This window comes from Lycium barbarum, chromosome 6 (assembly GCF_019175385.1).
Source record: "Lycium barbarum isolate Lr01 chromosome 6, ASM1917538v2, whole genome shotgun sequence".
Taxonomy (NCBI): domain Eukaryota; kingdom Viridiplantae; phylum Streptophyta; class Magnoliopsida; order Solanales; family Solanaceae; genus Lycium; species Lycium barbarum.
Window position 1 is genome coordinate 26,697,497 of NC_083342.1, and position 70,104 is coordinate 26,767,600.

At 35.5% G+C, this 70,104-nt stretch overlaps 2 protein-coding genes, 1 long non-coding RNA gene and 1 pseudogene across 9 annotated transcripts; 2 read left to right on the top strand and 2 right to left on the bottom strand.

Annotated features, from left to right (window-relative positions):
• Nucleotides 1–13,020: 13,020 nt before the first annotated feature.
• LOC132643662 (CBL-interacting serine/threonine-protein kinase 3-like) lies at nucleotides 13,021–20,997 on the top strand. Of its 6 annotated transcripts, none has more exons than XR_009583700.1 (16): nucleotides 13,021–13,178; nucleotides 14,430–14,663; nucleotides 14,877–14,939; nucleotides 15,997–16,068; nucleotides 16,278–16,385; nucleotides 16,500–16,580; nucleotides 17,190–17,243; nucleotides 17,372–17,497; nucleotides 17,584–17,673; nucleotides 17,752–17,874; nucleotides 17,980–18,090; nucleotides 19,240–19,353; nucleotides 19,441–19,497; nucleotides 19,615–19,689; nucleotides 19,763–19,866; nucleotides 19,944–20,194. XR_009583700.1 is itself a non-coding variant. In XM_060360154.1 (15 exons), the coding sequence occupies exons 2-15, from the start codon at nucleotides 14,493–14,495 to the stop codon at nucleotides 19,811–19,813; spliced, it is 1,296 nt and encodes a 431-aa protein (XP_060216137.1). In that variant the 5' UTR covers nucleotides 13,021–13,178; nucleotides 14,430–14,492; the 3' UTR covers nucleotides 19,814–20,194. The 6 variants fall into 6 exon arrangements, 4 of the variants coding, with proteins under 4 accessions (XP_060216137.1, XP_060216138.1, XP_060216136.1 ...); XR_009583701.1 differs by having other exon boundaries at nucleotides 19,773–19,866; XM_060360154.1 differs by having other exon boundaries at nucleotides 19,763–20,194.
• Nucleotides 20,998–29,300: 8,303 nt separating this feature from the next.
• On the bottom strand, nucleotides 29,301–60,688 carry LOC132599661 (uncharacterized). 2 transcript variants are annotated; one of them, XR_009566926.1, is made up of 3 exons: nucleotides 60,066–60,688; nucleotides 35,601–35,975; nucleotides 29,301–29,489 (listed from the first exon to the last, which is right to left on the bottom strand). It is a non-coding gene; the product is annotated as an uncharacterized LOC132599661 (long non-coding RNA). The 2 variants fall into 2 exon arrangements; XR_009566925.1 differs by lacking the exons at nucleotides 35,601–35,975; nucleotides 60,066–60,688 and adding an exon at nucleotides 35,347–35,549.
• On the top strand, nucleotides 29,661–34,209 carry LOC132599706 (potassium transporter 5-like; annotated as a pseudogene).
• Nucleotides 36,435–38,096, bottom strand: LOC132599659 (uncharacterized). The gene is made up of 2 exons (XM_060312951.1): nucleotides 37,526–38,096; nucleotides 36,435–36,623 (listed from the first exon to the last, which is right to left on the bottom strand). Exons 1-2 carry the CDS (start codon nucleotides 37,735–37,737, stop codon nucleotides 36,443–36,445), a joined length of 393 nt encoding a protein of 130 aa, XP_060168934.1. The 5' UTR covers nucleotides 37,738–38,096; the 3' UTR covers nucleotides 36,435–36,442.
• Nucleotides 60,689–70,104: the final 9,416 nt, after the last annotated feature.

Genomic DNA, 70,104 nt, shown 5'->3' on the forward strand with positions numbered 1-70,104 from the left:
AATTGTAACAAAGAAATTAAAATAAGGGAGGTAAGCATAATATCATAAAACACAAGTTCAGTGTTGTGAAGTCAAATATGAAGGGAGGTCTATGAAATTATCTCAACTTTACGTCGTGAACCTAAAGTGCACAATAAATCGACCCTTATAAACATATATAACTTTTCTTTCATTTGCACTTTTATTGTGTTTAGCGTGCAAGTTGTTATATTATATCGATAACACTTCAAATCTGTGAAGATAGGTGGGACTAACAAGATGGAGGTATAAAATGAATTTATATTTTATTATCATACATAAAAATTCTAAATCCACGTTTTCCATGGCTATGTCGTATCAAGGATTTTCCTATTCAGTGTTTCTTAGATTCATCAACGCATTTAACTTTAATCCATTAAAAGAAGAAATGTGATCTATCGAACAGTTGAATCAATAAAAGGAACTGAATCGATAAAAGGAACAATTGTACCAGGCAACCTATAAATGAAAAAAAAACACTTTACATAAACATGCCAATTGCCAAGGGTGAAAATGATATTCCCTTCTAACTTTGCAAGTTTGCATAATAAAAAATTGAAGTGTAATATTCCCTTCTAACTTTACAGAAAAAATAAAAATTATAAGTGTACTTTTACATATTTAAACTATCGACATTAATTCTTTTCATCATATTTCTACTTACGATTACTGTTTATTATTTCTGATGCCTTTTCATCTCTTTTTGAACCGGGGGTCTATCGAAAACAGTCTTTCTACCCATCAAAAGGTAGAGATAAGGTATGCGTACACTCTACCCTCCCTAGAGCCCACCAGGTGGGATAATACTGGGTATGTTGTTGTTGGAGTTAATTCCTTAAAAGGTCACGCATGTTTTGATAATTGTCTCTTAGTATCACTTTTGTTTCTTTTAGGACTAGAATATCACTAAAGTTTCACTATTTTCCTCAAAAAATACTAACACCACAAAACCCCCATTCTCTCCTAGTTGGTATGCTATGTCACATTAAAATTCTTTTTTTAATAATAAATTTATTTAACTCAGGGCTGTCTCAATAAGATTGGGGGTCTAAAGCCAAACTTTAGAGAGAGGCCCTAATTATGTTTTTTTTTTAAAGAAAGATCGTCATATATATTTTGATTTAAAGTCTACTTTTCTAGTTTTTTTTTATATGCGAAGTCATTAATTACTGTTTTGTAATTGTAAATAACAATGCAAAGTTGGTAACAATTTTTCCAAATCAATTTATTTGGAAAAAAACTGACAATATAGCTAATCAATCACGCGACTAAAAATTTCTTCTCCTTTTTTCTTTTATAAATATAGTACACTCTTCTGTTTCAATTTATGTGACACAAGTTGAATTTCAAGAGTCCAACTTCTTTATTTTTATCGTGAATTCAGACATACAATCTTTAAGTTTTTTTGGAAACAATTTACATAACTACATAAAAGTATCATAAGTCACAATAATTTTTTAAACAAATTAGCATAAAACTTAATAAAAAATGGGGACCCAAAGCCATTGCCTTAGGGGAAAAGGACATATCTGGTCGGTCGGCCATAAATAATCCCACCCTTAGCCCAATTTTTTCCAAACCCAAAATGTAGCAATTAAACTAATCCCATTCATTAGCCAAAACTTAAATAAGACAATTTTCAAATAAAAATCCAAACACAAAAATGTTTGAGGCGATTTGTATATATCATATGTGTCATTTGTGTATAAAATATGTATCAGTATCTATTTGTAATGTATAAAAACTGTATAAAATATGAATCACTAAGGTATGTATCATTTTTATATATAATATGTATCATTTGTGTATATAATGTGTATCAGCACAGTGCAACTGTCCTGCAAATAATAGAAAATTGTATCATTTTTGTATAGAAAGTGTATATATAATTTCAGCATGTGTATATAAACTGTATCAGTCTTGTATAAAAAGTATACCATACGTATAAAAACTGTATTATAGAAACTGTATCATTGTGGTATATAATATGTATCACTATTGTATATGTTAAAAATAAATATCATATCATTATTGTATAATATGTGTATAATAAATGTATAATTAACGTATAATTTATGTATAATAAATGTATGATTAATTCCAATATATGTATATAAAATGTATAATTCTTGTATATAAAGTTTATATATAATTCCAACATATGTATATATGCTGTAGCAGCCCTTTAGTGGCAACGTTTTTGTGGCGACTTAGTCTTTTTTTTTTAAGCACCTGGGTTGTTGGGCCGGCCAGCCTTGACATTATTTTGGGCTGATCGGCCATTTTTTGGCATTAATTTGGGCTGAACGGACACCTAGTGGGATTAAGCCCAAACAGTGATTAAATGTGAGATTAGTTTGGCTGAGTGAACACACAGTGTCCTTTTCCCTTGCCTTAGTGGCTTTGGCCTTGGACCGGCCCTGATTTAACCAATCAAACTCATTTAACCCAACTCAACCCAAACCCATTTAACCAACCCAACCCATATCCCACAGCTTGAATACTCTCAACCAGCAGAAGCAAACCTTGAAATGCTGCTTATTATATTGGACATTATTATTTTTTCTCAACCAGAGCGACAGTAATTAAAATTATTAATGTCACAGATTGTTGTATCCAGCTTTGTTTAGTGTTCAATTTATACGAAGGAATATTAATATCTTCGTTCGTGATAAGCATGGTGAAATATTAGAAAACATTTGGTTTCCATATTCTGGGAATTGCTTAGGAATTATATTGTCCTTACTCTGTCCCAAAAGGAATATATTATGCCTACACGAAAAGTGATGCTTGTAACTGTCAGAAACTTTAGTAAATTGAGGAGGGAGAACAAGTTATATTTCTTGATTGGAAACATTAAAGAAAATTTGATTTGCATAGTATAAGTTAACTATTACAGCCTGCTGCCCATACTTTTCGATTTGTGCAGGTAGTATAGGTTGAATTGCTTTTGCATGTCCAAGGCAAAAGTAATGGTTGTTTAGTTTTTTAATTGACATATAAATGCTTGCTATGTATATATTGATTGGAAAACTTCATTAGGATTTAGGAGGGACATGGGTTGGGTTGGTTAAATGGGTTTAGATTGGCTTGAGTTAAATGAGTTCGATGATTTAAATAAATCTATTATTAAAAAAATAGAATATTAGTATGACATGACATGCTAACTAGGAGGAAATGAGAGTTTTGTGGTTTTAGTATTTTTTGAGAAAAATAGTGATATTTGAGTGATATTCTAATCTTAAAATAAACAAAATTAATATTAAGAGGCAATTATCAAAACATGAGAGTCAGACAATTATCAAAACTCGTTGTTGTTGTATCTTTCAACTTGCGGTCATTGTCCAATGATTACATAGAAGGAACGTCTCTTCTGATCTTTAGATTATCAAACCCCACTATAAGCAAATTCTATGTATCATAATAATAGGAAATCTACTAGGATATACATGAGCAAAAGGAAATTAAATGTCTATGTACTGTATAGTCTAAAGTTGGAGAGAATTTGTCTTTTCCATAATATTGTAGGAGAATGTGTTTTCACCCTTATGTCAATGTTGAACTTTCTCAACCTAAAGTTGAATAGGAAGAAAGAAACATAAACAAGAAGAGAGTTAACTCAGAACATGCATTTCATGGAAAACAATAAAGATTTCCCTCATGTTACATATTTAAACATAGATTTAAAGTTTTAGTTTTACATGAGCATTAGTAGTAGTTCATACGTACGTTACGTTCTCGGCATTGTGGACTACATTGATCACTCATGAGGCTATATTTTAATGCCTCTCTTAATTAATATTGTTAATTTATTTGTTCCTCCACTAATGGCCCTTCTTGTTATTGTTCCGGTTCCAAAAAAAAATATATGTATTTCACACAATTGATACTAGTTGTGTCTGACTTCTTTTTATTTCATAAAAAAAATTGATTCAAATATTATATTTTTGAGTTCACAAATTTTGAATTCACTTTTTTATGAGCTAACAAGTAACAAAAAATCTCACACAACTAGTGTCAGTTGTATGAGTTACATGATACAAAATTCATAATACGTAATTGAGCGATCCTTGTAGGTTGGTATATAGAAGGAAAGCCATACTTAGGAAGGTGTCCTAGGCAAAGGGAGGAAAGTAGAGGTTGGTAGGAGATTTTCTCTCTACATCTCTCTCTCTAAAAGTTGTAATAAAAATACAAGGAAAGACTTATCAAATAAAGCACAGGAGTAAAAGAAAACGATAAGGAATGCAAACAGAAGATAGGTACAAGAACACAGTACGTACATGATAAGGACAAGGGAGGATAAAGTGCAGTTGACTCCCTGATACTCTCCATCCATCTTTTGATCTAAAGACACTCCTAACTTATTTTTTTGGTTCAAGAATACTCCTCAAACTAACATCCTATATAAAACTACCTAATAACTATTTGCAATTTAAAAAAGCCATGTGGCTTAAAAAGCTATGTGACAAATCACAATAAGCCACATGGTTTTTTTAATTAAATTTCAAATAGCCGTTAGGTTTAGGATGTTAATTTGAGGGGTATTTTTGAGCCAAAAAATTATTTTCTGGATATTTTTAAATCAAAAGGTGAATGAAGTATATTTATGATTCATTAATTTCTCATACATTATATTAAAGGGTATTTTAGCCTTTTCCCCAAGATCTTTTCTGTGTTCAACAAATGAATTGGAATTTCCTCTTCATGCATTTGCCTAGTTTCTACCCATTGTCCCATATGACATCGTGGACCCACCCACCTCATGTAACACATGGACTACATTCTCCTTTCCAAGATCAGTATTGTAATTTTTTTTTTTTAAAATTTTTTGGCCTACCAATGTCATAGTCCATAAATAAATTGTTAATTACGATTAGATTTGATAACTAAAACATAATTCTAATAATCATACTTATATGAGTGCGACATCATGCCACGAGTATACTGAAACATATTTCTTTGCACTTAGTTTTTACGTCAAATTTTAAATAATTGAATTTAAGAAGTAATAGTAATAAGTTACAGTAAAAAAAATATAATATTAAATACGATTGAATGATTAATATTTAGATAAATCACTCATGTTTACATTTATTGATTTCGTATAAATAACGTGAATGATAAAAAATTTCCAAAGGATAGATTAATATTGGTCAATAAGTTTGTTTGATCTTTAACAAGGTTTTGAACCAAAAGAAAATGTTAGCGCAGTTTAGTATTTTTTTTTTTCCTTCAAATAATCATGATTGAAAGAGAAATCAATTAAAGGTTAATGTCCACTTGCTGAAACTAACAAGCTAACGTGTGATATTGGCCAATCATTTGAGATTGAGACGACATGCCGCAAGATTGAGATGATTTTTCATTTCCTTTCTTTTGTCAATTAAAGGGTCTAAAATCCATTTTCCCCTCCATATTTTATAAAATGAAACAACCCCCACTTTAACCAATTGACATTCTCTTTTTATCCCAATTGCATAGCTGTTTATCTTTCTAAAATAGATAAATATAAATAATTTTATCTACCAAATTTACATTTAAAAGTTAGTTATATAATGAAAAGATATAACTATAAGTAAAAGCTTCTGAAAAAAAAAACTATAAGTAAAAGATGCTTTTCAAATAAGCTATTTAAAATTATTTTAAATCTATATTCATATATTCCAAAAAGGTTAAATTATGAAAGGACATAACTATAGGTAGTAGGTTAGCATTGTCCTCACTTTTTAATTCATCAAAATTGTCACACCCCAAACCTAGGGAGACGAGACCGGTACCTGGTGCCTTACTTAACCGAGAGCCAACATATGTTACATACATTACCAACACAAACAGAATCAACGTAGGCCAACGAGGCCATTGTTAATACCCTGAGGGCGAGATAGATAAACATGATATATGAATCTAAGAGAGATACGACACATCGATAGATAGACAACCCAAAAGATATATAAACACGGGCCGACGAGGTCACCATATGTGTCATGTGATCAACAACAAGGCCGACAAGGCCACAACAACAACTAACACAAGAGATACATCTACAAGCCTCTAAGAGTGCAACATCTGACATACAGTCGGGATAGAGCCCCGATCTACCCATATAATATATATATATAACCATAGCGACTCGACTCGGCTAACTCCACGAATAAGTGGAGCTCACCGATCAACTGCTGGACTCTGGGGTCCGCCTACCGTGGATGACTGTCAACCTGAACCTGCAGCATGAAATACAACACCCCCAGCAAAAGAGACGTCAGTACGAAAGAATATGCTCAGTATGTAAGACAACTGAATAATATATAAATGAGACATCAATGTAAGAAAGGGTAAGAGACAACCTGGAAATCCAAATGCCACTTAGGGCGTATAACATTACTTATACTTACGTCTATAACGTACAGAGCCTCAATAGGGTCTTGTATGTATAATAATGTATCGATCCGCTGTAGGGTCTCGTAAGTATAATAACGTACTCATCTGATCATAGGTAATGCACAATAGGTGCCGTACCCAACCGATTATAGCTCAGTGGTAAATAATGATACTATACATATAGTGCACAATAGGTGTCGTACCCAACCGGTTATAGCTTGGCGGTAAATAGTGATATTGTATACATATACATGATACTTGGACTTACATTTGATGACATTAAGAACTATTCAAAGTGACGTAAGGTCGTTAACATTCTGAATAAGATTGCGGATGTTATTCTTGTCAAACACTTTTTCGGAATAGAATCAACAACCAAGACATGATACGATTCAATCAACCGAACCACTTGAACAAAGAACGTGTGAAACTTTCAAGCAACATGATTAGAGTAGTTATAATGGGACATTTCATTTAAGTTCCGTTACAAGGTAGCGTGCATGCGGATTCATGCCAAAAGAAAGCCTTAACATACCTTTGATGTCGAACCTCTACTATGATGTCAAAACCAACCTCCACTTACAATGTTAATATACAAGAAACGACAATAGCGCTAGTATTAACTATAAGAAGGCACAACAACGACACGACAAGCAGCAAGCTCGCTGTACGACTAACTAAACGACGTTTCTTCTGGCCCTTCATCCTTTCAAGCTCATAGCAACAACAAGAATACATACACACCATCAAATCCACATCTCCAGCACCTTAACATAACAAGAACAGTCCTAAAAATACAACACAACAATACCCAACAATTAGTTTACAACTTCCGACCACCGTCTCGTAAGTTCTCAACTATCAAACACATCCAGAGCTTAAATTAGTGACGAAGCTAATTTGTATAAGGTTATATGCTCGTACTTTACCAAATTCTAGTATAGTTTATGATATCGTCTCACAGAGATTGGAACCACCTATGCTACAAATTTGTAATATCTTTACTACTATTTGAGAGAATCAAACTGATGAAAGGTGAGTTATGTTTTTTCAAATGAAAGATACTTAGATTAAAAACAAACTACTTCTGGTAAAATTATATTTAGAAAGTGTTGGAAATCGTTGAATTCATTTGATATATTATTATTATTATTATTATTATAAAATCTCAGTTTCTACGTGCATTTCTCTAAAGAATAATTGCTTATTGCTACTACAATTATATTTTCACACTAAGAAATAAATAATTAATTAACACTCCGTGAGGTTGTGCTAATTAATTGGTTTAAAACTAGTGACAATTAAACTGAAATATCCTCTTGCCTGAATTGTGCTAAAAATAGTAAAAAATTCGTGAGAATATTTTTACTTTGAACCAATAATCTTGTCTACAACAATTCCTTTGTGAGAATTAAAATTGAGGCAAGCCAGATTATGGGCTTGGAATAATATGTTAATAAAAATTATTATCACTCTAATATTTTATTCATCTGTTATACATATTAATTTTGCTCCGTGAGAATTACAAAATGATAACTTAGAAATAAAATATATAGACGTGATAACAATGAATATAAAACCATCATTCCAACACATTATGAATGTAGATGAAAGGTGCAGGCAAAGAATGTAAACAACCGAAATAGTATTATAAAATTTATCAAGTTTCATCACTATCCCAACAAAAGGAAAAATTACTCCATGCTGGAGTTAATACTGATAATGGAAATATTCATGTCCATTAAATAAGAAAATAGAAAGAAATACTCAAGAATAATAATTTCCCCTACTTAATTAAAATCAAGGACTAGAGTAATTCTAGTCTTGAAAAATTATTTTGAACTGAAAAGAAAATTACTCTCTAGAATAATTCAAAAGCCAAGTCCTCTCCTTTCCTTTATAGCCATAAGGTGACTTCGTCATAACCGTTTTGCTTGTTGGTAACGGTTTTGGTATGATAACATGTTATGACTTCTCATAACCGTTTTGCTTGTTGGTGACGGTTTTGGCATGAAAACATGTTATGAATTTTTGGTTTTGTTATAGAATGTCTTCCGTATTCTTTCAATGACACTCTTGCTTCTTTTTTTTCCGGCTTTGTTGTGTTTTTCTGTGATATCTTACTTGACCTTGTATTAATTCTTTCCTGCAATATTTTATTAAAAATATGAAAAAATAATTATAATTTTTATGTTTTTGTAAGAATAATTATATATTTATAATCCAACAAAATACACTTATCAATTAGCTCATACACACGAAGAAGAGAAATCTTACCTTAAATGTCAAGAATAAGTCTTATCTCCACCTTACTTCAACTTGAAGGAAGTTTAAATCCTGTAACCACGGGAAAGACAAGAGCTAAGCTAGTACCACGATCCTTCCGAAGAGAGAATTACGTTATAATCTTCTATATCTATACTTGGATGATATAGGAACCTATAGAGAGCTTTGGGGAGCAACTTGAATCTGTCTAAGATGATAAATAAAGAACAAAAGGGCTCCCCACTGTTTTATACATTTTCGAAGCTTCCCACCGCCTCACTTTCACGGTGAGTTTCATGGACAGTGAAGCCATTTTACGGTTCGTGAAACTTGGACATCGTTCATGAAGAGTTTTCCAACATTCTGTTTTGGAATGCGGTGGAGATACAACAATTATACGGACCGTAATGTGAAAAGTGTAGAACTTCGACGATACATATACTCTTGGATTCGTTTGACTTTTAATCCTTATGACACTTCCTTAACACTTGTTTTAAACCATTACTATCATTATAAGGGATCTTAATTCTCCAAGTTCATATTGATTTACTTACGACGCATCCTAATGTAAAAGTACAGGGAGTTACAAAAATAGCCCTATCATCTCATTAAAATAAAAAAAAATCCATTTTTGTCTTTTCACCCTCATCTAATTATTTGTTCCTCTCCCTTTTCCTGTCCTCCCCCCACCCACCGCCCCACCCTCCCTGCCCCCAGTCGCTCATACCCATTTTGCTTCTCTTGTGCTCAAATTCTTTGAAAGGGGGTCGTTTGGTAGCAACTGGTTATAGGTATTAGTAATATAGGGATGAGTTATGATGGAATTTATGTATTATTTTATGTAGGGATTAGTTATTTCACCTTTTATCGTGCATAAAATTATACATAGATTTCTTCGTAACTTTCTAAATTGCAAATCAAATACCGTATTATTTTTATACATGAATAACTCACCTCCTACCCAGCTACCAAATACGGTATTATTTATTCAAAATTTAATACCTGCATAATTGATTACCTCCAAACCAGCTACCAAATGACCCCTAAATGAGTTCTTAAATTGAAATTGTTGCAGCTATTTAATCAATTATCTTTCCATTCTAGGGTATAAATTTCTTGGCAAACCCAACTTAATCATATTTAACTTCTCCTCCTTCACAAGAAGCTTAATACTAAATCCAAAAACTAAACTTCCAAAGGATATTAACTCTAAAACCGATGCCAGATTCATCAATGTCTAAATGAATAAATGTTGATTTTTTTCTTGAAGATCTCAAAATAAAACGTTTGGTTTTTCAGCTACAATTGTTAAATTATGAAGAAAAGCATCAATTAGCAGTGGAAGAAGTTTTGACGTGAGGTTGACTATGAGAATCGAAGATGGGATTTGAGAATAGTAGAAATGGAAGTTGGGAAATTTTGGTGAAAAACCAAAATGTCCATGAAATTTCTTAGTGTAATGAGGTGGCAGGGATATTTAAATCCAAAAAGTGGGGACAATTATGTAGTAAGTTAGCAAAATCAATAAATAACGTATCTATAAGGGGTCGTTTGGTAGAATTTATTAGAGAAAATGATATATATTAGATTTGATATTACTAACAGAAAATTGGTCATATTTGTCCTTGTACTCTTCAAAAAAAAGTTATATTTGTCGTTCGTTATACTTTTTTATACATTTACCCTTACCATCCTATTTTGGGCTCAAATTTACCCTGAACCGTTACTTTTCGTTATTAACAGGGTTATCCAGCGGACATATGGGCACTTAGGTGTCGTGGCCAAGATGGTTGTCAGAGTTCCAGCCTATAAATTCTCGGATGTCATACAGCTGTAATGGCAATTGTGTTTATTTTGCAAGTGGGTCCATTTATTTTGGGGTAGGTCGGGTTTAATTTCATAGATTTACTTTGAGAGAAAATAAGGGAAATTAACAGTACAGGGGCAAATTTGAGCCCAAAGGAGGATGGTAAGAGCAAATGTATCAAAAACAAATACTATAACTCTTTTTGAAGAGTACATGGCAATATGACCCTCTTCCGTATTACTAGTCCCTTGTTTTGGTAGTGTTTTTCAATCTATGTATAGTTGTATAATACTATATAAGTGAAATCCATGAGTGTTGTAGCCCTCACATCTTTAGAACTTTTGTTTTTGTCCTTGTTTTGGCCTTTATTTACATGGCTACCATGTATGTGTTTTGGTAAAATTTTGAAAGGTTGATGGCAATTATAACAAGGCAACAAAGGTGGTGTCAAAAGAGCAACAAACAATTGAGTTCTTTCCAAAAGTTTGCTTAGGGTCCAACATATTACTCTACTACATGCACATTTTTTTTTTCTTCCCAATTTTCATAAATTCTAGATTTTCACGGACCATTTATTTTTTATTTTTTAAAGTTGCAGCCATACTCTAAGAAGAATTCAAGCCTTTTCATTGTATATTTGCTAAATTGGCGGATGCCATGACTTTTTGTGTATCTCTCCTTTAAAAATATAGAGCAAGAGATAGGATTATATATCTAAAATTATATATGTGTTATATTTATGTAGTAATATACTCCTACATATTTGCACCCATGGCGAAATGACTAAATCTATCTCTATGACCCAAACTATTTTAATATTAAGAAATAACCCAAAATGTATTTATTTTGCATTTCTTTAGGCTACTATTTATTGTTCGACACACATGTTTTATGTTTGCTCAATGTTAATCTATGTCATAATCTAATGTTTTTTTTTAAATGTTACATAGAAACTTTGCCTTGTCCGGCATAAGTTCTGTAGGAATTAAGTTATCCGACATAACTTCATTTCTATAGAACTAATGCGGATAAGGCAAAGTGTCTATAAAATTATGCCGAACGAATTAGCTACTACATAACTTATGCCTGATAACTTTATTTATGCTGGCCTTGCGATTTTTTTTTTTTTTTTGACTATGCTGGGGATCGAACTCAGAATTCTGGTTTCGTAGACCAACGAATAAGGATGCTTTGACCCAAAATTTTTCATTAAATGAGAAACATGGGCAAAAGTTAAAGACCATATTTGAGGCGCAAAAGTTAAAGATCGGATTTGAGGGGCAAAAATTAAAGACCAGTCCGTATGAAGGACAATCCGCCCAAAAAATTATTATTTTTATATTTTGAGTTAGCGGGCCTCCAGCAACTAGTTAGTTAATCCACCTTTAATATATGCATAGCAAACCATGATATTTGCAATACAAGGAATATTCATACATGATAAGCATGGTTAAAGATAAAACTACCCTTAATACACCAAATCAAATATTGAATAATTAATCCATATATTATTAATCTCAACATTACTAATGCACCCTATCAAGTAGTGTAGTATTCTTATACCCTACAAAAAGACCCAAATGATATACGTGCATTATGAATTATGGCGAGAGACAAGTAAATATATAAAAACGAACAACGCATGGATCAAACTCACACAAACGTAACGGACCTACCATAACAACCAAAATATAAGGCATGATACATCAATGCAGATTTTCCTTACGCATAGATATAAATTTCAATTCAATGTCTTCTTCACCGAGTTCTTCTTATATTCTTTTTTATATTCTTGTAAGAGATAATGGTAAAAAACACATTTCAAATATCATTTTTTTTGCGAGCTTTCTATCTGAACTATCAGGTGTTTGCATTTCTTACATGAACTATCATCAATTATTTATCAAAATACACCACAAAATTAACGAGTGAGTTGTCATGTGGAAGAAATTTTATGGGCAAATTAAGCTGCCACGCGCTTTTTTTATTGATTGTATTCAAATACTTGGTCTGGTTAGCTTTGAGGTGTGTTTTGATAAATAATTGGTGATAATTCAGGTAAGAAACACAAACACCTGAACTAGAAACTTGCAAAAAATGATATGTCACGTGTGTGTTTTTGAAATGCACACACTTGATATTTTTTGTTGATTGTAAAAAGTGTTTTATCGGTTAAAAAATATGAACAAGTTCAAGGGCCGGTGCATGGATCAAACTCACACGATAGACCTACCAACCTTAACAATTACTCCATTTGTCCCAATTTATGTGATGTAATTTGACTGAGCACAATATTTAAGAAATAAAAAAAGATTTTTAAATCTTGTGGTCTAAAATAAACTAAAGATATTTATGTGGTTATAAATCATCTTGTTAAGCATAAAATGTAAAATTTAAAATTAAATTATTGCGAAAGAAAAAAATGTGCCTTCTTTTCGAGACGGATTAAAAAAAAGTGTGTCATGTAAATTGACACGGGAAGAGGAACTAACAACCAAAGTATAAGCCATAATAGATCAATACAAATTTTCCGTACGCATAGATATAAAGTTCGATTAAATGTACCGTCGGTCTTTTTATAAACTACAAAATAAATTTCTCCAGTTATAAAAGGTCAAAAAGAGTACTCAATATTACTACTACAATTTTTCGCACTGTTTGCGGTTGTGGTACAAAGAAAACCACCTTAGAGATTCCATTGAAAGAGGTAAACTATTTGTTCTTTTTCATTTTTTTTAAATGTTTGTTTGTTGGGGAGAATATTACAATTTACAGCTACATTTCCCAAAGCTAGAATTTCAAGATTTGGATGCCACTTACCATATTTTTGTCCAAATTATTGAGAATTATAAGCTGCTGTAATCAATCTGTTTGACCCAACAAGACTTTCTTGTTCCTTTGTATCTTCGTCTTTATCTTAGGCCAACACCCATTTTAAAATTTCAGCTCAAAGTATGTATTTTTCTTTCCTTTTTTTGGCTTAGGAATTTGTTGGGAAGATTCAAATATGCTATATTTAGGAAATTTGCCTTTTTGGATTTTCTTGAAACAGTGAATAGACTCTTGTGGTCCGGCTCTTTCCGGACCCGGCGCATAGCGGTAGCTTAGTGCACCGCGCTGTCCTTTTAGTGAATTTAGGATTTTGAATCATATTAATTTGAGATCTTTCATTCCTTTTGAGGTTTTTACATTTCTTGGTTCTCAAGGGTCATTTTTCTTGTTGCTATTTGTTGATTGGACTTCAAAATTTGGCCCCTTTTGTTGCTTCTCTCTTATTTTTATCAAGAAAGTTTGTATGTTTAATGCAAATTCTTAAGCAAGCTGATTTTTGTTTGAAGTTTGTAGATAACTAGCTTATGCTATTTGCATTTGTTTCTGGAATATAGTTCTTGAAGTGATAGAACTTAAGCTTGTAGTATTACAAATCTTGTACTATAGTTTAATTAGCTGCATTTTGCTGGGATTTGTTGATGATTAGCTGCTATAAGGTTTAACTAGTCTCTCTCTCTCACGCGCACACATACCGAGGCAAATGTTTTAATGGTCATTGATTATTCAATAATTGTTTGTTTTTAATTCAGTGTCACTTTCTTTAATCATTTCCTTCATGTGTAATACTATTATAATTGACCTCTTTAATTAAATGATGTTGTTGCCTTGATTCTTGCCCCTCCTCCTTAAACAAATAACAGAACTAAATAAACAATACTTGTGTTTTTCTTTAATTGTGGAGAAAATGTTTATGATGGAAAGTTCCTTTTAGAATAAAATCCTTCATAAATTCCATCAGCAAGTTACTAGTTGGGGTGTCTTTTTATGGTGCAGTTAGCCAAGTTGTGTTGGAATATCAATTTTATGTTATTTTTTGTAAACTCTGTGACTGCACAGAACGAACGCAAAGACAAGTTTTTTATGTTGGGAACTCATATGTCTTACTGATGTTTTAATCATTGTGCAGTAAAAGGTTCATTAAGAAGGATTACGACTGCACTTTTTAAAGGATTGTGCCAGTATCTCAGTAATGAATCAAGCAAAAATCAAGCGCAGAGTTGGTAAATATGAAATGGGAAGGACAATTGGTGAGGGAACATTTGCTAAAGTTAAGTTTGCAAGGAATTCAGAGACAGGTGATCCTGTAGCAATCAAGATTCTTGATAAGGATAAGGTCCTTAAGCACAAAATGGCTGAGCAGGTCAATCTTCAAAATATCTATCTGTTATGCTTTCTATTGTCTGGTGTTATCCACCTGCCAATTATTTCGGAAACATAGATTTCAGAAAAGCTGTGTGAATAATGTCTCTTCGACATTTTACGGTTGTTGAGTTATGCATTTCTTATTCTTCTACAGTTTTAAGTTTTTCTTGGGGATGTTAACCTCTTATAACTCTTGTTAATAAATTCACAGATAAAGCGGGAGATAGCTACAATGAAGTTAATCAGACATCCACATGTCGTTCAGTTATACGAGGTTTGTCCTCTCTCTATGTCAATGTGTATGTACTTGAAAATCTCACTTCAAATCTTCACCTCAACAATTTTTCAGGAAGACGTCTTTAATTCACACTACCAAAGGGATAGTTTGATCAACGTTGCCTAGCAATAAACAAAAGCTTAAGCATTTTCTTTAGAGAATTTATAACTTACTTTAGGACAAGATAAAGTCTATTGCACAGGACAAACTAGTTGATTTGTTAATACGATTAGCTAGGATCAATGTGGTCTCGTTGAGTTTTTCATGTGCCCTTTCCAAAATTGAGCAGATTCAAGGCTTTTGGAGCAAAGGTTAAAATGTATTTAGTAGCTGAGCTTCTCTGTGCCTATCTTGTTGAACAAACATTTGTACTTATGCTAGATTGTGGTACCTATCTTTTTTAAGCTTTTGTTGTATTTTGATGGTTCTTTGCGTTACATATTACTAATATTTTGTTCTGCTTATTATTTGTTCAATTATATTTTATAGATCCAGTCTTATACCATTTTACCTCATATAAGTTCCAATGGTCATCAGCATTTAACCTACTGAAGTTGGAGAGAGTTAAGACAGAGCCTGGCCTTTTAACTAACCATATATCTACATGCAGATATTTTGCTGGTATCCATGTACTGCAGTGGAATTGGCTAATATACTGGAGTAGTTAGTTAATCTTCTTGATCTACTCATGGTACTTTCCAAGTTTTTGAGAGTTACACTCTGTATGAAATACACCATCAAAATCTTGAAAAATCAGAGGACTAGAAAAGTTTAAGTTGAAATTTCTGGAATTGAGAATTCCCAATTTGGGGAAAGTGACATGTACGTTTCACTCCCTCTAAATGATCTAAATTTTGGTAAAAGACCTTTTCGGATGTCATATAGTAAATGCTTACCTGGTACATTAAATCTGTTGACGAACAGCTTATGTTTTGAATATTTTGTATGTTGGAGTTTTAACCTACTATAGAGAAGATGTGATTATGGATTATGGTGATGGCTGGGATTCATTTGCTACACTTTTTAAATCCATATCCTTCTCGTTTGTCTGCAGGTGTTGGCTAGCAAGACAAAGATATTCATTGTTCTGGAGTTCGTAACAGGTGGAGAGCTCTTTGACAAAATTGTAAGGACGATTCTTCCTTTCTTCTAATTTATTCGTTCCACATAGCTTTGGAGATAAAGAATTTGACCAGAGAGCATGAATTTGTATCTCACTGATTGCAAATTTAGGTTTCATGTGTCCTTCCGAAGCTATTCAAACTTATTTTCACTTAATTTTTCTTCTGATGACTTAGCATGTCATTAAGATGTTACCTGTTTATTGACGTTCAGGTAAATCATGGACGGATGCAGGAAAAAGAAGCAAGGAAATATTTCCATCAGCTTATTAATGCTGTTGATTATTGTCATAGCAGGGGAGTCTACCATAGAGATCTAAAGGTGAGGTAGTGTTACTTTTGCAGCATGTTAGTTGGTAATTTCTGTTCTAGTTTGCCTTAAAGCTTTCCCGGCTTTGTAGTCTTACCTTTATTTTGGCATTTTTTCGTGATGCAGCCTGAGAATTTACTGTTGCATGCCTCTGGACACCTCAAGGTTTCTGATTTTGGATTGAGTGCTCTGTCCCAGCAAGTCAGGGTAACTTTCTGATTATACATTCTCAAACTCTTTAACATATGTCTCCAATTTCGATACGACGCTTTTTACTTTGTGGTTGTCAAAATTAATGTAGAGAATCTTCAATTGTTTACCAATGTCTAAAGTCTTAACATCCTTTACTGATTGCCTTGAGTACATTTTTGTGTTTGAGAAATGTCGTAGTGATGACTCCTTCCCTCTCCCCCCAAGCTGAGGCCACAGATCTCCAAGTGATCGGAGTTTTAAAAATGCAAATCCAGTAATTGTCACTATAGAAACAAGCCAGCATATTTTTAACTGAAATCTATTTGTGTGCGCTTCTTTCTTTGATGTTCACTAGTCTAAACATCATTTTTCGGTAAATTTTGTGGAAGCAACGATGCATGGGGCTAGAGACAATGCCATTAATTTGTGATTGACTGCTGATTAGTTATTCACTTTAACTGCTTTGAGAATTATTGGATATGGACTTTCTTTTTTCCTTTTTAGCTAGACAACTCATGCTAGTTTCAAGCAGCTGTAGTACTGCAATATATGTCTTTCATTTAGGTGATAGTTAACCTTCATTTTGTAATCAGATATTATTCTTATTTAAGCGCAAATTTCCAGGATGATGGCTTACTCCATACCACATGTGGAACTCCTAACTATGTTGCTCCTGAGGTATGATGAAATTGGTTTAATAAGTCTCTTCTTGTTCACTTCTCACAAAGAAAAAAGGGTCTCCCTGTTATGTGCACCCTTTTTTCTTATTTTTCTCTTGGTCTAGAAAATGAGATTCTTCCTTTTAGGTACTCAATGATCATGGATATGACGGTACAACAGCGGACCTGTGGTCATGTGGAGTCATACTCTTTGTATTGCTTGCAGGTTACTTGCCTTTTGATGACTCTAATCTTATGAACCTGTATAAAAAAGTGAGCATTTGTTATCAATTCATTATGGAGTCAATCTGCTTTTGTTTTTCTTATTAATTTCATGATGTCTATCACGGTCTGTGCAGATCTCTTCTGCTGAATTTAGTTGTCCACCTTGGATGTCTTTTGGCGCTATGAAGTTAATTACTCGCATCTTGGATCCAAACCCTATGACAGTAAGTATACTGTATTTCTGAATACAATATTGGATGTTAGCTTGCAACTAAAAAGACAACATTTTTTTTTTCTCTTAGCGTATTACCGTTGCAGAAATTCTGGAGGACGAATGGTTCAAGAAAGATTATAAACCTCCTGTTTTTAATGAGAAAGAAGATGCCAACCTGGATGATGTTGAAGCTGTCTTCAAGGATTCTGAAGTGAGCAAACTGGAATGTGTAATTTGGCATTGAATTCAGAGGAAAGAATTGATTATTGTATAAAATCATCCTCACATGGTTCTCTTTTCCTTGACGCAACAACAGGAATATCATGTAACAGAGAAAAAGGAAGAGCAGCCAACACCCATGAACGCATTCGAGTTGATTTCAATGTCAAAAGGACTCAACCTTGGGAATCTCTTCGAGGAACAGCAGGTGACCGACGATGAACTTCCATTTTTGTCTGTTACTTCTCTTGCATGTTTTGGAATTTCTGGTTGATAAGCATGGTGTTTGTGCCTGGATTTGCATCGTGTATAATTATACTTTCTCAGTAGGACATGCTTTAATGAAATTCATGTGAATGCCAAAAAACTTATGGTCACTTGGTAAGCATTGGATAATTCTTTGTTCATTTCCAAGCACTCTACAGCCTGTTCTAAGATCAAAATCCAAAATATAAAAATGGGAAAGAAGTAAAGAATCAATTTGTTGTAGTAAAAGCAGCCTCTTCGCATTTACATAAAATAATAGATGACTTCTGGCAGAGATGAGTCTGAATGCCCTGAGTTGCGCTAACCTGCTTAATTCATCAAGTTTAGTTGTCGAAAACGCTAGATGCTTCAAAATGCTGCGGCAATATTGCATGCATACACAACCTATCTTCCATCTCTTTCTCCTTTGTGTTGAATTTCGCTGTCTATGCCGCAAAAGGCTTTTAGAATGTCAACGTAACAACATTCCTGTCAGGAGGGAATTACTATCCAGAATTCTCAGTTTTTGATTTGCAGCCAAGTTTTTCCATATGAGCGAGGATGCAGATACACTAATTAAAAGCAGAATAAGTTTAAAAGGATTACTTATAGAAAATGAATTCCTAAGTTCATTTTACTCCCTCTGTCTGAATAACACTGACCTTTCTTTATTAATCTACTCCAATAAACTTGGTCTCTTTCCCTGTATGACCATTTTTCTCTCCAACAATTCAAATCAATATCAACTAATAATACTCTATTATTTCACACTTGATTTGACTTCTTACCAAGAGTAAGTTCCACTTTTTCACGCTACCATCTCAATACAACAATATATTCAAACACTACTCTTAAATAACTGCGCGGGTACAACTGTCTATTTTTTTGGGTCAGAGGTGGTGTCTTTGTTTTACTGAGTGAGTGTTCTGCTATGCACAATGTGTTGGGAAATGGGAAAGATATATGGTCTCTAATCTCTATATTAGTGATTCTTCGGTAGAGGATGATAACAATTTCTAAATTGGTACTCCACCTTGTCGGAAACATTTAGGATGTGTGTATTACTATAATATTCCTCAATTAACAGATGTTTTGATTCCATCGTTCACAGGGATTTAAGAGAGAAACAAGGTTCACATCTAAATGCTCGGCCAATGAAATAATCAGTAAGATTGAAGAAGCTGCAAAGCCCCTCGGTTTTGATGTTCACAAAAAAAACTACAAGGTAGTGATGAATTTCAAGCATGCATTTCAATTGGCATGTAGAATCCTAATAAATTAAAATAATTGTCATTCTACTTTTATACTTCAGATGAGACTTGAAAATGTTAAAGCTGGAAGAAAAGGAAACCTTAATGTTGCCACTGAGGTATGTTCAATGTGCATCATTGGTCATCTATTTTTATCTTATTTTATTATTACCTTTTTCGTTTTGTGTTGAGGATTACCATCAGTACTTATGACAATTGTTTGGTCTTGAATTTAGGTATTTCAAGTTGCCCCTTCTCTTCATATGGTTGAAGTGCGAAAGGCAAAAGGAGATACTTTGGAATTCCACAAGGTACCATATTCACCTAACTGCCGCAAAAGTTATCTAAATGACAATGCTGAAATGTGTAGATAACTATTAGTAGGTTTTGATAGGCAAAGTCTTGCACGGTCACAAGCTGATTACTCGTGATTGAGCAACCTAATCCTGGAGTTACTGTTTGACACAAGATAGCAACAAAGATAAGAGGTTATATGCATGTTTTAAGATTAGGGAGAAAAGTCACTCCTTGGAAATGAACGTAACATTGTTATCCTTTGTCCCAGATAAAAGAAGAGTACAGATATGTTTAGAAAACAATCAAGAACCATGGGAAAATCGGAGGAGGGGAAGGAAGGACTATCTTAAAGACACATGGAAGAACTAATGGATGTTTAGCTAAATAAAAAGATCATGCTTGTATCATTAGTCATTACAATCTATATACTTATTTTCTACTTCATAATTTCCAGAAGGCATAGGTTTTTGCTGTGTATTACATAACCGGAAATTCATCAGTGCCTTGTTGATTTTTGAATCCTGATAGTTTTTGCGTTCTTCTCTTTTTCGTTACCTCTTTTAGCTAATAATCAATCCTGAATGATCTTTATTTTGACATTAAGAGCCCGTTTGGATTGGCTTACAGCTTAAAGCTGTTTGCAGCTTATAAGCTGAAAAAAATAAGTTGGGGTAGTCCAACTTATTTTTTTTGGCTTATAAGCTGTTTTCAGCTTATAAGCTGCTTTAGATAAACTAAGTCAAATGGGTCCAATTATTTTTTTGAGCTTATTTTAAGCATAAAATAACTTTAAGCTGGCCAGCCAAACACTCAAAAAAGCTGAAAACAGCTTATAAGCTAACTTATAAGCCAATCCAAACGGGCTCTAATTCAGTTTTATTCATTGTTTGATCATTTTGTTGTACATCATTCATGCAGTTTTACAAGAATCTGTCAACTAGCCTAGAGGATGTAGTATGGAAAACTGAAGAGGAAATGCAAGATAGGTAGTATTACTACCATGAACTGCAATGGCATTAGCTTTTGCTTCGGGCCACCACTTGTATAAATCTTTGCAACTTCTTTCTTTCCCCCTTTTGTTCTTTTTTTCTGTTTTTTGGTCTGTTCTTTGTAGTGGGACTTTTTTCTCCCAATGAGCCAATGACCATATTAGGATTTACCATGTGTTTCATTATGCGTAGGACTTTTATTCCTATCAATATGCAGTTTGTATAACTGGTAAACGCTTTTGACAATTGTATGCATACAGCTTTTCAGCTCCCTCAAAAACAAAAACAAAAAAAGAAGATCCACTAAGGAGAATTATCGTTTTCCTTGTCCCATATGCAGTTTGTATAATTGGTATATACCTGCACAATTTTTACAGATTATTAGCTCCCTCAAAAAAGAGAAATGCCTCTTATGAAAAATTAGTTTTTTCATTATACCCTGTCGACCAGCCCGTAAAAAGAAAAAGAAAGAAAAGAAATCATGTCAGAGGGATTTTTTTTATTTTCTTTTTGAGTGATATCAGAAGAAATTCTTCCTTGCTAGAATTGGCCTAGGCATATGACTTGCCACGCTTTTTGAGCTTGACTCTTGTGGGAGGAGCTGAGAGTAATGGATGAAAGGAAGAGGGAAAAATTGTAGAGGGTTTACTCAAACGTTCAACTAGCACTAAAAAAGATTATTCTTAGTAGAAGTGTTGGAATTGTTTCAAGAATTTTTGCTACAACTATGTAAAGCGTAACTCTAATTCTAAGGCTGAACCTAGCCTATGATAGTGTAGCAGTTTATCAACACAAAGTTTGTGCTTAGAAATCAAGTTCGGGAGAAATGGCTCTTTTTTAGGGGGGAGAGGGAGATGTTGGCAGATACATTTCACAAGAAGTTGCTGTGTGTTTAAGAAAGGACGCTTGTTTAGTGCAATTGAGCATTATGGATAGGAGTTGAATAAAGAGACAGAGAGCAGAATAATATGAAGTAAAAGAATGTAATGACTTTTCAATGATCAAACTGTAGGATTTACAAGGAATTTATACAAAGAAAGGAGTCCTAATTAACTCCTGATTGCTAGCTAATGACGGTTAGCCATTAATAGGAAATCCATGATTTTGGGGAGATTCCTGATTTAGGGCTGCTAACTAAAGATAACTTAGGCTGATAAATAAGGATAATTAACACCCTCCCTCAAACTAATGTTATGTATCACAAAGCAAGAGTTTGGACAGAAGAAAATTGTGTCGACTTCTTGACATGGCCTTTGCAAACAAATCAGCCAATTGAGCTTTAGAAGATATATACTTCAGGTTAATGCTCTGATCTTCAATCAGTTCTCTGATGTAGTGACAATCTACATCTATGTGTTTGGTATTTTCATGGTGAACGGGGTTGGTTGCTATTCAGATTGCACTTGTGTTATCTCCATATAATGTGGTTGATCCTTCCATTGTGATGCCAAGTCTTGATAATATCCTTCGTAGCCAAATGATTTAAGAGCATGCATCAGACATACTTCTATACTCTGCCTCTGTGGATGACTTCGATGTTCGAGCTTGTTTTTTGCATTTCCAAAAGATCATGCACGAGCTGAGCATCATGCACCAGCCTGTAGTGGATTGTCTTGAATCAGGGCATCCTTCCCAATCCGCATATCCCACCATGTCCAGTGATGAAGATGATGGAAATAAGAGACTTCGATTCACAATGACTCTTATATATCTAATAACCCTGAACAAAGCTGAGTAGTGAATCTTGTAAGGCTTGGTAACGAACTGACTTAACACCTATACTGCATAAGAGATATCAGGACGACTCATAGTAAGATATATTAGTGATCCAACAAGACGTCTATACAAAGTCTGATCTCCAAAAATCTCCCCTTTATCTTTTTTGTATTTCGTATTTGCTTCCATTGGAGTATGAACCTTCTTATGATCTATAAGATTGGCCAACTGAATCGGATTTTCTCCATATTTTTGTTGACTTAATCGAATGCCTTCTTTTCCATAACTTACCTCCAAACCCAAAAAATATGTTAACTTTCCTAAGTCTTTTCACCTTGAATGAGGAGTGTAACAATTTCTTCAAATGAAAGATTCCAACGTCATCGTTTCCTGTGATAATCATGTTATCTACATAAAGGAGGATAATAGTAATACCTGAGCTAGAGCGGCGTAGGAATAATGAATAATCTGAGCTGCTCTGCGTAAAAACAGCACCCAATATGGTAGTTCAAAGTTTTTGAAACCAAGAGCGAGGAGCCTGCTTTAATCCATAGAGAGATTTCTTAAGACGACACATCTGATTTGGATTGGAATGTTCGTAACTTGGTGGTTGATTTATGCAGACCACTTCTTGCAAGTCTCCATGCAGGAAAACATTCTTGACTTCTAGTTGATGTAACTTAGCTTCCAACTTCTTATTGATGCTAAAGCAAGCAATATACGTATTATCGTCATCTTAGCAACTGGAGCAAAGGTTTCATCATAGTCGATTCCATATTCCTGCTTGTATCCTTGAGCTACTAATCTTGCCTTGTATCGATCTAGGGATCCATCAGCTTTCACTTTGATTGAGTATACCCATCTACTTCCAATAATTGTTGCATCTATTGGTCTATCCACCATCTCCCATCTATCATTCTCCTCAAGGGCGACTAATTCTTTATGCATTGCATTCTCCCAACACTTCTAACCACTAGCCTGCATATAAGAATTTGGTACAACTATAGAATTCAAGGTTGTTAGTAAGGCATAAGATCGGCCATATTCACATGTTGAGTATCCATATCGATCCGGAGGAGGAGCATGACGAGATGATCGTCTAGCGGGATCAATGATATTTTGACAAGGAGAAGGTTGGTTATTAGGGCTTAATGAAACATTATGTGTGTCAGGTGGGTGAGGGAAAGGATTGGTGTTTACCAAAGTAGTGTCATTATAAAAAAAAAAAAAAAAAGGATCAAAGTCATAAGTAGTACTTGTTGTGGCAGATGAAAAGTACGACGATGGACCAGTGGCTAGGTTGCTATGGTAGGTAGAATCACGAGTAGAAAACTTTATCAAAAAGGATAAAGTAGAAGATTGTGAGTCTTTGTTGACACAACTAGAAGAATTCCCAAAGAAGATAACATGTCGAGAAATTCTCAATAAACATTGTGTTGAATCATGACACAAATACCCCTTTTGAATATCATTGTATCCCAAAAAAATACATTTAACAGCTTTTGAAGATAATTTATGACATTCATGAAATGGAAGAAGAACAAAATATACATAACAAAATACTTTAAGATGCGAATAATCAGACAATTTTTTGAAAAGAATAAAATAAGGGAAATTTTATTTCAAAGCTAAAGATGATTGTCTATTTATAAGATAACACGCCCCAAACCTGACCCTGGATGTAACAGGCATCCGATGATATGAACGACTCTAGAAGCACCTTATTGTAATCAATGTACACATAACCCTTACCGTTAAGTAGTCGTCTTACTGAACACAAAACAAGTCATCTATAATTAAATGAAAGCATAATCATTTCTAGAGATAATTCAGCGGAAATTAAATCAAGTATTTAGTTAATAAACGTGGCAAAATGCCCCAACGAGTCATACGAGACTCCAACACACTACCCATCATCTGATAGCTATCTATGTAGCTTTTAAGATAATGAATAAATGTCTAACTTATCAGGACGAAACCCGAAAACTAAAATACGAAAAGTAAAGATAGAATGGTGCCCACGAACAATCATGTGGGCTCACCGAATAATCTCGAAAGCAGCAAGTTCTCTTAAGTTGTAGGCGTATCATGAACCTACTCCTCAACGATACCTAACACACCATCAAAAACAACAATGGTATGCCTGAGTACTGGGTACTCAGTGACTGTCTACGGGACAATAGTTAATATAACAAAATAATATAATAAGGATCAGTAAAACGGTGTCAATAAAATCAGTTTAAATTCAGAGATAGAATAAATTACCAAACTTAGTAACACCATTAATGAAAACCGTTAAAGAAGAAATAAATCAATTTCAACTCGTTATGTCGTTTATCGCATTTAAGTCTTTCAATCATTAATTCAAGATCATCAACAAGCCACTCGCAGGCAACCAAAGTATAACACATGCTGATACAAGCCCAAATCAACATAACGAAGGGACAACCATTTAAGGTTTCCTAAACCGCATAGAAGCACCACACCGGGGCACCCACGACGATTACCCTTCCTCTTGAATAGTTAGGCAAATACCACATCGGGATATGTAACCCTCGATGACCACTCTTCCTCCCGAATGGCTAGGCTAACCCCACTAGGATCCATAGTGACTACCCTTCCTCCCGAGTAGCAAGGCCAAACACAAACAACGGAGAATCATAGAAAAACAGCCAATTCATAATCATAGCATAGAGTCGAATCTCAAATCATGGCATGGAAGCCGAATCACAAGTCATATCATGACAGTCAATTTATTCATTAAGGATCATGTTCATCATCTCATTATAGGGGTATATCAAGTCATTCAATTTTTAGATATTAAATTCACTTCTTTAAACAAGTTTTAAGTTCCATAATCTATTATAGAGCATTCCGGCGAGATAGTCAAGCTTTTTAATTATCAAGTTTAAACATCCCTTATGGGGTAATTCGAATTCAAACACCAAGCTTTATATCTTAATTTTTCAATCATCATTTATAGAGGAATACAATCATGACTATGTATATATAATATAGTACAAACAAGGTTTAATGTGGGCTTGTCCCTCACGCACACAAACCACAACTAAGGAGTTCATAAAACCTTTCGAAAGAGTATGTTCAAAAAGAGACATACAAATCACCTTTATAGTCAATTTTTTTTTTAAAGAGACATACATCAAAAGAAGGTTTTCATAAGAGACATTCCTCAAATCCTGCTAAAATGGTACCAACAGAACTTTCCAGGTTCAACAATCACTCTACAATAGGTTAATAATGACAAAGTTCAGAACTTTAACCAAATTCGAAGAGTTCCCACCCTTATCGCAAAACTAGGGCTTTTTGTGCCCAAAAATGTGTTCTTGAATCCCCCATGAATCACCCATGGATTCTAATTATTTATAATGCCTTATACTAGTCCCATCCCTCTCAATAACCTCAATAAGAATTGTAGAACATACCTTTAAGAAGTTTCCCAAAGTCTCATTTAACTTCTCTTTCTTCGGTTTTCAAGAATCTATAGTTTGAAAGATGAACTAGTGTTAATTTGATGTTAGTTTGATGTTGAAATGATGAAAATTGATCAAGACATACCTTATATGTTTTGGGGAAGTTTTAGGGCTGTTTCCTCTTAAAAAATCTTCCAAAACAAAGTGGGAATGAATATAACGAAGTTAGGTTTTTATAAAATTTGGGAAAAATCGCTTCGGGCATAAAATGGCCTGGTGCGTCGCCCAGGGAGACACGCACAGTGTATCTATTTTGATGGTGTCAAAATTTTGAGTTTCCTGGAAACTTGGCCTGGGGCGCCGCGCACGCCTAATTTTTACACTGCACTGACAATGTTCAGTACAAAGGGTATAACTCCTAGCACAGAGCTCCGTTGTAGCTGGGAAACCTACCATTGGAAATATATTTCAAAGGCCTACAGGTTTCATGCAGGAAGTTTTCCCAAATTACCAACGTATTTTGACAAAACTGGCTTAGAAGTGAGACCTACCGCAATTTAGACGAGTTTGAGAACGCTTACGAACTCCACTATTCGGTTTGACCGCAAAACGATTGCTTATCCCCCAAATTCATCCTAAATAGATTCATATAGCTAAAATATCATCTTATTACTAGTTTTACACATTCATACCTAACCTGAATTTACGGGGTGCTACATTATCCCCCCCTTAGGATCATTCGTCCCCGAACTAAAGTCATGGCCTAAGATTTTTTTTCCACTAACCTCATGTTCCCAGAATTCTAAAGTTCTTTTACAAAGTGAGTTATCCTTCAAGGTAACATAAGACTACCACACCTCAAGCAGATCATTCAAGCCTACACACAGGAGTGAGGGGTTCATACCTCCAGTCTAAACTCTTTGAGGAACTAAATAACTGAAAGGTTCAACACATACCTGCAATAGGGAACAAATAAGGATATCTTTTCTTCATGCCCTCCTCAGCTTCCCAAGTAGTTTCTTCAGTATTATGATTACGCCACAGGACTTTAACCGAAGCCACATCTTTCGTTCTCAACCTCCTAACTTGATGATCCAAGACTTGTACAGGTTCTTCTTCATAAGATAACCCTTCGTTGATTTTATGTCACGACCCATTTGGTCATTATAGTCTTTTCGGTATTTTCGCCCTTTCCTGAGCATTGATTCGCTCATTTTGACCCGAGGGGACCATTGACACGCTTCCCAAGGTGTCTAGATCCGATTCGGGCAACTTTTCTGAAACATAAGCTTAAAGTGAAAAATGGTTGACCCAAAGTTGACTTTTGGGTAAACGGACCTTTTTTTTTTTTTTAAATCCATCGATTTCGAGAGGTCGGGATGGTCGTTTAGAACTTGTGTGTATATCTAGTTCGGTTCCCAATGCACTCAGATAGGTTTTGGGACTTGGGTTGGGAAATTGGAATTAAGGTATCAGAGGTTGACTCGGTCAATGAGACCTCCGTTGGGAATTCCGAGGCTATAAGCGCGTTCGCAGCGTGTTTTTATGTGTGTCTATATGAGTAAATGGCCTCGGGAATTAGTCAAAAAATCGGATTGAATTGTGAAACTTGGGTGAGTTTTCTAGTGTCTGGTGCTCGCTTTGAAGGCACCAGCACCGCGGCAGCGGTAAACCTGCCGCTGGAGCGGTTCAAGCATTTTAGGCTTGACTGCTGAAGCGGCTCCGCTGCGGCGGTCCTAGTGCCGCTAAAGCGGGTGACGGGCAGTGTGTATAATTAATGAAGTGTTAAAAGCATTTAAACCCTTATTTATTTCCATTTCAAAATTAGAGCTTTTGGGGATTGTTCTTGGAGATATTTTGGGAATATTCTTGGAAGTAAATCTTACTAATTTCTTTACTCTTTCTTTAATCCTAATCATCATAGATCCACCTTGCCTTTAATAATCCCTTAGTAATGGAAGTTGGAAGAGGGTTTTGATGAACATTTTTCTCTAGGCTTATTAATGAAGAAATTGATGGGTTTTATGCTAGTTCTTGATGAATCTAAGCTTGTTAATCATATATATTCCATTTCTAGTGTTGAATTTCAGAATCAAAGAGTTAGTGTTTATACCCAAATTGTGGGTTTTGCTTCAAATTAGAAATTGGGAAAATTTATGAGTTAATTTAGCAATTAGTGGTTGGGTTATGATCACCTAGTGCTTAATTTGATATTTTGCTACAGAATTTCCCGTTTTGCCCTTGTGGGCCCGTTTCCCCAATTTGTAGGGTTAAAATTGACCTAAATTGAATGGTAGCAATATTAGTATCATTCCTCATGATTTCTAATCTAGATTTCGATTATGCTTAGACTACTTTTGTTCTGAGGTTCAGCGGAAAAGCAAGGCAGAAGAGTGAGTTGTTGGTGTTGCGGTTCAGCCATCCAGGTAGGTTATGGCTTACCCTTGGTGAGACTTCGTATAACGAAGCACATATTTAGATTATATTGTTGGAGATAGCATGTGAACCTTCGGGTATGAAGTTGGGTTAGATATTGCTTTAGGTTGGGCCTTGTTGTGTGTTTGGGGTTAGCCACCCCGTTGTGTTGTGATTTGATTGTTCTATTGTGTTGGCTTGATGCCATGAGTTGTTGATAGATATTGGGTTCTATTTTATCATCTTTATTTCAATGTTGTTGGCGTACCCACTGTTGGTACTTGTGATTTGGATATATTGTTGGCGTACCCACTGTTGGTACCTGTAATTCGGATATATTGTTGGCGTACCCATTATTGGTACTTGTGATATTGAGCATGATTATTGATGATGATACATGCATTGCACGCACTCCTATTTTTCATGATATGTTGTTGAGATACTGATGATATTTAATGCAACACCTTGATGAGCTGGACTCGATTTTACTTGAGTGACGTGAGAGGCCGATATTCGATGTTAGTTCACTACAACAAAGTATAGAATTTGCAACAAAATTTGTTGTTGCAATATATTCAATATTGTTGCCAAAAGTACTTTTGGCCACAAGAAAAAAGTTGTTGCATGTTGTTGCTATAAATGCTGTTGCGAAAAGTTTATGCAACAACAAAAAATATTGTTGCCAAAAGCTAACTTTCGTAACAAAAAAATTCATTGCCATAAATCAGATTTTGTTGGTAAAAAGTGAACTGTTGTGGCTTATGCAAATATTTAGCAACAAAAAATATTGTTGCCAAAAATTAATTTTTTTTCCCAACAAAATAAATAGTAGCAAAAAGTGGGCAGAAAGGCTGTTAATATTCTGTTATGAAGGCTTTTAGCAACAACTATTATTGTGGTAAATGCCAATAATATTAGTCATCACATTCAACTTTAGCAACAACTTATTAGTAGTTGCTAAATACACAATCCACATTTTCTTATAAAATGTTCAGGAATGCACATAAACTAATATATATATATATATATATATATATATATATATATATATATATATAATATTTGCAAGGTCAGTACATAGAACTAGTGCACTAGAGTAAACAACTGAATATTCCAAAAAAGTATGTTTTACTAATTACAAAAAGAACCAAAACATCATATAAACAAGGTCATTAAGTTCTAATTCAAAAGTAAATATTCCTCCGATAGCTTGTGCCTGACATGAATCATATTGCTATCAATGCTGGTTTAAACACGTTCACCCTACAAAAAAAAGATAAATATAAGTACATTTTTATAAAAGGATTCTATAAAGTACACACAAAATCTATATATGATGACTAATATTATTGGAAGATCAGTCCTAGTAGTTGACTGATTTCGTGTTAAAATTTTTGAAATTTCTCTGGAAAATCTAGTTGTAAAACATTGACCATGGAGAAATTATGGAAACACAGTGCATATGGTAATGTACACATCTTTTCTCTACTCCGCATTGATCTTCACATTCTGGTAATCTGGCACCACATTGATCTTCTCGTTTTGAAGGTATATGTACTATGTTCATAGTATAACATAACATCATATAAACAAGGAATATAAATTTTTATAGACTGAGGTTGTAAAACCATTACTTATACAACCGGGTTAACTAAACAGTAGTTGCAAGTAACTCTCTACAATAAGTATACTGATATTAATTTAACACCATATATTAATGGTTTTGTTACAGATCCACTTTACTGGCCAACATTTGTAGTGGCTGTTGCTGTAGCTATTATTGCAAGTCAAGCTATGATATCGGGAACCTTTTCTATTGTGGCTCAGGCCCAAGGTCTAGGTTGTTTCCCAAGGGTGAAAGTAGTTCACACATCAGCAAAATATGAGGGTCAAGTTTACATCCCTGAACTTAATTACTTCCTTATGGTTGCTTGTGTTCTAGTTACTCTCAGCTTCAAAACCACAGAAAAATTGAGACACGCTTATGGTATTGCCGTGGTTATTGCTGAAATCATAACCACACATATGGTCACATTAGTAATGCTTGTTATATGGAAGACTAGGATCTGGTAGATTACCCTATTCTACGTGGTGTACTTATCCATTGAATCTACCTATTTCTTTGCCCAGCTAACAAAATTCACGCAAGGTGGTTATCTACCCATGGCGTTTTCGGTCGTGCTCGTGATCATTATGGGAACTTGGCACTATGTTCAAAAACTTCGATACCAATTTGAGCCCAATAACAAGGTTTCGAGTGACTACATTAGGGACTTAGCCAATAATCCAGACATCAAAAGAGTACCCGGCATAGGACTACTATACTCCGAACTAGTACAGGAGATTCCACCTATTTTTCCTCATTTTGTGTCCAATATTCCCTCTGTCCACTCTGTCTGTTATATCCCGTATTTTCGCATGTTCGGAAAATTCGAAATAATTTTTGACTTGTAAGAAATAAGGCCATAATTTGATTTTTATTTAAAATATGTGTGTTGTCCATGAAATGTTGATATGGAAATATCGAGGAAGGCTAAGGGCAAAAATTGAAATTTCGGAAAATTAGTTTCGGGAATTACAAAATAAGCCCCTAAATGAATTGGGCTAGAAAAAAAAATGAAAGAAATTGAGGCCCAAAATTGGTGTTGGCCGGTTATGGAGGAGAAAAATGGGCCAAGCCCAAGTGCCATAAAAATCCAAGTCTAATAAGTAGCAACAAAAGGCCACAATTCTTCATTCATCATTGGAAGTTTCAAGAACAAAACAAAGGACAGAGAGAGAGACCAACAAAGGCCATTCGGCCACTTAAAAAAAAAAATTTGTGGAGCTCAAATTTTTGGTTCAAACTCATCTCTTTTGAATTCCTATTAAGTTGGAAACCCTCTTCAATGTGATACAAATTTGGAGGCAAGAAAGTACTTTTTTTTATCAAGTGGGAATTCTTGAAAAAGGTAAGAATTCTACTCTTTTTATCTTGGAAGAATTTTTTATATATATATATTATAGTATATGGAAGTGAAGGTAAAGTATGAGAATTTTGTGTTATGGGTATGTGGCCGAAAATGGGTAAATGGAGAGGGATGATCAAAATTTTATTTATTATGTTAATTGTGTTGTAATGGTCTTTTAATGCAAATGGAAGAATTCTAGTTCTAGTTGGCATGAAAATTTTGTTGTTAAGTTGTTGTCGGAAAGTATGTGATGTTATTATAGATTATGTAATTGTGAGAATGGAATTGTTAAAGTGCAAATTTCGGTTGTTGTTGATGAAATTGGAAGATGAAAAATGTGTTGTGAATGTTGTGTCGAAGGTTGGAGATTTCGGATGAATTCTAGTCTTGGTGGGATTTTTGTATATTTTGTAGAATGGTATGAAATGCCTTGAAATGCTTTTGAATGATCTTGAATTGGTAATGAATGTGTAAGTGTCGATATTGGCTTGAAAAATTCGTAGTTGAATTGAATGTCGATGAATTATGTTGAAAGGAAGGTTACTAGTGTTGGAATGCATTTTAGATCGGTTTTTGATGTTATTGGTTTGGTTGTTGGTATTGTTGGTATGGTTGTTGATGAATTTGTCCGAGTTTAATTCTCGGGGATGTTGAATTTACAGGGGAGGTGCTGCCGAAATTTCGGTAGACAAATACTAATTAGAATTAAAATTCTAAGTACTTGTAGCTAATTTTTGGAAATTGATAATATTATTGTAGATATTGGAGAGCCCGAGACTTGAGTCGGGATTTGTTTGGCGAGTGATCGAGATTGGTAGTGAGCGATCGAGGTATGTGAAGCTTATCGTTCTTCCTTTTTGGCATGACCCTTATGAAATAAATAAATGGCATATATGTACGTTCTAAAGAAAATTCTACTCTTAGAGCCATTAGGATGGCCTATGTCTTTGATTTCCATGAACTAATCCATACGACTTGTCACATGCCTATGATGTTTGAAGTATTAGTCGATACGTTTCCAGATATGGTTTGAAAAATATTTGATATGGTCTAAGTTGGACACGTAAATTTTGGATATGTGCATATGATTCTAAGACTCAATTTGAAGTACCCTATAAGGTTATTTGAAAGTTCCTTAATAGGAATGATACTAAATTTTCAGAAAATGACCTATGATGTATTTTTCGAAAGTTCGTAACTTTTGTATACTAATTCCGATGGACTCGATGCCTACCTTAAGCCTTCTAATATCAGTATGTATATGTATTTATCCGTCGAATCTTGGAATTTATTTAAAATGTATATGCATATGGTTTCCGCACTACTCCGCTCGTGCCTACTACTATGATATCGTTTGCCGGATCCCGGGCCGGTTTTGTGATCGTGCGCACTATGTAACATTCGGCAGTATGATGTGTTACGGTTCCCGAGGCCTCTCTATAGGGCCGGGTACCGCTTATATACGGCGTTATGATGTGATATGATATATGACATGTTCTGGCGTTGTGATACGTTATGATGATACGAGATGTTCGGGGTTTGTACGGAGATCTGAAACTTTCTAGAGTATGATGTGTTGTGGCGCCAGCGTCGGAGTGGCGACCACGTTCCTGAGCCTTATGCACGATTTTTTGATTTGCATGATATATATATGTGTGTCTTCTGCACAGATTTTGATGTATTCTTCGGTATCCATATTCTGCACTCCTCACTTTGGTTATGATTCTGACTTCAGTATTTCATGCTTTACATACTCAGTACATATTTCGTACTGATCCTCTTTCTTCGGGGGCTGCGTTTCATGCCCGCAGGTACGGACGCTCGTTTTGGTGATTCTCCGGTATAGGATACATATTCTGCCACTTAGAGTACTCCTTTTGATCCGGAGCTCATATTTTTGGTACATATCTTCTGTTATGCATACTCTGTATATATACGACTATTTGGGTACGGCGGGGTCCTGTCCCGTCATATGTTTTGTTATGTTTTGTAGAGGCCTATAGTCATATATGTGGGTCATGGGTCATGTTTGTTCGTTGTGATTATGATCTGCGTCTTAATGCGGCCCCGTTTACTATTATGGCCAAAACGACCCATTTGTCTGTATATGTGTATATATCTGGCGATGTGTATTCCGCCAATCTATTGGATTTGGATATGATGTTTCTGTACAGGCGACCGCTTAAGATGATATTTGCTTTCAGTACTTGCTTAAAATGACGCATGTTAAGTTTGAATGAATTTTGGATATGTCGATCTGGTACGTAAGTCTGTTTGGGTGTCCAAATAGGGCACCAGTCGCGGCCTACGGGGCTGGGTCGTGACACTGTCATAGTTCTCATGTCGATTAAATCCATTCCTATAAGTAAAGTAGAACTACAAGAACGTTTCTTGTTCCGGCATGTTGAGCCTAGAGAATTCAAGGTGTTCAGATGTGTAGTTAGATTAGGGTACAAGATCAACTCGGAGATACAAACGATTTTGAAAACCAACTGGTGGAACAATTAAACAAGTTCATCCGACAAGAACATTATATTCTTGCAGCACATGAACAAGTTGTGGATAGAGAAACTGAACCAGTATCTGGCCAATTAGTGCCTGGAAGATCATCCAGGGTCCACATGGAGGAAGTCCTACAACAAGAAGTAGATTCTAGAATATCATCAACACCTGTTTCTATTCAAGCCCAGTCTAATCGTTCATCGAGTAGAATACAAGTGGTGCCTCCAAGTTCGGGACAAGAAGAGATGCAGTTTGTGGAAAAAGCTAAGGAGCAAGGAGTGTTCTATCTATTGGCAGAAGCTGAGGTGGTGGCTAAACAATATTCGTCGTTCGTGAAGAAAGCTTTTATCAACTATGGATATAATTTCTTGCGCAAGAATTTCAGGCAAGGGGAGAAAGTTATGGCAATTCCTCAGACAAAGCTGCTAAGGGTCGGCATGACTTATGAGCTATAAATCTGACTCGCATAACAAACAAACAGTGTGATTAATAGTATAATTTCTACAATTTGTATATCTTTACTTTTTATATTATCCCTTAATAATGTGTGAAAGCTTTTGTTTTGATCAAGTGCAATGTGTGTAAGCTTTCAGCTTGAGTAATGTAACTGTACTCATAGAACTTGTTTGGAAATGTAATATTCCCTCTATTGACTCTATGATAACAAATGCCCCTTGGGCCTAATTCGACATGAGAAGCTAGCTCATGGATTGTCCAATATCATATAAGTACAAGCTATTTGATAAGTGAAAAGTTAAGTCTCATGCATAGAAATTAGAGTTAAGCCTCAAGCATGTCAAATAATAACATGATTCAAATTTGAACAACTTCAAAACCAAACAGGAAGTAGAAAGCAAGTAAATAGAGGCCAAACCATTCCGCTTTTAGAGTTATACTTGTAAATATATAGCATATGCCATAACTACTTTTAACCAGTTTATACAACCATCGAGAGTGAGAAACTATTCAGCTATAGTCGATTCTAGTATATCTGTTCGATAACATATCCTCAATTTTCCTTATCTCAATTTGTTTATACAACCATCAACATTTGTTTTCCTCAATTGATAATAGAAGCAGTAAAATAGTTCACTATTCTTTCATAGGAGAAGATTCACTAGAGTTATGGCAGACCTAATGCATCAGCAACACATAAATTATGGCTTGCCCAAAATAACACATACAATGCACATTATGTCAAGAAACAGTGAAGCAGAATAATCAGTGATTTCCAAGATAAGCATTTATCACAAACTGGTTTTTTCATTCTGTGAACTATTCCTTAACTGCAGCTAAAGGAAACAACGCTCTTTCCTATTTCACAAGCTCAATATAAAGAGAATAGTGAAGCCATGCAACTTCATTCTACATTATCTCCACGACTTCCAATTTGAAATATCCACATTTGAAGTTTCAGTGTGACCATTAATAGAAAGTCCATTAATATACCACATGTTGACACATATTCAAAGTATTTTCATCGCAGCTAAGGTTTACTTACTAAAGAGAAAACCAGATGCCCTTGATTTAACATTTTCTAGATTAAGACTTAACAACTTCCAGGACTTCCATTCAACATATGCAAATGCATACTCCAAGAGAGTGTACTAAATTAGTAGTGATTCAAATTCCCTTCTTGTATTAAAAAGCATCATAAGGCTACTTACACTGATGTCATCCATAAGACTTGTAGGACTTGCAACATCTGAATCACTTGAATCAACAATAATGTTGAGAATTGCAGACGGAAGTCCATTCTGTTAGATATAATACAACTAAGGGATTAAAACATTTAGAACTGAGGAAAAAACTACTTTATAACATCAAAATAACTAGGACAACTTTATTGACCATAGCACAGCAGTTTAATCAAAATGTTCTTAGGATCAAAAGCAAGTAATTGAACCTTTAACACCTATACCTTGGAACTTTGCAGATGAGATACTAGTGCCATGATTCCTCCTTTTAACATTTTCTGGTCACGTACCAGATGAGCTTCCATGACTTCTCGATTTTTTCGCTCCTCTTCTAGCTGATTTTTTACTTCAGTTAGCTTGCATTCTACACTCTCTCGTTTACGACGTTCTTCTTCTACCTCTTTTTGTTGTGCCTGTAATTGCTCTAGAACTCCATTCATATATCTCCTACCTGTTCGCTTAATTCCCGATCCTTGACCACGACAATACCCTGACGTTTCTCCCATAATTCTCACAAATGCAGCATTAATAATAGGATCTACATCAGTATCCTCTTCAACATCTTGAATTTGTTCAGCAACAATTTCTTTCAACTTATCCTGCAAAAAAGTTATACCAGCGTTAGCATCAATATTTGTTTCAATAGACTTATCTTTTAGGAATAAAGATAAGAGTTATGCATGTAAATTCAGTTCAGTCGATGCATCATTAACCCAACGCCCGTTCTTCGTGTGAGTCAATTCCCAAAGTTTCTGAAGGTTTGGCTCTTTTCCAGTATTTATATCTCTCTAACAAAAAAAAATCAAATTACGTTATTTAATGAAGAATAATTAAATGGCACCAAAATAAGTATACATCTCACCTTTTCAAAAGATATTGCCTGGAAGGATCTTGTTTTGCCTTATTAGTTTTATTTCTTTCACTCATTCTCTGCATTGAATATGAATCCAAAAATGTATTTTCATATAAGTGTAACAAGGAAAATTAGAAAAAAAAATTACACAGTTAAATTTATTTAATTTTGATGTACTTCTAATTACCTTAAAATCATCGGAGTTGAAATATTCTACCAAGAATTTCCATTCAACTTCATTAACCTCTTTTGGCTTGTTCTGTAATCTTTCCTCCTCTGTAGCAAATTTCTTGAAATGATCATGGGGCCTTTTACGACGATATCGATACAAATGATTAGCTCTTTCAAGGATAGTATCCTGAATGTGTTGTGTGTCTGGAAGTTGAAAGGTGTCCTGCACTCAAAACAAAACTGAAGTGAGCTTACTTAAAATAGAACTTTGATTGTTTGCAAGTAATTAAGAAATAAAACTTAATAGGTGTTGTGAAGATGAGGCCAAAAATTGTTGTAGTAGTTTCTTATAACAATAATACCTTACACTTTGGTGACCTTAATACAATAAGATACTCAACCATTTGAACATATATTTATCAGTTATGAGGACTTAACATTCTGTAGGCTAGATCAGAAACTTTAAGAGAAATAAAGTGAATTACCAGCATATGCGCAATGATCCTATCTTTTGCTAGTTTAGAAACGTTCTTCCAATTCTTGACATCATGCCTAGCATGCTGAAAAACTTTGACCGAAAGTTCGGTAACAAAATCATTAGCTCCAGGACCTGCTGCTATTGTTCGATCCGGTGGGATAATCACCTCTAACTTGCCATTGTCACTGTATTTGCGTTTCTTTTGGATTGAAAGCCCTGTTGTCTTCCCCCTTCCCTTTCTCTTTTTTCGTTGAAAAGTATATGAAAGTATTTAGGTGTATAGTAAACAAACATGTAAAAGTTAGAAATTTTAAAGGGGTAATTTTTAACAAATGAAGTAATTTACCTAATTGTGGATGTGAAATTACATCAGTAGGTCCAGTACTATCAGAAATACGCACATTTGTCATCATGATAGGCTGCAACAAGCTAAGAATTTTACTATTCAAAACTAAAGTAGAAGTAAAGGAAACAAAATGTTCGGAAATATACGAGATATGCTCAGAAAATGAGAGAAACAAACACAAATTACAAAGAAAAGATCATTGATGGAAACCTGTTAATGCACATATTCTACAAGACATATATTTAAAATGTAAAGTATTGTAAACAGAAAACGGAAGGATTTTGTTTCACGTTATAGTTACCTTGGTTGACAGGTTAAATTAATTGAGCGACTAGATGATGGAAGAACCGAAATCCTATAAAGAAAGTGATTGTAATAACCAAAGTTGTCTTGCAGTAGCTGAAAGTCACAACCAATCATCATCCTCATTTGCATCATGTTCATCTTCAGAAAGATATTCTTCATCTGTTGCAGAATCACTGAAGTCATCTCCATTATCATGATCAGATTCATCTATAGCTTCTAGGTCTATTTCTTCCTCGTTATTGAGAGAAGGTGCTTCAACACTCACTCCGTCAATGTCTTCTCTTTGTATTGTAACGACATCATTGTCCGACTCTACTTGAAGACTTGCTTCTCCCCTTTCAACCAAGTCAATTAGTTGATAAGGCTCTGTTTCATTTTCCTGTTCAGGTACATCGTACAGATTTCGTGGTCTGACCTTTACCACTGCATGCCATTTCTCATTTTGACCATGTTTAAGATAATACACAGATTGAGCTTGCGAGCCTAAAATGAATGGATCATTTGTGTAATGGATCTGTGTCACATCTACACATATGAATCCATATTCCTCCCTTTTGTAACTTCTAGTTTGACTTCGACCTTGAGACAGAACCTCAAACCAGTCACATTGAAATAATATGACAGAATTATTGCTTATGTAAGGTATCTTTAAAATCTTTCTAATCTTTCCAAAATAATCAGCATTTTCCGTATGGTCATCACTCTTTACAACCACACCACTATTTTGCGTTTTTAAACATAACTCAGATTCCATTGTTCGGAACCTAAAGCCATTCAAGGTATAACCATTATGACAATAAACACGAGGATCCGGACCTCTTGCCAAAGCTAGTAATTCATCCATCACCATTCTCTTTTAACTGTACCACCTATATTATGTTAATTACAAACTCAAACATTAATACTACTTTGAAAGTAAAATTCACAAATTGTCCTAAATAAAGATAAACTAGCTTCAAATGATATTATTTACCTTTTCTTCAAACCACAAAGGAAATTCCTCCTTGTGCCTCTTGGCAACATTTCTATTGTTCTCCTTTGTTAATATTTCTAGATGTTCCCTATGGATTATGATTTTTTTTTTTAAGAAAAAACAAGAAAAAAGCATTAGAACATAGTTGTTGAGAGGTTCATAAGAAGAAAAGGAAGTAAACTAAGTGAAAGGTATCTTACTCAGTCCAAGGACGGACTTCCTCACAATTTTGGAGGATGTAAAAATGAGCTTGTTTTATTTCAAGAGCACTCAATTCTTCCCAGGAACCCCCTGGTAATGGCTTACCAATTGAATATGGATAACCCGTTGGGATCTATATTGGAAGAATTAAAGTTTCTATCCGAGCGATTTTCCTTGGTCTCTATATCTGTTAAATATTTAGAACAGAATGTCATGCACTCCTCTGCAAGATAGCCTTCAGCAATTGATCCTTCTGGATGAGATTTGTTGCGTACATAATTTTTTAATTTGCGCAAATAGCTATTGAGTAAACATATATCAGTGAGTAAACATATATCAGTTTTGTAACATATTTAAATTAAAAGAAAGCTTCAGAGGAGTAAGAATCTAAACCTTTCGATGTAATACATCCATCGATATTGAACGGGACCAGCCAACTTCACCTCGTTTGCCAAATGAATTGCCAAGTGAATCATAACATCAAAAAAGGTCGGCAGGAACACACGTTCTAACTTACAGATTGTCATCCGTATACTTTTATCTAGTTGATCTAACTTTTCTACATGCAACTCTTTAGCACACAAATCACTAAAGAACAATGACAATTCAATTAATGGATCATAAGCATCCCTTAGCAAAATCCCTTTGATGATAAGTGGAAAATACGCTGAAAAAGAACATGGTGGTCATGACTTTTAAGTCCAAAAATTCTAGCTTCCTTGACACAACGACTAATGTTAGAAGCATAAGCATCAGGAAACTTGACTTCTTTGATAAGCTGACAAAACTGAAGCTTCTCAGTTTTAGACATTGTATAACTTGCCAGAGGAAGTATATACTTATCCCCACTTTTTATTGGATTGAGTGGCTTTTTTATTCTCATCTCTTGTATGTCCAATCGAGATTTCAATGTGTCCTTTGTTTTTCCTTCAATATCTAACAGTGTTCCAATCACACTTTCACTAATATTTTTTTCATTATGCATTACGTCCAAATTATGTCTCAATAATACAGTCCTCCAATATGGAAGTTCAAAGAATATACTTTTCTTCTTCCAATTGTCAGGTCTTCCGACATCTCGTTTTCTTTTTCTTGCATTGCAGTCGATTGACCCTTGTGAGGATGTATTTAGTTGTGCAAGCACATCATCTCCACTCAAAGCTTCTGGTGCAAGTCTTTCTTCCCTTGTGTTATCAAAAGAACTTTTATTCCGACGATAAGAATGATTTTTCTCCAAGAACCTACGATGACCCATATAGCAAAGCTTTCGACCATGTTTCAAGTAAATGGAACAAGTATGTACATGACAAACAGGACAAGCTAATTTACCTTTAGTGCTCCAACCAGACAAAATACCATAAGCTGGAAAGTCATTAATTGTCCACAACAAAGAAGCACGCAATTTAAAATTTTGTTTCCTAAAAGCACCATAAGTATCGATTCCACCCTCCCATAAGGTTTTCAAATCATCAACCAAAGGTTGGAAGAACACGTCAATATTCATACCAGAGCCTTTTGGGCCAAGAATAAGCAAGGACAACAAAATATTAGATTGTTTCATGCATAGCTACGGGGGAAGATTATATGGAATCAAGACTACTGGCCACATGCTATAAGCATTACTCATAGAACCAAACGGATTAAAACCATATGAAGCAAGTCCAAGCCTTACACTACGTGGATCTAAAGCAAAAGTCGGATGTTCTTCATCAAAATTTTTCCACACTAATGAGTCAGCTGGATGCCTTAGTACTCCATTCTCAACTCGCTTATTTTTATGCCACCTCATATCTTCGACCGTTTGTTTTGTCATATACAACCGTTGTAATCGTGGTATCAAAGGAAAGTATCGAAGAATATTTCTAGAAATTCCTTTATTTTTCTTAGTCAAATTTCTTAAAGCAACCTCATCATCAGTATCTTTTTCTTTCCTTACTATCCATTGTTTCTCACCACATTTATGGCATTGCTCAAGATCTGCATATTCCTTTCTATATAAGATGCAATTATTAACACATGCATCTATCTTCACATAATCTAAACCCAAATCTTTAATGATCTTTTGAACTTCATAAATAGAATTAGGGAGCACATTTTCTTTCAGAAAAGCGTCACCCAATAATTTCAACAATGAGTCAAACGAAGTATTACTCCAGCCATGCAGACACTTCATTTGAAAAAGGCGCATTACAAAAGAGAGTTTCGAGAACTTTTGACAATCTGGATATAACTTTTGCTTTGCGTCCTTTAATAAACTATAAAAACTCTTTGCTTCTGTGTTAGGCTCTTCGTTTCTAGACTCATTGGTCTCATCAAACTCATAATTATTAGAAGGAAAACCACGATACATGTCATGTAACATTTCAAAAGTGGAAGCATCGTCATTGCCTAAATCTGAATCTGCACCAGAATTTATTTCATCATCCGAAGATGAATCCGACTCACCATGAAAAATCCACCTATCATATGTTGGATCTATTTGTTATACCCCATTTTAACCCGGTTGAAGCGGAGTTCAACATATTAGAGATTCCTAAATTTGCATATTTTAAGGAGTCGCCACCTAATTGATTTTAAGGTGAATTAGGGCACCTAATTATTAACTAAGGTAGAGCTAACTAAACCTCTGCTAATAGTCTGCTTAATCAGTATGATTCTAGGTAAGGGTTCTATATTATCCTAAAGGGAAGGGGTTAGGCATCCTCTAGAATCCGTTAACTACGGTTGTCCGACCAAACTTAGATTAACTAATTAAAGTAAAAAATGCAAATATAATGCTTAAACTTTAAGAAATAAAACGGCTTGCAAATGCTGCTGGGGTTTTTAAAAGAAAATATACTAATACTTTGAAGTAAGACTTATAAATGTTATTGAGCTTTAAATGAAAATATAATAATGCTTTTTAGAAAATATAATAATTTACATAAGAGGAAATTTTAAATGCCATTTAAAATAGAACTTATAAAAAGTTGATAAGGCTTTAAATAAAAATGCTATTCAGAATGAGATTTATAGAAAATATGATAATTTGCATAAAAGGAAAAACTTCAAATGCATTTAAAATAAACTTATAAATGTTGCAAAGATTTTAATGCTATTTAAAATAAAATTTGCACAAAATATATATAAATAGAAGAAAATGCGGATTTATGCAGTGTTTTAATAAATATTTGAAACAACTCGAATGGTGAAATATTAATTGATTCTTTTGCAGTTCGTATCCTTTTGCTATTTCAACTAACCATGATTCAAATTTGAAGAGTTATTTATAAAATATACTTGAGTTCGTATTTGCGTATTAATGACGTGTTGAAATGTATATAATAGTAAGAATAAAATATTACTCCCTTTATTTAAAATATAAATAGTCATGCCGTCAATTGTCCCAAATAAAATAAATATTAGGCGTTATAAATAATTTTAACATGAAAAAGAAGAGAATAAGCTTATGGAATTAATTGTTAGTTTTTCCTTAAACTAACTACCCATTACTAAAGCTAAACCTACTAATTCATTAGGATTTATCTAACTAATGAAATAATGAAATAAAAAGGGTAAGTGGCATAATACAAATTAAATTCACAAAATAAATAAGGGAGGAGATAATTAAAACAAATGGGCTCAGCCCCATTTTAAGATGGCCTGCTATGGGTATTGCTGTTGGGCTGCGGCCCAGCGGAGATTTTATGCATTGCTGCGGATGGGCTGGACATGGAAGATGACCCGAGGAGATTATGTTGGGTTTTTAGCCCAGCACCAAATGCGGAATAAGACGAGTCCCTCGGACTCGTATGCGATGGTCATGCATAAAATTGGAAAGAAAAGGATTAGTATATAATCAACAAATGAGGTTAAATATATAAAAGTAAACATCGAAAACTGATCAGTAGACTGTATATATTGGGTATATTTGGGTTTACTTCGTATATATACACAGTTCAGCCGCTATGTATTTATGACATAAAAGAAAACAGGGCAACATCCAAACGTAGATAATAATAGCAATATGATATTTGTTGTACACAAAACAACTGTAAAGTTCGGATAGATACGATAGCACATAATGCTCAGGGTATACCTGGTATACTTGGAAGTATACTGCACCACAGAAAATCAAATAGGGAAGAGACAAAAAACAAAGCTTGGAATTTTAACTTACACAGAGAAAGGGAAAGATTTTTGACCAAATATTTTCAAAGGTTAACTTCACGACTTCAGTTTGGAGAATCCTTGAGTTTATATATTTTGTACTAATTTGGGAAAAGTAGACATACGCTCTAAGCATATGCTAACAACCAGAGTTGCGGCTATTAATATCAAATGAATCAGAGATGAGCTAACAATTTCAGGCAAACATAGAAATCAATTGGCAAAAAAAAAGCTCTTGCACTAAATCTTCACACCAGCTTATCGAAACAGCCTGAAAAATGAGACCAGTTCATTTGTGCTAAATCTTGCTCTTAAAAGGGGTTTGAGTTAAAGAAAAGAGGCAGACTTAAAACTCTAGAAAAGAGGAAGACATGTTTCGAAAGTCATCTAAAATTTAAGACCAATTCAGGATCAAATCAAATGCTTGAATTTAACATGACTTAGGAAAACTTTTACTCTTTTAAAAGCAAGCAATCTTTGGAAGGGAAAGATACATATTGGACTAACTAGTTGACGTCAGGGACATAGGTTTGATAAGAACGACAGCAAGATTATACACTAACAAATGAAAGATCAGAGTCTAAACTCTCCCCTCATTAAGGAGCCAGATTTGAAACTACCACCATTAGTTATTTAAAATGGGCATTCAACTGCCCCTTAATAAGATGAACATGTATCTATGACCACAACACATTTGGACATAAATTTTGTAATGACCTGGATTCATACGAGTATACTTGATCATGGAAACTGAATCAATAACCAAAATCATGCTTGTCTAAGAGTATTTTTAAGCTATGATAGCATATAAGACATTATCAAGAACAGAGGCAAACTAAGGGAATAAATACATACTACTAGGTAGACAGTTCCAAGCCACATACAGGTAAGTTATCAAAAAGCAATGATGCTTCTTATTGCTGAATGAGAAATATTCGATCCATTACTATGGACTTTCAACAAAATATTCAATCTCACAGTTATATTATTTTCAAAGGGAAGGCTAAGAGAAACTAAAAGGTATGTGTATTGCATTTATACAAAGGCCTGAACATTCAGTGTACTCACATGAACTACATACGAACACAATCATGATAATAAGACTAAAATTATCTGATGCTGAGTTAAAGCATGAATAGACAGATTCAACTAGCTAACAGCCTGGAAATTAAGTCACACCGAAACATGAACATTCAAACGTTTTAACTACTAAAATGAAAAAAAAAAAAAAAAAAAAACTGACATGTTTGAATCATGAGATAATAAATCTAAATACCACAGGGCCAACAACAAACGTAAAAATAGAGAGAAGGGATGAAGGATTACCTTCTTCGGGTGCAGCGAAGCGAGGCGAAGGTTTCGATCTAACCTCGAACACTTCAAATATACTTCGAAATACTAAAATCCCGAATTTTATACACCCCTGAACCCAAACAGATGTCAAGGGAAGAACAGAACACAGCGATATGGATTTTGACTCGATATCGGATAATACTGCTAAGAAAAAAAAACTAATGTCGTTTGTGGAGGGGATTTCTTGGGGTTTAAACGAATCTGAAACCTAATTTCGAGGGGGTTTTGACGGCTAAAACAAGTTATTCTTGGGGTTTCCGAATCAAAAGTGAAAACTGGTTCTTGGGGTTTTCCGTCTCTCCTCCCTTTTTTTGTCCAAAAAAACCAGCCCCTTTCCAGAATCTCCAGAATTCATTTTATAGAGCCCCCCTTTAGGGTTTTTCGTTGTTTCTTTTTCTAGACAGATGAGCGTGGGGACAAAACTAAATGGGGTGACAGTGAGGTATGGGATGACGATGAAAGAGGGGGAAACGTGGGGTGTCAGAGGTGTAGTGGAGTATGGGCATGGATGGAGGTAACGTGGGTGTAGCGGAGGTATGGGGAACCAGAAGGTGTGGGGGTAACGGAGTGGCAGAGGTGTAGTGGAGGGTGCGGGTAACGTGGGAAGCGGGTGACGATGAGAGAGGGGAGATGGCGGAGTCGACGAATGGGGTGACGATGGGGAGGTGGGTGGAGACGGCGGAGAGGAAGAGGAAAGGGGAAAAGGGAGGCGGAGAGAGGAGGGGATGGAAACGAAAATGAAATGGGAAACCCCTTATTTGGATGAAAATGGATCGGACCCGGTCCATTTGTGGACCGGGTCAATTTTTTAGACTGGGTATTAAAAGAATGGACTAGTGAATTAAAACATAGACTGGTCTAAAAATTGAGATAAAAATATGGTCTAGTCCAAAAAATATTAGGAGTTAATCGGACTTTGATTTGGGGTCCGGTAAGTCAAAATACGGACCGAGTGCAAGAAATAGTTTGGCTTCTAAATTTGAATAAAAGACCCATTTTGATTAACGGTGTACTAAGGGTGCCAGAATATTATCTAATGCGAAAAGCGTGTAATTATAAGAGATCCGGATAATAAAAATATATGATGTTGCAATGACCGTGCAATAATATTTTAACAATAAATAAACGCTATCATTTTAAATGTGCGAAATAAATGCGATGTGTATGCGGAAGTTGGTAAAACACTGAGAAAATGCAGGTTTCAATAATACCAAATAATAGCAGCAAATAAATAGCAGTAGTAATATTGCTAATAATAATAACAATAATGATAATGGTAATAATGATAATGCTGATGATAATGGTGATAAAAAATAATAATAGATATGATAATAATAGTAGATAACAAATACTGATAATTAATAACAAAATAACAATAAGGATAATAATAATTAATAATAATAATAAATATGATAATAATAATAATAATAATAATAATAAGTAACAATTATTGATAATAACAAAATGATAGTAAATTAATAATAATAACAATAATAGTGATAGTAAAATAATAATGATAATAATAATAATAAATAATAATAATAAATTAATAATAATAATAATAATAATAGTAATGATAATAATAATAGTTGTAACAGAATAATGAAATGCCGTTATTGATAAGAGATTAATAATTATAATAAACATAATATATAGTATTATTATTTTTATTTTATTTTTTGAAAATATTAGAAGCGCAAATATGTATTTCGGAGGAGAGGCGGGACAAAATTGGGTGTCAACAACTTGTCCCTCTTTGCCTGGTAACGATGAAAAGAGTTGTCGGGCAAAGACGTTGACTTAGTAGCCTATTTTGTCCCGGCTAGAGGATTATGGGGGACTAAGGGTAAAGAAAATTACGGCCGATCTCTGGTCTTTGAATCGCTTACATATCTTAGGTTGCACAAGAATCGGGCCGTGTGTAGTTCTGGGAAGACTACGACACCTATGACTGGCAACTCACGATTTGATGCGAATCTTCGCAAAATATTGTCCCAGTGTCGAATTATGATGACACTAGGGTATTGTGATAGAACCCTGAAAATTGATTGTGCTGGAATGTGAACGGGAAATTTGAATTTGGAGCCGAGTGTTCGAGGTAGATCTTTGACCCTTGTCGAGAAGTCTGCTTGTCCTTCCCGACGTATTGCCCCAGTTCGCTGCCGAAGAAATAGTTCCACGTTGCGCTAAAGCTCCTGCGAAACTTTAAACTAGATAAAAATAGTCAGTAACAAATAAATATTGAAGTAAAGCGATGCAAGTGCGGTGAAATGCGGCTGCGAGCGCACGCAGGGCATAAAAAAAATGATAAAACAAGGCAGGTGCGACGCGATGTCTTATGCAGAAATTTTCAAAGGGCGGTGCGCAGCCTTATGCAGAAATTTAAAAAGGGCGGTGCGCAGCCCAAAATGTACTATTAAAGGCGGACTAGCCTAAAATGTTCAATTAAAGGCGAACAAGCCTAAAGTGTCCTATTAAAGGCGGACGAGCCTAAAGTCCTATTAAAGGCAGACGAGCCTAAATGTCCTATTAAAGGCGGACGGGCCTAAATGTCCTATTAAAGGCGGACGGGCCTAAATGTCCTATTAAAGGCCTAAATGTCCTATTAAAGGCGGACGGGCCTAAATGTCCTATTAAAGGCGGACGGGCCTAAAATGTCCTATTAAAGGCGGACGAGCCTAAATGTCCTATTAAAGGCGGACGGGCCTAAATGTCCTATTAAAGGCGGACGGGCCTAAACTGCCCTATTAAAGGCGGACTAGCCTAAAATGTTCAATTAAAGGCGAACAAGCCTAAAATGTCCTATTAAAGGCGGACGAGCCTAAAGTCCTATTAAAGGCAGACGAGCCTAAATGTCCTACTAAAGGCGGACGGGACTAAATGTCCTATTAAAGGCGGACGGGCCTAAATGAGGTGCTTTTGCGAACAATGATGATGTGCCTTTGCAGGGCATTTAAAAGTAATAATGTAATGCATGTGCGGTTGCTTTTGCAGTGCGGGGCATTTTGAAAACAGTAGTGCAGTGCGGGGCATTTAAAGCAATAGTGCATGCGCATTGTATTTGAAAGCATTTATGCAAGGCATTTGAAAGCAATAGGAAATGTTTGTGCATCGACACGTTTGAAAAATCATTTGCAAGACTCAAGCATTAATTTGTTGCGAATCTCGCAAATTATTGACACTCGAGAGGCATAATTGTTATAAGAAAGATCAAACCGTTCGACGTGCAATCCTTGCAAGGCTGCGAACATTATATATTTTGGCTTCCGCAACTTGGGAACCGTGAAACAAAGCGAGCGTCCTTTCTCCCTAGTCTTCTTTTTGCCTGATGACTCTGTTGGCCATATTCCCTTTCATGTTTCTCGATGTCGCTTGCGATGATGCCCTTAAAAATCGTCCCAGTTACTCGCATAAGAGGGTGTCGTTTTGCGATGATGCCCCTTAAAACTGTCCCAGTTTCTGGTATAGGAGGATGTTGCTTTTGAGAATGACGAGACCGAGCCTGACATAGGCTGCCTATGTATCCCACTAAGGGAATCAGGTCAAGCGTAGTTCAAATTACAAAGCAGAATAAAATTGAGATAGAAGACGGTGCTTGGTCTTATGCTAAAATTTCAAAGGGGCGGTGCACAGCCCAAAATGTCCTATTAAAGGCGGACGAGCCTAAAAATGTCCTATTAAAGGCGGACGAGCCTAAAATGTCCTATTAAAGGCGGACGAGCCTAAAATGTCCTATTAAAGGCGGACGAGCCTAAAAATGTCCTATTAAAGGCGGACGAGCCTAAAATGTCCTATTAAAGGCGGACGAGCCTAAGTGCAGTGCTTGATTTATGATTACTAAAATTAGTGTGGAGCGAGGAGCTTTTGCGATGCTTTATTTGTATGCGGTGAGACGAGTTTGACGCAATGCGTAATTTGTAGCAGCAAATATTCATGACGTAATGCCGAAGATTTGGGGACCTTCTACCCTGCCAAAATTTGCATCTAAAAGTTCCTGTACTCAAAGAAATTTGTAAGTTTCAAATTTAATCAGTATTAAGTTGACTTTGCCCTTTGCTCTATCCGAATCTTGCAATTGCCGACTTGATACTGTGCGATATCCTTCAAAAATAGCTAAAATATGCCCCTGCGTTACTCAAAGAAAATTTGTTAGTGTAAAATAAAATGGTTGCCTTGCATTGAACACCAAAGCTTTGGCGTTGAATCTGCATTTCTCGAGGTGATGTCATTGCAACAATCTGGTGACGCTAATACATTGCTCGAGATTTCGATTCATGCTTTTGTCGAATAATGATAGGCCATTTGCAAAGCTGCCCCAGTGTTGCTTTATGGGGAAGACGGAATTTTCACTATTTTAAGACCGTGTCCGAGAATGGACTGCCTACTTATCCCGAAGGAATCAGGTCGAAAGTAGTTCATAACAAGCTTTAGCAAAAATTACAAGAAGGAAAGCTGATGGGTGGGGAATGCTAGTGACGGTAGATCCTTTCAATCGTCTTACTTAGTTCTACACTTCCTTTTCAAATGTCTCGGTGCCAATTTTGACAGATCACCGGTAACGATAATTGCATTTGCAACTGCAGGGCCATCATTGTCGCACAATTTATTTTGTTGCACACTTATCTTATCCTTCTCGATCATGTTCTGGATCTTATGCTTAAGAGCCGGGCAATTTTCTGTGTCATGACCTGGAATATTAGAGTGGTAAGCACAACTCTTGGACCAATCAAAATCTGGCGGTAGGCTTTTAGGGATCCATCCTTTCTTTGGCTTCAGGAGTCCCTTGGCTTTCATTTTCTCAAATATGCTGGTTAATGACTCTTCAAGAGGAGCAAAAGTGCGGAATTTTGCGTGCTCTGAATGTCGTAAGCTAGACTGTGCTTGATCGGGTTGATCTTGAAAGCCTCGTTGATGAGGGTATACATGATCACGCGAACATTGATAGTTCTGCCGTGATTGCGGCTGACGTGTAGACCTGACAGTTGAGTCGGTCTCTCTGTTTTTGCCTTGCAAGTTGTTGAATGTCTTGGCTTGAAAAGTTTCTTGTACTGATGAAGTGTCAACAATTTTTCCTGCTCGAATGCCCGCTTCTACTTGCTTTCCAACTTGAATTAAATCATAAAAGTCGCGTAACCGCGCACATAACAACTTTTCATAATATATGCCCTTTTGCATTTGGATGAAAGTTGAAATCAGCTCATTCTCGGGCAACGGAGGGTGTATTTTTGAAGCTTCCAATCTCCACCGGATGGCATATTCCTGAAAAGACTCATGTGGCATTCTTTCTATCTCAAGCATATCATACAGATTTGGACTAACCCCGATGTTAAATTTGAAATGTTCTACAAAGTCGCGGGCCATGTCCTCCCATGTGTACCATTTGCAAAAGTCTTGTTCTGTGTACCAATCTAACGCCAACCCTGATAGGCTCTGAATGAACAATTTCATCCTTATGGCTTCATCTTGTCCAATTCCCATTAATCTGCTACAATAGTCCTTCAAGTGCGTAACAGGATTTCCTCGGCCATTAAAGGTGTTGAATTTTGGCACTTTGAATCCTGGCGGCAAATCAACATTCGGAAGCATGCACAAACTTTCATATCTTAAACTTTGGACATTTCTTGCCCGCATCTCTTCTTCGATAATTCTCCTTAAATTGTAAAGCTCTCTATTCGAGTTATTCTGATTGATTGCATTCATTTCATTTCTCAATCTCTTGTGTGGGTATACCGCTAGCTGATTTTGCTGGTTTTCTGTGAAGGGCGCTGCAAGTGCAGACTTTTGGACATTAGGTATCAATGTGACTTGCAAAGCTTCTGGTTTAATAGAGTATCTTGGCGGTATGTTTGTAGGAGCTGGGTGAGGAGAGATAGTGAAGGAAATGTTTTGGGTAGAGCTGGAAGCTGAACTTGTGTTAGGAAGAAGGCTGAGGGTATTTCCCAAATTGACCAATACGCTTTTTGGTACTACATTCTTCTCGCTATCCTCATTTTGCGCTTGCACCAACCCCACACCGGTGTTGAATGACTCAAATCTTTTTGCCATTGTATCTCGTCCTTAATGCAGATTCGCAGCCAAAACAATGTTCAATGCCAGATAACCCGTAAAAGAAGGACACAAGAAGCTCTAGAATTTGTAGTCTGACGGTATCGTGACAGGCTGAATTGATGGCACGTAATCCTGATTTGATTCGTCTTTAACCTCGTCAACCTTCAAAAACAGGTGTATAAAGTTATAGAATTATTTTGATAAAAAAAAAAAAAAAAAAAAAAGGCTGAAAGCAAAGCCGCATGGCTTTTGAGGCGAGGCCACAATGGCCCTGATTGATAGACTTGATTGTTGATCTCGCGATTTTAAGTTCCTGCATCCAAAGAAAAATTCTCAGTTTGGGAGGGGGAAAGTTGATTCGTGTTGGCTCGAAGCTTGACTTTGTTGGCGCCCCATTCATCCTGTTTGTTTGGATCTTGCGGCCTCCGTTTAAAGCCTCGGTAGATAAACAGTAGTGAAACAATTGAAGGAAAGTCTTCCATTTGAAAAAATATATACGTAAGTGTATGTATGTAAGGAAAGATATATATGAAAATATATGTATACAAGTTGTAAGATATTCCTGCTAACTTTCGATTGCGACACTTCCGAGAACTTTGAAAGGTCATTTGTGTGTCCTATTCTTGTCTAGTAGCCTTAATAGTGTCGATGTCCAACTTTTCTCGTGTCTAATCTTCCAAAATATGCCCAGTTTTGATTCTGGAGGGTATACTAAACCTATGTTATGTTGTGACCGAACCTTGTATAGGTTGCCTACGTATCCACCAAGGAATCAGGTCTGAACGTAGTTCGTGACGCATAAGATATTTTGGATTTTTGTTATAAAGCAACCGAACCCTATGTGGGCTGCCTACGTATCCCACCATGGGAATCAGGTCAGCGTAGTTCGGACGCATAAGAATGGCAAAAATTCTAACCTAGTATGACCGAGTCCCTATGTGGGCTGCCTACGTATCCACCGAGGAATCAGGTCAAGCGTAGTTCGCAACTAAAGGAAAGGTTGCAAACTAGGTTGTCTAACCTAACGTCGTACTTTGATTTCTTCTTGAATTGCTAGCTTTTAGGCTTATGTTGTCACCTATCGGCTATTTCAATTTCTCGAGTGGAATCTTGTCTTGTCCCCTAGTTTCTTTGTTACTCTCTCAGGATTTGTCTATTCGTTCATGTCATAATCGTAGAGTTGGCAGATTTGATAAGTAAAGTATAAAATAGATGATTAAGGAAAATCAGAAATGCATTCATAGTTTTGCAATTCAAGCTTCCACAAGGTAAAGCAAAACAAACAAAATTTGGGGTACGGTTCAAGCATCAATAAAAGAAAACAAGTTCACTACATGTTCATGCCACCAAGGCTCCTGGCGAATCAGGGGCGGAGTACAAGTCCAGTTCTTCAGAGTCTCTCCTGGTTCTGTACCCTGGATGGTTGGTGTCTCAATAGTTGTTGCAGCCATCTTCACTAGCACTTGTTTTCGGATCATCCCCACAGGCGCAACGAACGTTGATGACACGCCTCTCTCCATCTTCTCCAATTGGCGTAACAGCCTCCTTCTGATTCTTAACTTTTTAATAATTATCATGTTCACGTTGGCGTTTTCGTGAGTAGGAAAAGGGATGGTGATCCATATCGGGTCGAGCTCCAGTGAGCTGGATTGTTCCTTCCTTAATCAAGGCTTCGATTTTGCTTTTGAAGCCATAGCAATCCTCAGTGGCATGCCCAGGAACTCCAGAATGATATGCGCAATGCTTGGAACTATCAAACCATTTTGGGATAGGATTGAGAATTTTCCCTTCAATAGGTTGTACCACGCCTGCCGCTTTCAGTCTTTCAAATAGCTGAGACAAAGGTTCAGCGAACTGAGTGTAATCACGGGTGTTTTTTATGACAGGGTTTGGACGGGCTCTATGTGTGGTATGTGGTCGATTTCGGTGGGTGGAAATTTGGGCAAATTGGTATGGACGTAAGTTTTGATATTGAGGTGCTCGGGGTTGGTAGTAATTTGGTTGAGTACTATAGACAGGGTAAGGGAATAGTGGAGCTTGGTAGGGTTCAACGTAATGGTAAGGGTAGAAAGGTTGTTGCGGATGGCCAAAGTATGTAAGGACTTGGTTTGGTGGGTTTAGAGGAGTAATTGTAGGTGGTGGGTTAGTGTTGGTGGGTAAAGCAATGTAAGGAGTATTACCTAGTGATTGATTTGGTGGGTTGACGGGTGGTGGATCAGGAGCGGCATAGGTAGTGTAGGTGGGTGATTGATTCTGTGGAGGGGTGTAGATGGGCGATGGATTTGGTGGATTTGCGGAGGTGATTGGAGGTAAGTTGTTGTTGGTAGGTGCATTGTTTTGTGGAGGAAAATGTTCTGGAACTAAAGGTTCAAGTGACGGAAAATGAGGCGGGTTTGGTGCGACACTCCTAGGTTCAGGAGGTGGACTTTGGAGTGTAATGGATAAGTTGGTCATGTTTCTAACCCGATTTAGCTCTCCACGCAGATCCTCAATCTCTTGAGTCAGGCGGGCGATATGTTCATCCCGTTGAATAGTAGTTCCGTGTTCAGAAATCTCGGGAGGGTCATTAGAAACCATGATGCTTTCCGGGCTAGTTGAAATAGATACGGCTGGATCAGACGTAATATTTGCTTTTCCTTGAACAAACCAGCTGCGTTGAGGTAACGATGATGTCTTTGACCTTGTGATGTAAGGATGGTCGGCCATTGAGTGTCAACACGAATCAACTTTTTTTTTTTTTTTGGGAATAAGATAAAAGAAACATAAAGTATAAATGATGTTAGTCTCGTGAACATATCTAGGTAAAGTCATGATCATGTAAAGTCAAGTAAGACATGTAGCAAATAATTCATCAAATAAAGTCAAACAAGTATATCAAACAATAACGCGTCCTAATATGCATGTGACCTCTTTGTGCCAGAGGTAGGCCTATCGTCGTTTGAAGGGTAAAGTGTGTCATAATATGTCATCCTGTTGCTTTGATTAATTAAACGGATTCTATTTCCCCAAAACAAAGTACAAAACATTGTGTAACATTTATTAACACATTAAATGAATACAACATGAAGTGTTTCCTAATCTGAGTAAAGTAAATACAGCTTCCTATGTCTAACTTCTAGCTCCGTTTTTGATGTCTTTGATCTTCGTCATTTGTTGTACTCCAATGCAAATCCAAACCTGTCATAGAAACGTTAGTCACCCCCTCCTTTCTAAAGTTTAATTAATTAGAGCAAATAGTCAATATTTAGGCACAGTTATCCTTCAAACATGCATATAAAGTATGATTGGTGTCACTTGGGGTCGTGAACCCGCTTGGACGTTTGGACAAAGTCATCTAATGGGCTTAATACACCAAGGATATTAAACCTCCTAGGATATGAAATGTATGCTCTTAATAAAAGATGTTGGTTTAGCTCTATCCTAGGTTGACTAGGAGTGGGTTTACTAGACGCAAGGTTCCCGAGCGGACTACTCGAGTGAGAAGGCTACGCGGTCCCCGTTACTCGGGCACCCCGCGCATACGCCAACTCTCCTAAAATTTGGATTCTATGAAAGAAATTTGCGGGTGCGCAAAACACACCTCGCGTGTACGTGTGAATTTCCAAGAGTGGAAGAAATATGAACGGAATGCCAGTTAAGGAAAGCAGTAACACATTATTACATAGAAAATTTCACATAATAAAGCAATCATAGAAGAAACAAACAAGGCAATAAAAACAAAAGAGAACAACCCAAACATCCAACAAATTAATTGTTAACCTAAGTTTGTTATGGTTAGAACCTAGAATAGTCCCCAGTGGAGTCGCCAAGCTGTTATACCCCATTTTAACCCTGTTGAAGCGGAGTACAACATATTAGAGATTCCTAAATTTGCATATTTTAAGGAGTCGCCACCTAATTGATTTTAAGGTGAATTAGGGCACCTAATTATTAACTAAGGTAGAGCTAACTAAACCTCTGCTAATAGTCTGCTTAATCAGTATGATTCTAGGTAAGGGTTCTATATTATCCTAAAGGGAAGGGGTTAGGCATCCTCTAGAATCCGTTAACTACGGTTGTCCGACCAAACTTAGATTAACTAATTAAAGTAAAAAATGCAAATATAATGCTTAAACTTTAAGAAATAAAACGGCTTGCAAATGCTGCTGGGGTTTTTAAAAGAAAATATACTAATACTTTGAAGTAAGACTTATAAATGTTATTGAGCTTTAAATGAAAATATAATAATGCTTTTTAGAAAATATAATAATTTACATAAGAGGAAATTTTAAATGCCATTTAAAATAGAACTTATAAAAAGTTGATAAGGCTTTAAATAAAAATGCTATTCAGAATGAGATTTATAGAAAATATGATAATTTGCATAAAAGGAAAAACTTCAAATGCATTTAAAATAAACTTATAAATGTTGCAAAGATTTTAATGCTATTTAAAATAAAATTTGCACAAAATATATATAAATAGAAGAAAATGCGGATTTATGCAGTGTTTTAATAAATATTTGAAACAACTCGAATGGTGAAATATTAATTGATTCTTTTGCAGTTCGTATCCTTTTGCTATTTCAACTAACCATGATTCAAATTTGAAGAGTTATTTATAAAATATACTTGAGTTCGTATTTGCGTATTAATGACGTGTTGAAATGTATATAATAGTAAGAATAAAATATTACTCCCTTTATTTAAAATATAAATAGTCATGCCGTCAATTGTCCCAAATAAAATAAATATTAGGCGTTATAAATAATTTTAACATGAAAAAGAAGAGAATAAGCTTATGGAATTAATTGTTAGTTTTTCCTTAAACTAACTACCCATTACTAAAGCTAAACCTACTAATTCATTAGGATTTATCTAACTAATGAAATAATGAAATAAAAAGGGTAAGTGGCATAATACAAATTAAATTCACAAAATAAATAAGGGAGGAGATAATTAAAACAAATGGGCTCAGCCCCATTTTAAGATGGCCTGCTATGGGTATTGCTGTTGGGCTGCGGCCCAGCGGAGATTTTATGCATTGCTGCGGATGGGCTGGACATGGAAGATGACCCGAGGAGATTATGTTGGGTTTTTAGCCCAGCACCAAATGCGGAATAAGACGAGTCCCTCGGACTCGTATGCGATGGTCATGCATAAAATTGGAAAGAAAAGGATTAGTATATAATCAACAAATGAGGTTAAATATATAAAAGTAAACATCGAAAACTGATCAGTAGACTGTATATATTGGGTATATTTGGGTTTACTTCGTATATATACACAGTTCAGCCGCTATGTATTTATGACATAAAAGAAAACAGGGCAACATCCAAACGTAGATAATAATAGCAATATGATATTTGTTGTACACAAAACAACTGTAAAGTTCGGATAGATACGATAGCACATAATGCTCAGGGTATACCTGGTATACTTGGAAGTATACTGCACCACAGAAAATCAAATAGGGAAGAGACAAAAAACAAAGCTTGGAATTTTAACTTACACAGAGAAAGGGAAAGATTTTTGACCAAATATTTTCAAAGGTTAACTTCACGACTTCAGTTTGGAGAATCCTTGAGTTTATATATTTTGTACTAATTTGGGAAAAGTAGACATACGCTCTAAGCATATGCTAACAACCAGAGTTGCGGCTATTAATATCAAATGAATCAGAGATGAGCTAACAATTTCAGGCAAACATAGAAATCAATTGGCAAAAAAAAAGCTCTTGCACTAAATCTTCACACCAGCTTATCGAAACAGCCTGAAAAATGAGACCAGTTCATTTGTGCTAAATCTTGCTCTTAAAAGGGGTTTGAGTTAAAGAAAAGAGGCAGACTTAAAACTCTAGAAAAGAGGAAGACATGTTTCGAAAGTCATCTAAAATTTAAGACCAATTCAGGATCAAATCAAATGCTTGAATTTAACATGACTTAGGAAAACTTTTACTCTTTTAAAAGCAAGCAATCTTTGGAAGGGAAAGATACATATTGGACTAACTAGTTGACGTCAGGGACATAGGTTTGATAAGAACGACAGCAAGATTATACACTAACAAATGAAAGATCAGAGTCTAAACTCTCCCCTCATTAAGGAGCCAGATTTGAAACTACCACCATTAGTTATTTAAAATGGGCATTCAACTGCCCCTTAATAAGATGAACATGTATCTATGACCACAACACATTTGGACATAAATTTTGTAATGACCTGGATTCATACGAGTATACTTGATCATGGAAACTGAATCAATAACCAAAATCATGCTTGTCTAAGAGTATTTTTAAGCTATGATAGCATATAAGACATTATCAAGAACAGAGGCAAACTAAGGGAATAAATACATACTACTAGGTAGACAGTTCCAAGCCACATACAGGTAAGTTATCAAAAAGCAATGATGCTTCTTATTGCTGAATGAGAAATATTCGATCCATTACTATGGACTTTCAACAAAATATTCAATCTCACAGTTATATTATTTTCAAAGGGAAGGCTAAGAGAAACTAAAAGGTATGTGTATTGCATTTATACAAAGGCCTGAACATTCAGTGTACTCACATGAACTACATACGAACACAATCATGATAATAAGACTAAAATTATCTGATGCTGAGTTAAAGCATGAATAGACAGATTCAACTAGCTAACAGCCTGGAAATTAAGTCACACCGAAACATGAACATTCAAACGTTTTAACTACTAAAATGAAAAAAAAAAAAAAAAAAAACTGACATGTTTGAATCATGAGATAATAAATCTAAATACCACAGGGCCAACAACAAACGTAAAAATAGAGAGAAGGGATGAAGGATTACCTTCTTCGGGTGCAGCGAAGCGAGGCGAAGGTTTCGATCTAACCTCGAACACTTCAAATATACTTCGAAATACTAAAATCCCGAATTTTATACACCCCTGAACCCAAACAGATGTCAAGGGAAGAACAGAACACAGCGATATGGATTTTGACTCGATATCGGATAATACTGCTAAGAAAAAAAAACTAATGTCGTTTGTGGAGGGGATTTCTTGGGGTTTAAACGAATCTGAAACCTAATTTCGAGGGGGTTTTGACGGCTAAAACAAGTTATTCTTGGGGTTTCCGAATCAAAAGTGAAAACTGGTTCTTGGGGTTTTCCGTCTCTCCTCCCTTTTTTTGTCCAAAAAAACCAGCCCCTTTCCAGAATCTCCAGAATTCATTTTATAGAGCCCCCCTTTAGGGTTTTTCGTTGTTTCTTTTTCTAGACAGATGAGCGTGGGGACAAAACTAAATGGGGTGACAGTGAGGTATGGGATGACGATGAAAGAGGGGGAAACGTGGGGTGTCAGAGGTGTAGTGGAGTATGGGCATGGATGGAGGTAACGTGGGTGTAGCGGAGGTATGGGGAACCAGAAGGTGTGGGGGTAACGGAGTGGCAGAGGTGTAGTGGAGGGTGCGGGTAACGTGGGAAGCGGGTGACGATGAGAGAGGGGAGATGGCGGAGTCGACGAATGGGGTGACGATGGGGAGGTGGGTGGAGACGGCGGAGAGGAAGAGGAAAGGGGAAAAGGGAGGCGGAGAGAGGAGGGGATGGAAACGAAAATGAAATGGGAAACCCCTTATTTGGATGAAAATGGATCGGACCCGGTCCATTTGTGGACCGGGTCAATTTTTTAGACTGGGTATTAAAAGAATGGACTAGTGAATTAAAACATAGACTGGTCTAAAAATTGAGATAAAAATATGGTCTAGTCCAAAAAATATTAGGAGTTAATCGGACTTTGATTTGGGGTCCGGTAAGTCAAAATACGGACCGAGTGCAAGAAATAGTTTGGCTTCTAAATTTGAATAAAAGACCCATTTTGATTAACGGTGTACTAAGGGTGCCAGAATATTATCTAATGCGAAAAGCGTGTAATTATAAGAGATCCGGATAATAAAAATATATGATGTTGCAATGACCGTGCAATAATATTTTAACAATAAATAAACGCTATCATTTTAAATGTGCGAAATAAATGCGATGTGTATGCGGAAGTTGGTAAAACACTGAGAAAATGCAGGTTTCAATAATACCAAATAATAGCAGCAAATAAATAGCAGTAGTAATATTGCTAATAATAATAACAATAATGATAATGGTAATAATGATAATGCTGATGATAATGGTGATAAAAAATAATAATAGATATGATAATAATAGTAGATAACAAATACTGATAATTAATAACAAAATAACAATAAGGATAATAATAATTAATAATAATAATAAATATGATAATAATAATAATAATAATAATAATAATAATAATAATAATAATAATAAGTAACAATTATTGATAATAACAAAATGATAGTAAATTAATAATAATAACAATAATAGTGATAGTAAAATAATAATGATAATAATAATAATAAATAATAATAATAAATTAATAATAATAATAATAATAATAATAATAGTAATGATAATAATAATAGTTGTAACAGAATAATGAAATGCCGTTATTGATAAGAGATTAATAATTATAATAAACATAATATATAGTATTATTATTTTTATTTTATTTTTTGAAAATATTAGAAGCGCAAATATGTATTTCGGAGGAGAGGCGGGACAAAATTGGGTGTCAACACTATTCCCCATTTAAGTAAATCTAACTCCACTTCTTCTCTCGTTTTCCAAAGCACATTGTTACATTTAATGCACGGACACTGGATTATTACACCAACCTCAGGATTGGAAAATGCATAGTTTAAAAATTGTTCCATACCGGTCAGGTATTCTGGTAATCTCCTATTCTTAATAAGTATCCAATTCTTATCCATCATATACTTACCTACAATGAAATATAAAAAAAATAGCATTATCTTCATTAAGCTGAAGTCTTAAGTAAAACGAACTATCTAATGTAATGTTTTACCTTTTCTATTTACCCAGTGATTACAACTATGGAGTAAGTTGACACAAACTAGGAGGACATAGAGAGATAAAGATATCGAGAAGAATTTCATGTCACACCCTTTAAGGGTGTGGCCTTTTCCCGGACCTTATTTCATTATAAGAGTAGCATAATACTTTCAAGTGTTACTTTGGATTCAATGAATATTTACATACAAGAATAAAATATTCGAAGAACCAAAAATTGGACAGAAAATCGACATACACCAGACATTTTAGGAACCGAACAGATCCAAAACTTAAAAAAAGCAACAACTAATTGATGAACTTCTCATGAAATCGGGAGTTAAACGTGTAATTTAAAACATGGATAAATGAGCAAAGTTATCATGAAGCACCAGAAATAGCAGCAAATTCATTAGAACATTCATAAAGGACCTAAATATGTATTTATTAACTCCTAAATACTACATCAGCATAATTTTGACTACTCTTTGAAAACTAAAAATAAGTCCGAAAAAGGGAAAATCAAACAACTTAGAAGATAAGACAAAAATAAGTACTACACAGAGACCAAAACACTTTACAGTAAAGCACAAAAATGGAAACAGAAAAAGATAAAAACTTTAGCTGATTACCAAGTGAGAAATTTGAAGTGAAGGTCGTCAGTCCTCACTAAACAAGTGAGAGAGATCTGAAGCAAAGGTTTAAACAGAGAGAAATAACCTTCACATACTCTGCTATAAATGTACTCTTTCTTGAAAAAGATTAGATTCTTTTTCAAGAGATGCAAAGATGAGAAAACAAGTAGATAAAATCTAATAGGAAAATCAAAATCCCCAAAACCCAGCAGCAACAAAACCTTGGGTTACAAGCTGCTGGAAACTAAAATCAAACCAAATATACAAATTAAAGCTGAAGAGCAAACGAGAGAGTACTTACAACTTTTTTCTTTGAGCAGCAACAAAACCCAACAGAGAAAGATTTAGTTTCAACAATAGAAAAAAGAAAATTTGGGTAGAATAAAAACTGGAAAAGAGCGCTAAGGATTTTAGGATTCAGTTTCAACAATAGAAAAAGAAAACCTGGGTAGAATAAAAACTAGAAAAGAGCGCTAAGGATTTTAGGGAAAAAAAGTTTGCCGCGTTTGGTTTTGGCGGAAAAATAAAAAATTTAGGCCACACTGCACTTAAGTTGTTGAGAAAATTAATAGTATTACCAACAATAAAATTTTGTTGTTGCCAATTCTATTTATATTTTAAGTTAATTATATTAACTGTAAGTTATGGCAACAAAAATCTAAATTGCTTGGTAACAAGGAAAAATCGTTGTTAAAAGCTTGACGATATGGCAACAACTGAAATAAAGTTGTTGCCATTTACTAACTTTAGCCAACAGTACCATGGTGGTTGCTAAAAAGTTGTTGTCAATTTATTTTTATTTTTATTCATTATATTAATTATAAAATATGGCAACAAAATTTAAATATTTGCCAACAAAAAAAAAAATTGTGGCTAAAAGGTCTATGATATAGCAACAACTAACTAAAGTTGTTGCCATTTCTTAATATTTAGCAACAATATCATTGTTGTTGCTAAAAGATTGTTGCTAATTCTATACTTTGTTGTAGTGGTTCTAGAATTGTTGATTGAGTGAGTGCATGGACTCCGCGGGTCCCGCAGAGTGGTGCCAGTGAGAACCCCTCGTGGACAAAATTAGGGGTCCCGTCTGTCTATTGGGCAAAGATCCAGGACGGGTGGCCCTTAGAATTCGCGAGTCACACTGGGTTGTGCTACCGAGATGTCGATATTTTCGTCCGGAGTACATGTGTACACAGCATTTGCATAGCATTGCATTCATACATTATTGCATTGCATTGCATTATGGCTTAATTTGGAGATAATTCGATGTTGTACTTGTGATATTGGATTCAGATTTGATATATCGAGACTTGGCATACTTGGGATTAGATGTTTTACTTAGGAGACGACGTATAATTGGGTTCTGCTATGTTTGACTCATACTTGTTGGTTTATCTACTTTATTATATGAATTGTGTTAGCTATGCTTAGTCTGCCGACGATGCCTACCAGTACCGTTGTATTGTACTGATCTGCACTTGCTGTATTCCTTTATGAATGCAGAGTATCAGGTTAGGTCTACTTCCATCTCCCGTGGCTGATTGTCTTCTTCAGCACTAGCACCAAGTCTCCAGGGTGAGCACGGTCGTTCGCTGCCTTGAAGACTTCTCTATCATTTATGTCTTATTCTTATTCAGAGACATAGACACTTTTACATATTTTTATTGTAGACTTGTATATATTCCTTTAGATGCTCTTGTATGACTTAGACTAGACCTTGGGGGTATTTTTGTTATTTCCACACTATTTCTATATATAGCTATCGTAAGACTTACGTATCTACTCTTTTCCGCTTGATTGATTATTTAATTATGTCTTTAATTATTATATGGTTGAGGGTTCGCTTACAGAGGTGGGAAAGGTAAGTGCCCGCATGGCTTAGGCAAAATAGGTCGTGATATTTTAATCTCTTCATGATTCAAGACACAAGAAGGATCAGGCTTGTACAACCTCAACGTCGAAATGTGAAACATAGGATGCACCATAGCCATCTCAGATGATAACTTCAACTTATAAGCCACTTTCCCAATTCTTCTCAAAATATCGTAAGGTCTAATAAAAGGAGAGCTAAGCTTACCCTTTCTACCAAACCACATAACTCCTTTCATTGGTGACACATTTCGGAACACCTTGTCACCTACCGCTAACTCTAGCTCGCGACTTCGCATGTCCGTACACGACTTCAGTTGACTCTGAGCTGTCTTGAGTCGTTGCATAATAAAGTTCACCTTCTCGATTGCTTCATGAACTGAGTCAGGACCCAGTAGCTCTACTTCAGTTGGTTCAAACCATCAAATTGGCGATCTGCAACGCCTTCCATAAAGAGCTCCATAAAGAGCTCCATAAAGAGCCATTTGAATACTTGCTTAATAATTGTTGTTGTGAGCAAACTCAACAAGAGGTAGATGCTTATCCCAATTACCCCCAAAGTCAATGGTGCACACTCTCAATATCTCTTTCAGAGTCTGAATAGTTATCTTTGCCTGCCCGTCTCTTTGAGGATGAAAGGCAGTACTCAAGTTTGCACGAGTTCCCAAACCCTCTTGGAACGATTTCCAGAAAAGAGCAGTAAATTGTGTACCTCTGTCAGATATAATGGATGTCGGAATCCCATGCAATCTAACTATCTCCTTTAGATACAACTTGGCGTACTGTGCCGTGGTATCTGTCTTCTTCACAGGAAGAAAATGTGCAGACTTTGTGAGTCTATCCACTATCACCCAAATCGAATCTAACTTGGCCTTTGTGCGGGGTAAACCCACAAAAAAATCCATACTGATCACCTCCCACCTCCATTGCGAAATTTCAATATTCTGAGCCAGGCCTTTGATATTTAGCCTTAACCCATTGACAGTTCAAACACTTAGCCACAAAGTTAGAAATGTCAAACTTTATGCTCTTCCACCAATAGTTTTGCTTCAAATATTTATACATCTTGATGGATCCCGGATACATAGAATATCTAGAACTATGCGCTACCACCAATAATTCTTGCTGCAAACCATCAACATCGAGAATACATAGACGTCCCTGTAGTCTTGGGACATCGTCATCAACCCCAATTGTGAATGAAGTGTACTTGCCCCTTTCCACCCCATCTCGCAGTTTCACTAACAGTCTATCTTTGTATTGTTTGGACTTGATTCTCTCCATAATATCATATTGCACGGGTGTGATTCCCACTAACTCCCCATCTTTGGTTTCATCAAGTCGGACTCCAAAGCTAGCAAGTCTCTGAATTTCTCTGCCCATTGGCATCTGCCGAGCGTGCAAATACGCTAACGTACCCATAGATTTCCGGCTCAATGCATCAGCATCAACATTCGCCTTACCAGGATGATACAAAATGTTCAAGTCGTAATCTTTCAATAACTCTAACCATCTTCTCTGTCTGAGATTCAATTCTCGCTATTGCAGGCTTTTGTGATCGGTGAAAACATCACAATGTTCCCATACAAGTAATGACCCCGGATTTTTAATGCGAACACCACAACAGCTAATTCTAAATCATGAGTTGGATAATTCTTTTCATGTTTCTTCAACTGACGGGAAGCATAAGCGATTACCTTACCATTCTGCATCAAAACATAACCCAACCCAATTCTGAAAGCATCACAATAAACTATGTAGCCTCCGAACCCTGAAGGTAGAGTTAAAACAGGAGCTGACGTCAATCTTGCCTTGAGCTCTTGAAAGCTCTTCTCATAGGCTTTCGACTATTGGAACTTAGCCATTTTATGAGTCAACCTCGTCAGAGGTGCATCTATAGATGAGAAACCATCCAAAAACTTTTGATAATAACCAACTTAGCCCAAGAAACTGCTAATATCCGTCGCACCCATGGGTCTTGGCCAGTCTTTTACTACCGAACTTTTCTGAGGATCAACCTTCATACCATCACTAGACACTATATGACCTAAGAACACCACAGAGTTAAGCCAGAATTTACACTTAGAAAATTTAGCATAGAGCTTATTCTCCTCAAGTGTTTTCAAGGTTATTCTCAAGTTCCCTGCATGCTCCTTACAACTCTTCGAATATACCAGAGTATCATCAATAAACACAATTACGAAATGATCGAGAAAAGGCTTGAACACACGGTTCATCAGGTCCATAAATACAACAGGGGTATTCGTTAGATCGAAGGACATCACCAAAAATTCAAAATGTCCATACCGAGTACGAAATGCTGTTTTCGGAATATCTTCCTCCTTTATTTTTAGCTGATGGTACTCAGACCGAAAGTCGATCTTAGAAAAGAACTTAGCACCCTAAAGTTGGTCGAGCAAGTCATCTATCCTAGGCAAAGTATATTTATTCTTGATAGTCACTTTATTTAGCTGATGATAATCAGCACACATTCTAAGAGAATCATCCTTCTTTCTAACAAATAAGACGGAGCACCCCAAAGCGAGGTACTTGGTCGAATAAACCCCTTATCCAACAAGTCTTTCAATTGATATTTCAATTCTCTTAGCTTTGCCTGAGCCATTCGATAAGGTGGGATGGAGATTGGTTGAGTTTTGGGAAGAACATCTATCCCAAAATCGATAACTCTATCAGGAGGAATACCCAGAAGATATTCGGGAAACACTTCGGGGAACGCATTAACTATAGGGACGGATTTAAACTCTGGCACTGCAGCTTGATTATCATTGACAGTAACTAGATGGTAAATATATCCCTTCGAAATCATTTTACTAGCCTTAAGATACGAGATAAACCTACCCTTAAGCCTAGCAATTTCTCCCTTCCACACAATAACCGGGTCATCAGGGAAAGCAAATCGAACTAACTTATAATGGCAGTTCACATTAGCATTGCTAACACCTAATTTTTGACCTTCAATAGTTTTGCTCAATTACTCGGAGTCCCTGGATTAAAAACGCAGTAGAATATGCATTTTACAAGTCAAATCAACTTTACAAAATTACCCCGGTGTCATTTTGCCATTACATTTGGCAAAACACAAGCAAAAGAACAACCACATGTCATTTTACATTCTTAGCATATTTTCAAGAGAATACAAAAGTATTTATAGTTAATTACGAGTTATTAGTTTTAAGCATTTACAATTAGTCATCATTTAGTGTTCTACTCCGTCAAAGTCGAGGGATTTGAATTAATCAAGTAATATGCAGTTTATTTTGGGTAAATTAAGTATTAAAATAGAGTTTAATTATGTTTTGGGGAATATATCTTAGTTTTAATTAAAATAATTTGAGACAAATGAAAATAATTTTATTTTACATTTGTGGTATTTAATAGTTTCTTAAAATATCGTATATATACCACATATATACGCATGTATACACTGATGATATACATTACGTATATGGGCATATATTCAAATTCTGGTCCTATGCAAACTCGGCCGGGTTCAGCCCAAAAGGGACCGACCCAGCCCAAAATCCTTTCTTTTACACATCAACAGAAACGACCCCTTCACTTTCATTTTTTAAAAAAAAAAAAAAAAACAACGGGCAGAACCCTACGACTCTCTGTGAACGTATGATTTCAGTTTATTTCAACGGTAACTGTACTTTTTTCTTTTCAATTGGCAACAGATTTTGCTTATCTTCTCTGGTAAGTTTGGGATTTTGAATTCAATTTGTGAACGATCATACTTCATTTTGGGTTCTATAAATAGAAACCCTTCTCTTCATTTTTTTGGGGGGGGGGGGGGGGGGATTTTTTCAGAGTAGAACATAGCCACAATGGGTTTTCACACCCACAATGGCATTTTTGACAACCCTCAAGAGTTCGAACACTTAGAAGCTCGGCAAAAGCCTGGAGTTTCGACGAATTTCGAGCTCGTACTTTAATTTTTGGAAGACATTTCCGTTTGTCGGAAATCGATTCAGGTGAAAGGTAACCATTAAGCTCTCGTCGCCCTCGTTGCTGCTCGACAAAAAGGTAATTCTCTTTTCTATTTCAGCATTTTAAGATTTTCTTTCAGTTCTGGTCTGTTTATGCTTCTCTTTGGTTTAATATAGCTTTATAGACGTTTAGCTTCTATTTGCTTATATATGAAAGGCATGGAGTAATTTTCTCTTTTATTTCAGTAGTTTCTATTTTCCAATTTTGTTAAGTTATTGGATTTTATGAGTTTTGAATGTTTGTGATTTCTCTTATTTAGCGTGCGCAAACATGAGATGATTCTCTGCCATATTTAATTCCTATGTGAGTTTAGCCACAATGGGTTTTCACACCCACAATGGCATTTTTGACAACCCTCAAGAGTTCGAACACTTAGAAGCTCGGCAAAAGCCTGGAGTTTCGACGAATTTCGAGCTCGTACTTTAATTTTTGGAAGACATTTCCGTTTGTCGGAAATCGATTCAGGTGAAAGGTAACCATTAAGCTCTCGTCGCCCTCGTTGCTGCTCGACAAAAAGGTAATTCTCTTTTCTATTTCAGCATTTTAAGATTTTCTTTCAGTTCTGGTCTGTTTATGCTTCTCTTTGGTTTAATATAGCTTTATAGACGTTTAGCTTCTATTTGCTTATATATGAAAGGCATGGAGTAATTTTCTCTTTTATTTCAGTAGTTTCTATTTTCCAATTTTGTTAAGTTATTGGATTTTATGAGTTTTGAATGTTTGTGATTTCTCTTATTTAGCGTGCGCAAACATGAGATGATTCTCTGCCATATTTAATTCCTATGTGAGTTTAGCCACAATGGGTTTTCACACCCACAATGGCATTTTTGACAACCCTCAAGAGTTCGAACACTTAGAAGCTCGGCAAAAGCCTGGAGTTTCGACGAATTTCGAGCTCGTACTTTAATTTTTGGAAGACATTTCCGTTTGTCGGAAATCGATTCAGGTGAAAGGTAACCATTAAGCTCTCGTCGCCCTCGTTGCTGCTCGACAAAAAGGTAATTCTCTTTTCTATTTCAGCATTTTAAGATTTTCTTTCAGTTCTGGTCTGTTTATGCTTCTCTTTGGTTTAATATAGCTTTATAGACGTTTAGCTTCTATTTGCTTATATATGAAAGGCATGGAGTAATTTTCTCTTTTATTTCAGTAGTTTCTATTTTCCAATTTTGTTAAGTTATTGGATTTTATGAGTTTTGAATGTTTGTGATTTCTCTTATTTAGCGTGCGCAAACATGAGATGATTCTCTGCCATATTTAATTCCTATGTGAGCTCGCTCACATTGCCGGTCCCAAGCCCGGATAAAGGAGGAGGGTTGCCGAGGGTCAATCGGAAACAGCCTCCCTACCCAGGTAGGGGTAAGGCTGCGTACATCTTACCCTCCCCAGACCCCACTATTGTGGGATTACACTGGGTAGTGACCATTGGATTTTATGAGTTTTGAATGTTTGTGATTTCTCTTATTTAGCGTGCGCAAACATGAGATGATTCTCTGCCATATTTAATTCCTATTGTCGAATTTCATGTGATTATGTTTATGAGATGCAGGAATGAACATAGGAATTGGTTTTGGCTGTTTTCAGTAGAATCCCTGCTTCCCTTTTCAGTCTTGGTTCTCTTGAAGTTCATTAGGTGTAAAAATGGTGATTAATCTTGTTTTGAATGACTTGTCCAGGATTTGGTTAAGTTCATCCTACTTTAAATCTGCAATAGAAGTCTCTCTTTAATCATGGTTCATGGCTTTTCCTGTTTAACTTGTCCTCTGATTACTTGATTAAACTTGTAGTATCTCTACCATATTTGATAACATATTTGGAAACACATTGCTAGCTAGCTTGTCATCTTTTGGAGGGAAGTGGCCTTGAAATGTTCTTAAAACATTTTGGATTTGTCTTGTGCTTTACTGAACATGTTAGCTTAGAATTGGATATCAACTTGAGTTTGAACCTACAGCATGCTTCAAACCAGAATAGTTTAGTTCAGTTTAGCCCATTTCCTTTTGAAAAGTAACCCTTAATAAGCTTAAGAGTTAAAATGTGTTTGACCTCACCCCACCTCTATCTCTATTCCTAATAATTCTAATATTGATTTCTGAAGTGTTTGTTGGCTTATGTGATCTCTGAAACATTTAGCTGGTTCTGCATTCAAAAATATAATTCTGTAAAAAAAAAAAAAAAAACTACTGTGTTATGTTCTAGTTTGGTTTGGATAAGCCCCTTGAAAGAATTTAGTTTTAAAACTAAGAAGCTATATGCCTTTGTTGTGGATGCTTACTTAACCTTGTTTGTATGTTCTTCTGGGATGTTAAACCATGAAGTTCTGAATGGTCACTTAGGGCTGCTTTAAATCAGTTGGCTGTTAGTCGAAGTTTATTTGAGTTCTTATCATGAAGATTCTCCTATTCTATTAACAAACTAAGGAAACCATATGTTTGTTTGGGATTATATTTATAGGAGTTAGGATTAGGACATGAATGATTTTCTTCTACAAGTAGATTAAATACATCTAGGTTAAGTGCTCTTCACAGTTAAGGGGATTACATATGTATTTCTGAAAGTTGCCATTAAATTTAACCAACGTCTTAGAGCCTCAACATGCTTTACCCCCTAACTAGTTTTGTCTGAATGTTCAAATGGTTAAAATAAAAATAGAGGGTTGTTGTTTGTATTTTCATGTTTGAAGCCTCTTTTAAAGTTTACTCAAGTCCTACACAACTGCTTCCTGTGTTTTTTCTTAAACTCTGATTTCAGAGTGGAGAGTTGGACAGTCTTTTCTGTTTGAAATTTGTGAATGGATGTTGTAGCTAACTGACTTGAATGGGAACCAAGGTTGTTTGTTTTGATGTAAAGATCCTCAAATAATAGAGATTTATTAAGTTTAGTAAAGGTGCTAATTCTTGGAATTGGGTTTTAGTTGCTTAACTATCCCTAAAGGGGACGGGTTGGTCTGAACCTTGTCTTTTTCATCTTTATGCTGTGGAGGAACTTCATGAATGATGTGTTGTGGTTCCTTTCCCTTCAGTCAGTTGTTGTCAGTGCTTGTTATGTCATGAGATGGTCAATGATTCAGTCCCTAGTTCTTTTTAAAAACAACTGAATTTGTTATTTAAGTTATGTTGTTTGAAACTAAAAGAATAGGTTCACATCTATATGTTTAAAACTTGAATTTCAGTCCTTATTTGTTAAAACTTGACTAAGTTTCCCAAAACAACTGAGTTTGCTTTGTGTTGATACTATGTTCAAACTTGTTCACTTTGGGTTATTCATTCTTTATCCCTCTCTTTCTTTGCATGACTTGGGGATTTTCAAAATCCCAAATGCCCTTCAGTTGCTGCTAAACTTGAAGGGAAGTGGCTACCGCTTGCTGTTGGTTTTTTGAGTCACATTTGGAATGATGCTGCTACACATCCTAATACCTTGGCTGCCGTATATTTGAGCTGTTATGCCTCATAAGCTACTTAATTTTGTAATGTTATTACTGCCCTTTTGAGGTAAGTAATTGCTGCACCTTTGAAGGTCAAATGAGTTAAATTTCTGGAGGAATTTTGAGAGCAGGCTGCTGCTCTTTATTGTTGCTGCTTTACTGTAGTTCTTGTCACCTATTGTGCTCTTTTATTTTGAGATTAAGTTGTTCCTTGATTTTGGTTACTACATTTGATCCATCTTGAATAGCTCCTGTTGTGGGTTGTTCTCTTTTGGCTGCTGCCTTTTTCTTGATTGAGAACTTACTGCACTTGGAAGGTATAAATACCACATGGAATGAGTGCAGAGGCTATGCTCTGAGGGCATTGCTGCCTTCTGTATTCAGCAGATCACTGCTGCACTCTTGTTCCTATCTTTTGATGAATTGTTTTGTTGTTACCTTGTTACTGCTATATGATTGATGAGCAGTTGTTATGATTAGTTGGTTGTTGTGGTATTTTGAGCTGAATTTTGGTCAGATTTGAAATAGAAAATGGCTGCTGCATTTTGCTTAAGTTTAAAAGCCATTACTGCTGCCTTTTGCTCAAGCTTTGAGGCCTATCTTGCTACTGATGCTCTTACGAGATTATTGTTACCTTGCTGCTACTTACTGCACTTGTTGTTGCTATTTATTCTTCCTGAATTGCTGATAGGTCAGGTAGTAACCTAGCCATTTTGAAATCAGAATGTGTTATTTTTCTTGCCTAATATGAAGAACCTAAATGTTCCTTTTCTGGTAAAGCAAGTTTTGTGTGAATGCCGTGCTAACTAACATGACAAATGTAGTCTTGTGGTGTGCAAAAATGTGAGTAGTTAAATAGCCTTTTTTGTTGCCCTTTCTCTATTTCTTTTTTAGTATAAACATTGAAGTGTTTGAACTCAGTTTTCACATGTTGTTTCCTTAAGTAATAACCAATCTGTCATTTCTAAATATTAATGTTGAAGCCAAATAGTTTACAAGAAGTGTTGCATCTAAGTATGCCTCTTAAATGCTAAACTCA

What these genes read in the sequence shown, in the direction of transcription:
- LOC132643662 (XM_060360153.1), top strand. Translation starts at nt 14,493, where the DNA reads ATGAATCAAGCAAAAATCAAGCGCAGAGTTGGTAAATATGAAATGGGA. An exon ending in ATGTCGTTCAGTTATACGAG is followed by an intron (nt 14,940 to 15,996) that starts GTTTGTCCTCTC and finishes GTTTGTCTGCAG; the next exon opens with GTGTTGGCTAGCAAGACAAA. An exon ending in TGGATCCAAACCCTATGACA is followed by an intron (nt 17,674 to 17,751) that starts GTAAGTATACTG and finishes TTTTTCTCTTAG; the next exon opens with CGTATTACCGTTGCAGAAAT.
- LOC132599659 (XM_060312951.1), bottom strand. Translation starts at nt 37,737, where the DNA reads ATGAATCTGATCATGATAATGGAGATGACTTCAGTGATTCTGCAACAG. An exon ending in AATTTAACCTGTCAACCAAG is followed by an intron (nt 36,624 to 37,525) that starts GTAACTATAACG and finishes TTTTGAGTGCAG; the next exon opens with GACACCTTTCAACTTCCAGA.